The 72,089-nt window shown below is 37.6% G+C and overlaps 1 protein-coding gene across 1 annotated transcript; it reads left to right on the top strand.

Moving 5' to 3' along the window:
- Positions 1 to 11,843: 11,843 nt before the first annotated feature.
- FRZB (frizzled related protein) lies at positions 11,844 to 46,978 on the top strand. Its single transcript, XM_090268234.1, has 6 exons — positions 11,844 to 12,955; positions 19,996 to 20,043; positions 37,334 to 37,399; positions 42,855 to 43,059; positions 43,428 to 43,491; positions 46,575 to 46,978. Exons 1-6 carry the CDS (start codon positions 12,478 to 12,480, stop codon positions 46,689 to 46,691), a joined length of 978 nt encoding a protein of 325 aa, XP_090124360.1. The 5' UTR covers positions 11,844 to 12,477; the 3' UTR covers positions 46,692 to 46,978.
- The last annotated feature ends 25,111 nt before the right edge of the window (positions 46,979 to 72,089 follow it).

The raw sequence follows: 72,089 nt of genomic DNA, 5'->3' as shown, positions 1-72,089 counted from the left end.
GTGAGTGACTACTTTTCTATGGAAACTAGTTTCTTGGTTGCCTTTGGTTCCTTCGTCATAGTCTTACAATGAATTGAGTGTTACAAGTTTATGGTTTCTATTTGGTTCTTCTTAATGACTTTAGGGAAAATCAGCCTGTTGTTGGCTTGACTTCATTCTTCAGAAGAAAACAAACTCTCAAACAAAATGCATAATAGATGTAAAGCACTACAAAGTTTCCAACCTAACCTTGCAGCATACATGGTATTTTTAACACTAGGCAGGACTCACTGAGTTGATGCGGTCCTGAGTGACAGAGTTCCCGAGCCTTGCACAAACCTGGCAATTATGGTCTTATGGATAGTTCTAGCTAAACATTTTTATACCTAGAAGGGGAAATTCAATTTTCTGCAAAAAGCATGTGCATGGAAGATGTGGGAAAAGAAACAAAAATAAAAGAAAACAACCTATAATTTGGTGAAGTGAAACATTAAGTATGTCACCCGAAGGACAAATGATCATTGTAAATGTATACACTTAGCCTCCTATTTTATGAAAAGTTACTAAATCAATATTTCCAACATGAAAATATGTCAGTGAAATGTAACCAGTACTTTACGAAGTTTATATGCACCACCAAAAGCACCATCTTAATCATTCTCCATCAGCCAATTCTTCCAAAGCCTCACCTCTCAGGGCCTCCTCCTTCTACACTAAATTTAGGGCTTTTATGAAGAAAAGAGTGATATCTGTGGCCTGGCATGCAGGGGGGTGAAACTTAAACTTTTTGAGGAGAATGATGTTCCCTTGTTCTACAGTAACAATTTTTAAGAGATCAATTTCAAGACTTTACCAACTTGTACCTAGACTATTCTTCAGATCTAGTATAAATCTTCTTTACTGTAATATAATGTAACTTAGTCTTTCCCCGGTTAAGATACAGGACTGACCACTATACAGCTCTTTCCATTTTGTAGAAAAAAACCTAGTAGAGTGTATGTTTTATAATGGTCCAGACTCACCATTGTTTATTGTGCTATCTCCACAACCTAAATGTCTGGCACTTAGAAGGCCAATAATAATTGTCCAATAAATGAATGGATGTATGGATTAATGATCTTTTTCAGAATAAGAATATTCTTTTAAACTTTTTTAAAAAGAGCCTCTTGCATGCCTCTAACCAGGAACTTGGCTCACAACCCAGACATGTGCCCTAATAGGAACTGAACTGGTGACCACACCAGCCAGGGCTCTTTCAAACGTTTTTTCAGAGGTTATTTTCTACTCCCATCTCTCCACCTTCTTCCCCTATGTAAGTTTCATTGTTTTTTCTGTAGCCTGTCCAGTTTGGCCCTGTTAGACACAGTTTCTAGAACTTGATAGTTGTGTTGTCATTGTGTTAATTACCGTCATGATCATCATTGTCAGATCATTAAAACATTTATATTGTTTAGAAAAAAGTATATGTGTACTCCAAGGGGCACTCCATTCCAAGGTCTTCTTGAATTCCTTAATCTGTTTTCATTCAAAGCAGATTATATTTTGTTTACAAATTTAAATCATTTTAATTTAAAATTTGGAAGAAAGAAAATCTAAGAAATGGAGTGCTACTTCTTACTCTTGCAAAATATCTAAAAATTCAAATTGCTTTTGTTTGTCAATTAGTAGTGCGAAGTCAAAATATGAACTCTATCAAGAAAGGAGATGAAGGATTTGTAGAAATTTTTTTATTTAGAAAGTATCTGGATGGCCTTAGTTGATATTCATGTTGTTGTTGTTTTCATAAACTTGCCAGGTTTTTATCCTTATCAGGTCAAGAGAAAAGATGGCTAATTTTTTGTCCCTGTCTTCCTTTCTGCCTCATATAGTATAACTGAATAATGTCACTCCATATAACATCTTTCCCTAATTCTCTCTCTGGGAATCTTTCCCATGTACCATGCTACCTTAACATGAAACTAGGGTGGAGGGAGTGGTTTCCAGAATAGCTATGTGCAAAGTCCTATCATATCATGTATCTCATCAGGTCAAGGAGTTCTAGTGTAGATGGAAGAATAATAAAATGCTGTACTCACCTTCTGCCAAAATCACATCAAAATTACAACAATCTAATGGAGCCAGTTGCCAGGCGAGAATGTGTTACTTCAACTCCACCCATTGCCTCTCATGATTGGCAGAGCTTAAGACACAGTGATTGGTGATTGGAGGTGGTTCTACTGACACAGACCCCACCCAGTGTCAAAGACAATTGGCAATTGGCACTGTGCCTCATACCCATTATTAGCCTCAGCTGATTCAACAGGTCAGCAGTTGTAGCTGGGAGTATCAGGCGACTCTCTGCATTCTCCCAGGTTCTGCATGATAGGCGGAGGTGTAAGGCAAATGACCAGGCACCCTGAGATTCAGCAGTAAAGTTGGACATTCAAGCATCCCCAGGGGTTTTGCATGGGCCCACCCCTTCCTCTTCTAATAGCTGTCGCCACCGCTGACAAGTCAGGTAATACACATCACGGTCTGTGACGCAATATTTGCTCCATAAGACACACAGACGTTTTCCCCCACTTTTTTGGGGGGGAAAAGTGCATCTTATGGAGCAAAAAATACGGTAAATGGGAAAAGAATAATCTTTTCCACAAATAGTCCTGAGGCAAATATATAACCACATGCGAAAGAATGAAGTTGGACCCTTTCCTTATACCACACATAAAAACTAACTCAAGATGGACCATAGACATAAATACAAGAGCAAAAAACTATAATATTCTTAGAAGAAAACATAGATATAAATCTTTGTGACTTTGGGTTACCCAAAACCTTAGATGTGACACTAAAAGCACAAGAGACTAATAAAAGGGTAACAAGGATGTGGGGGAAATAGGAATCCTTATTGCTGGTAGGAATGCAAAGTAGTAGAGCCACTTTAAAAATAGTTTGGTAGTTTCTCAAAAAGTTAAGTATAGAGTTACCATATAATTTAGCAAGTCCACCCATAGGTATGTACCCAGGAGTAATGAAATTGTATGTTCACACAAAAACTTGTATGCAAATGTTCATAACAGCATTATTCATAATAGGGACAAAGTGGAAATGTAAAGTGTCCTTTAACTGATAAATTGATGAGCAAAATGTGGCATATCCATACAATAAAATATGTTCAGCAATAAAACTGAAGTGTGACATAGATGAACCCGAAAACATCATGAAAGGTGAAAGAAACCAGTTAAAAGACCATGTTTTTTAGTCCTATTAATGTGTATATAAATAGGCTAGTGTATGTACAGAATAGACAAATCTGTAGAAATAGAAACTATATTAGTGGTTGTCTAGGACCTGAGGGGCCGGGGAAGAAATGGGGAGTAACTGCTGCTTAGTGTGGGGTTTTTTGGGGGGAGGATGATGAAAATGTTCTAAAATTGATTATGATTATAGTTGCACAACCCTGAATAATTTAAGAACCATTTGGTCATATTCTTTAAGAGTTAACTTTTGTAATTCATGCAAGTTGTATCTCTATACAGATGTTATAAATAAAGATATCTGAGGGACTAGCATGCAATTTAGTAGGTAGTTTACTGATATTAAAAAAACATACTAAACTCTTCCTAATGGACACTGTGAAACATTGGAGGAGTCAGCTTACATTCAGAGGCAATGTAGTGCAATGAGGTAGAACACAGGCCTTGCAGCTGGTTGTTTGGATTTCAATCTTGACATGACCTCTTATTGAGTCATGGGATCTTGCAAAAATTATTTATTTGTTCTGAGGCCTCAGCTTCCACATTTATAAATGGGAATAATAATGTTACTATGTTATAGAATTGTGATTATTAAATGAGGTAAGTGCTCTAATAGTGCCTGGCACATACTAAATCATAATAAATGCCATATAAGTGTTTGTTATTATTATATAGTCTACAAAATTCAACATAACTCTGCTGCTGATGGAATTTCAACTCTTTCTCCTTTTAATTTACTAAATGCATAAAAAAAGAATCCAAAGTTTGAGTAAGGAAAATTAGATTTCTAAGGAACAGATTTCAGACATATAATAACAAAACAAAATACAGAGCAAAAATAGCACAACATCTGTATTTGCCTGCTCATATTGCTGCATTCTAAGAAAGAATATCTTGTGTCTGTGAAATGTAATTAAATATATCCCACAAAAGAGGCAAGATGTCTTCATTTACCTTTGAGAGCTGTAGTTAGGAAATCCTCTAGCTACTAACTCAACTATTGAAGTATAAAGGTTGTTAGCAGAGTGGCTCCCACAATTCTGGCCCAAGTTACATTATAATGTTCCAGTTCTTTATGATGGAAGAATGGAGAGAAATATTGAAAGAGTTTTAGCCAGAGGTGGAGTTATTAACCAGCGATGGAAGAATGAGATAGCTGAGGGCCAACTGGTGTGTCAGGGGCCTCAGTTAGAAAGGATTACGGAGGGAAATTGCTCAGGATGATGGATGTTCTTTGGTTGCAAGGTCAACATGTCAGGATTCCCACATATGGGAAATTAATTGATTGTTGTTACAGGGGTAAGACGCATAGGCCCAGTAAAGATTCAGTTAGCACTAGAAGGATCCATGGTAAGAATTAGGCCCTTTACATAAGCTACTTTATTTTGAAGTATCTCACTTTGACCCTAAAAATCTTTTAATAGCTAGTTCTGAGATTCTGATGAGCATTTACTTCTCACAACTGAGGGAAAAATTTTTTTTTTACTTAAAAACATTTATTGGCTTTCATAATTGATGTAAGTTTCCAAGTTGACAGATTTGTGTTCTTATTATCTATATATCCATGGAAGAGACTGATTCATCTTCCAGGCTGAACATGAGACGTATGATTCATATTAATAAATCACATATGACAGATGACTAGCTGGATTATTATTGCTTCTTACTGATTAAAAAAAATTTCTGATCTTATGGGGATCATTTTAAAGCCATTTTCTAATTTGACCTTGATAGTAAAAACCAGCTGCTCAGTTGTTTGTTTCAGAATTCAGGCCAAAAGCAGGAGTGGAATGCCTGTGTGCCACTTGACTTCTCCTTTGTACCCATGAGGGGGAACTGAGGAGTAAAGTGAGACTTTCAAAGATATGGTAAGATGAAAGATGTAGCAAAACATGTAGGTCTAGCGTAGAGTAGGATGGTAGAAAGGATGTTTTAGAAGGCTTCTGTACAATAATTAAATTTTGTGAAAGGGAGATTAGAAAGAAATTCAAGTAGATATAGGGAGCACTACAGTGTGAGGTCTTCTGACGTGTGCCCCCTCACCTCCCCTTTCAGATTCTAAAATATTTTTGGGCTGTTTGGAAGGTTTAGATGAATTTAAAGGATTGTGTAAACTGAATACCATTACATTTAATTATTATATACATTTTATATAGGCACTTGATGTTTCCAACTATAAGAAAACCGCATACTTCCAACAGAGAAACGTGGTGTAAATAGAAAGACATTGAAGTGGACACTGTTAACTGCCATTAACTGACTCATGACTTTGCATAAGTAATTTTATCTCTCAGTTTTCTTTTCAATGGGAGATTAAGGGGAAGTAATAGGTGGTGGACTAGATTGCTAAAGTTTTATTCCATTTCTAAGATACTATGTTTTTGTTTTTGTTTTTCCTGGAACTTCTTTGAAGCTGGATCTATTGTTCTTTGTTGTAATGGGGGCAGAGTGGTGTTATTTCCCTTTAGAAAAGTACATTGGGGTCAGAGAGACAGCTGATCTTATTGTCAAGTCTCACTGGGGCTCTGAGTCACTAAGAGAGGTATCTAGTCCTCCCCCAGCCCCACTGCCTTGCTGTGTTCAGAGTCGTCGTCGGCAGCCGTCCGTCTCGAGAGACGATGGTGTAGCTTAAGAGTCTATCTGCACCGCCGAGAATGGCTGTGCAGTCCGACTCGGGAGTGACATGGTATCTGTCTCCTCCCGTGTTGAATCGACATCTTGTGATGACGCTGAAGCTACAGAGCCTGGGCAGGGTAATATGGAGGGTCTGCTGTTGCCCATGCAGCAGACCCCCCCTCTCTTCGCAGCTGAAGGGTCCAAGGGAAAGACGGAGTCGATACAGCTTGGGTTCAGGTGCGCCGCAGGAGTTGCCGGTGTTGACTACAATGTCAAACCGCCTTAGGGACTCCGGCTCCGGATTTTCTGTCGGGGTTTACTCCCTTAGCCTTTCCCCTGAAGAGGTATGCCGCAAGGCAGCGGAGGTTTTTTGGAGTCAGAGTTTTCCTTCTCTGATGTGCCCTGACTGGAAGATCGAACCAGCGACACTTAGCTCGCAGGCCGACGCTCAATCCACTGAGCTAAGAGTATCATTTAGCTATTAAGTTGCTTTATTGAAATTTTATTTCTAAATTCCTTGCAAAGAGATAACCAGGAGATAAAATAATGAAATCTTTATAGGATGTAAAGAGTTTACTAAGGGTAATCCAGGGCTTAATATCTATTTCAAATGGTGGTTCTCAAAGTGTTGTCCTTAAAGATCTGTAACAGCGTCATGTGGGAACTTATTAGAAATGCAAATTCTCGGGCTCCACCCCAGGCCCAGCAATCTGCGCCTTCAGAAGCCCCGCATGGGATTCTGTTGCGCACTACAGGCTGAGACACTGCCCTAATGTGGATGTAGCTAACTGGTGGGAAGCTTTTACTGGATGACTTGGAGTCTGAAACGATAAGATTTTCTTAAAATGGAATTTGAGGAATTACTAGGCCCACAGAATAGCTCAGGTAGAAGCCATGCAGCAGGAAGGTCTCCCCACTTGAAGTGCAAGGCTTTGCATTCTATTCCTGGGCATGCAGAGCCAGTGCCTGACAATCAGTGTGGCTGGGATTCAGGTTGAGCCCAGGTTTACAGAGAGCCCAGGAGGATCTTCCTGTTCCCAGCTCCCTTCTGCCCAGGAAGAACTGCTTGTCGGGACTGTGAAAAGAGCATGGCTTCAAGTCCCATTTCTGACAGGCCTTTATTTAGCTGTGAGACCTTAGGAAGATTGTTTCATTCACTTGAGCTTCAATTTCTTCATCTTTGGAACTAATACCTCCTGCAAAGCCTTTTGTAGTTTACAAAGTCCATTCAGAGGTATCCAGCCATGTAATATGAAAAATAGAGACATTTGTTGAATATATAAGATACAAGAAACATTGTACATAGGACAATGATGCCTCAGTCCCCCTCAAAGTAGGCGCATCGGGACTTCACACAGTTCTCCCAGTGTTTCTTCCACTGTTCAAAACAGTCTGCAAAATCCTTTGTTGGAACCGCCATCAGCTACCCTAATGTATTTTCCTGAAGCTCTTTGACAGTCTGAAATCTCTTCTCTTTCAAAGGTGATTTTAGTTTTGGGAAAAACCAGAAGTCACAGGGCTTCAAATCTGGACTGTAGTGGGGCTGAGTCACCTGGGTGATTTGATGTTTCACCAAAAAATTCTGTACAAGACGTGATGCATGAGCAGGTGCGTTGTTGTGATGAAGCTGCCCAGTTGCCCATAGCTGTGGCTGTTTTCGCTGTATTGCATCTCTCATCCGATGAAGAACATTGAGGCAGTTCTCCTTATTAACTGTTTGGCCTGGAGGGGTGTACTCATGATGGACAACAAAACACAGTAAACATGGTCTTGATCTTGCTGCAACTTTTTCATGCTTTCTTTGAGTGTGGAGAACCAGGCACTTCCATTTGGACAACTGGGCCTTCATTTCTGGATTATAGCCATAGACCCATGACTCACCTCTGGTTATGACCTTCTTGAGGAAATCCAGTTCATTAGTAGTGGTTTGAATCAAGTCATTAGCAACAGCAGCATGATGTTCCTTCTGCTCTGGTAGCAGAAGCCATGGAATGAATTTTGCCATGACATGTTTCACACAAGGTTCTGCGTCAAGATCTTGGACACAGTAGATTTTGGAATCCCCAGATCAGCTTCTAGTTCTCACACAGTCAGTTGCTGATCTTTGTTGATTGCAGCCCATACATGTTGAACATTCCCAGGTGTTCTGCTTGTTGCAGGCCTTCCAGAACATGGATCACTTTCAACAAATTCTTGACCATGTTTGAAGCATTTGCGCCACACTTTTATTTTCATCACCCCCAAAAGCCTTACGAATCATCCAGATAGTTTCCATGAGGGAATGTTCAAGCTTAATGTAAAATTTGATTTAGATTCATTGCTCTACTTGCTCAGTCATTTTGAATGTGATGGCTACACAATAAACATGCTCACTCAATGATGTATACCACTTCTGACTGGTACAGTGAAGTTGTCATTGTTCACGCATGCGCATTGCAGTCTACTCTCCTTGGCTTCCCGGTTACATTGATGTCACACAAACCACTCTTGTTATATTAACAATGGCTGGACTTTTTCCAGACAGACCTTGTATGTGCTTTACATGCAGTAGCTACTCAATAAACACCGGTTCCCTTGTTCCCTGGGTACCTATGGCTCGTTCTCAGTTAGTACAGAATGGCACTGGCCACACTCATTCTGACTGATCCATGTCCATGCTGGGCTAGTTGTTAATTATTTCACCTATAAGCACAGGTTGTAAGAGTGTAAGCACATTTTCTTATAGGACAGATGTGGATGAATAGTCTTACATGCACAAACCTGCGGTAAGTTTAAAATGTATTTAAAGAGATGAAAAATGTTCATATTGAAATTATGTACAAAAGAAGACATTGCACTAATTATTTTTAATTGGTCAAATTTAAATTTTGGAAATAAATAATTTTGGTTGCCTTTTATATGCACCCTTACTGGAATTAAACCCGCAACCTAGGTATGCTCCCTAACCAAGGAATCAAACCCACAACCTTCTGGTGTACAGGATGACACGCCAAACAACTGAGCCACCCAGCTAGGGCAAGATCTTTTCTTAATGTTGCTACAGGAACCCTTGTTAGGAAGTTAAATGAACTGCCTCTGACCATGGTGCTGTGATGCAGTCTAAGGAGACTGGTTGGCCATGACTGGGTCTGGAGGTATTTCCCAAGCAGCCATGAGCCCAGAATTGACCCATAGTCCCAACGAGGTCCTAGGCAGGTGTTGTACCACAGAGCTTCAAGAGCTAGGTGCACCATGGTTACTCTGAAGTATCCTGGAAGAGGCCCACTGGATGTACCTTGGAGAGCTCTTCCAGGTCTTGGAATCTAGTCTCCGTAACACTTTTCAGCACGGTAGTGTTATAATTTGTATTTTCCACCTAGAAAAATTTCTCAAATATAAAATCCACTTCAAAAACTCTTTGATATTTTTCATCCTTAGTTCTAAAAAGTGAGTTCTAAAAGATCACTGTTAATATTCTCATCAAAATATCACTTAAAAACTCCAATTCTTCAGCCCCTTGTGTGTTTTCTGCCAATTATCTGCATTGAAATTTCTTTACCAAACATGGGGAAATAAATATCTAAAGGAATCAGCTATATTTCATATAACCCAGGTCCAGTTTTACGCAGAGATCAGCGTTCTGTCAGTTCAACCAAACTGTATAAACTAGATCATCAGAGAAACAAATTCCTTATGACCCATTTCTTCTGGGGCACGAGGTTTCATCCTTAGTTTTCTCTAAATGAGGGCCTGTTTGAAAGCACTCATGTTTAGGGATTATGGCTTATTCACGACTGGAAACTGTGTGACATATTTCATTTGTGTTTCCTTCATGACCATACAGCTTATCTGTCAAACTTAGCTATCACTATTTACTCAATTTGATTTTACATCTCTTCAAGACATGTATATTTAATATTTAAAATATTGCAAGTCAATTTCCATCAGCCAACATTTCTCAAATGTCTATTTGAAAAGAAATACAAAAGAATACAAATTCTCTTCTTTAAAAAAATCATACATGCTCTTAAGAAAGGCAGAGCACACAAAGATGAATAATGAAAAAAAAGTTCGAGACAATAAATTGACAGATGCTAAAGAATAATTTGCAAAAATGAACAGTGTTCAAGGTACAATAGAAAAATTATTTAAAAAGCTTCTGGGAGGCACTAAAACTTATTTGGGGTTTTGATAAAGGCGACTTCAGATTTTAAAAAAAGTTGTGAAGGAATATGTTAGATAAAAGGGATAACTGGCTCTTGTGCAGGGGAAGAAAAACAGACTTTAATGCAGATAGTTGGAGAACAATTAAGACAATTAGCTTATTTCTCCTTATACTATTAAGTTTTAACATAGCAGGAAACGTATTTAGCAAAGAATCTATGATATCTATCCCTCACTTCTTATTTCTAATTTACTGAAAATCCCACCTACTTTTCCTTACTACAGAATAGCCCCAAAATGCTCTAATATTGACTGTTTTTAAAAAATTCCCCCTAAATTTTACTTGCTAAATAATTTTTCATCTCATTCATTTATATAATTCTTGACTTTCTCTTTTTAGATGACACTAAGTAATTGTAGACCAGGCAAAGTTTGGGTACTAACTGACTCCCTCTCTATCATCTGTTGTTGTATTTATTTTTTTCCTCTTGAGTGGAATAGACTTCCTTCTGAAAAATTTTCCTGCAGGCACACACATTGCTGTTTATGGTCATTTTAAAGATAAATTCTCATCATCTCAAGTTTGCACTGACATTTCCTAAGTGCTGTCAAGTCAAGACTGAGGAGTGGAGGTCGACATCTCACTGCACTCTGAAGCAAGTGGGGGCATCCTTTTTCTGCTTCTCATTGGCTGAGAAATGGATGGATTAAAGCAGTGAAATATTTCAATGATGTAGAGCAAAGGTGACTTCCTGTTTTCTTTTAGGGGTTGTTTCCTTCTCTCAAGGAGGGCTGTGTTTTCTGACATTCTGTAATTCTTCTGCTCAGTGATTTCCCACTGAAAGGGGAGGGTGCAGGGGCCCTGCAGGTCATTCCATTTACAATATAACCTGCAAAGGGGGGAGGGGGAGGTGGCTCATTAGTGGCAGGAATCAGACGAGGAAGGGATCTGTTTTCTATTTTCTTCTGTAGATTGAACTCATTTGGATGTAAAGGGTTTTATTGTCATCATCATCATCATCATCATCATCATTATGTGTGGTGTAATTTTCCTACACATTTCGCTCAAGCGTTAAGCGAAATTATTGGTGAGCAGAATCAAAGAATAAGTGCCATTTTATTTCAGTGAGTAAAATCAAGGGAAGAAAATGTCCAAGTACAGTACTTTAAAGCAGTTGGTTTTCCTTCCTAAGCTTCAAAAGCAAAACTCGAAAGTTATGTCCGCAGGGCAATGAAAAAAATTAAAAGTAAAAAATTTTTTCTTGTTTCTGGTCTTCTGGTGGCCTATTTGCAATTATATTCAGCATTTCTTCCTCCCTTTTTTTTCTTTTTTAATTAAAGGCAATTTCCCTACATTAAGGTATTCAAAATGCAGACTTCTGCAGTCAAGAGCTCTGGGTTAAGGCCTCGCCATTGCAACAAGGGTCCATGTTTTCTGCGATTTAGACGTTTAAAGTGGCATGGCTTTAGTCTACCTCCCACCCCCCATGCCTGACTGCAGAGCTCTGGTGATCACAGAGATAAAGCTGTAATTTGCGCTACCAGGGAGAGAGGGACTAAGTGGGTTCCTAAGTGGGGAAAAGGGGAGACTCCCCAGTGGGAAATTGGTGTGGCTCTTCGGTAGGGGCTGGAGGCTCCGCATTGTGGGGGTGGGGGCGAGGTGCAGGTCTCAAGTCAGAACTGCCTTGGGTAATCGCGTCCTTACTGTTGCTCAAGACTTCCCTCCCCTCCGCCTCCAGCCCACAGATCTCTCCCCAGATCCCCTGCTTCCTGGGAAGGGGGGCAGGCTTTGGAGGGCTGGGTCTGCACCGGGGGTGGGAGCTGCCTCTCTGACCTGGAGGTAGGAAAGGGAAGACGCGCGGGTCCGAGGCGCAGATCTCCCGTCCGGGCTCCTCCCGCCGGTCCCTCCTGCGCCACGGCAGCCCACAGCAAGAAGTGGATCTTTTGGCTCAGCTCCTTATCTTTCCCTCCAATTAGGAGACTTTTCCCTCTGGTTTCCCTTCCTTCCTTTCCTTCCTCTCCCCCCACACTCCCTCCGCCTGGTCCTCCTCACTTAGGAGACTTTCATGCTTCTTTTCACACCTTTTAGTAATCCAGGGGACGTAATGCCCCAGCGCAACAACTACCTCAGTTGAATTCTACGTTTGTTTTGATTTCTCCCTCGCTTCCTCTTGTTTTTCTCCCATCTGATTCATCTGCGAAGGCTGATGTTGCTGCCAGAGGGGACGAGAAATAAATAGATGCTGCTGCTGCTGCTGCCCCAGAAGGCTTAGACGCCGGGGAAGGGCAGCCAGAGCGCCAGGAGCCGCAGGGGCGGCGGCAGGAGCTCGGCGGAGCTCGTGGGACCCCATTGGGGGAATTTGATCCCAGGAAGCTGTGAGATTGCCGGGGGAGGAGAAGCTCCCAGATCATTGTGTGCCGTTCCAGAAGGGAAGAGGAGACGGCGGCGCGGGCCTCTCGGCGTCCTTGGCACTGCTGCACCCTGCCCCGTCCTGCCGGGATCATGGTCTGCGGCAGCACGGGAGGGATGCTGCTGCTGCGGGCCGGGCTGCTCGCCCTGGCTGCGCTCTGCCTGCTCCGCGTGCCCGGAGCCCAGGCTGCAGCCTGTGAGCCCGTCCGCATCCCCCTGTGCAAGTCCCTGCCCTGGAACATGACCAAGATGCCCAACCACCTGCACCACAGCACCCAGGCCAACGCTATCCTGGCCATCGAGCAGTTCGAAGGTCTGCTGGGCACCCACTGCAGCCCGGACCTGCTCTTCTTCCTCTGCGCGATGTACGCGCCCATCTGCACCATTGACTTCCAGCACGAACCCATCAAGCCCTGCAAGTCTGTGTGCGAGCGGGCCCGGCAGGGCTGTGAGCCCATCCTCATCAAGTACCGCCACTCGTGGCCCGAGAGCCTGGCTTGCGACGAGCTGCCGGTTTACGACCGCGGCGTGTGCATCTCTCCCGAGGCCATCGTCACCGCGGACGGAGCGGGTGAGTCTGACTGCGCAGCCTCTCCCCCCAGCCGCGCAGCCCGCTGACCTCTTGGGATCCTTATCACTAGCCTTTATTCTCGAAGCCTGCCCCTTCTCCTCAGATCACTTCTCTGAATCTCTCCTTTTTTCTTTCGCCTCGTCACCCTTCCCGTCGATGCACTCTCTTCCAATAGGGCATGTGTTTCTCTAAAGCACAGTTTTTTTCGCTCCCATCACACTTCTACTCAACACGGAACCTTCGCTTTTCACTCTTTGCACGTGGAAGTAACCAGATCTTGTAGAGTGATGCTCTTTTCTTATTTTATTTGTTTACAATTACTGAGCTTTCTTGCCTGACTCTCTTGCTTTCTCGATCATTTGTTGTCCATATCTGTAATGTTTTAGATGCTTGTCAAGATTGTGTGGTGAAAACAGAAAACTGAACCACCGTTTTCTTCTAATCATTAAAAATGCCAAGATAATTTCAGTAACCTTACTCTGACCCACAGATGTTAGTGGTATGCGTTTGCTCAAAATCCAATTTGAGCAATTACCTTCACCTTAAATTTCCCTCTCCTTTCAATGAGATAAATTGTTCTTCCATTCCAGACTGAAACAGCTGTGAAACATTGCTATGCACTGCTAATTAGCTTCTGTGACTTGCTCCAGCCACAGAGCTGGCTGGAGTGAAATTGCTGGGTGCTTTTCACATTCCCACATGCCTTCAAGTCATTTTGTAAATGACATATGGATGAAAGGGGTTATATTTAAGACGTGTTATCACACACTCATGTAATGTTATTTTTAATCTCACCTCTTATCCCGCTCTGCAAATAATTTGTCTTTGGTACCTTAGTTCATGCTCTTTCTCTGTGTATACATCAACCACACATTCATTTCACTCTTTCCCTACCATAAAACTTTATTGCAGTTCCACATTTAATGGAATCAACCACAAGATGTTTTCTCACTAGTGTTTGGTCTCATTATGACAGCCATAACTCTTGAGACCCCAACTAAACCTAGTTCATTATGGAACATTTAATTCTAACTCAGTATCGCTTCTACCAAGTAACCCAAACTCAAATTTCACACTTCATATACTGTAAACATAAACCCAGTCTTTTATGATTGGTCCTCTTTCATACCCTTCCCTGATCAGCTCTGTTCTTGAATGTGAGGACTTGACTGCCTCCTTCTCTGTTCATTTCTTGAGCATCAACTTCTTCTTTTGCCTCTCAATGTGCTCAGCATAAGGTCATGTCCTCAGTCTGTTTCTAGCTAATAGTTCTTGGTTGTCAGGGAACTGATGAGAAAAATTTGCTTTTTGTGCATATTACCCACTTATTATAAAGAGTGGGGAAAAGAAAAGTAGTTGTATAAATAGCCACAAAATCAAAACTGAACAGAAACATTTTAAGAGCTTTTTGATGGTCACCTAATTTAGTCATCACTCTTTGAATATACCTATTGTCTTTTTAATTTTAATCAAGAACCAAGAACTGGTTGTATGAAATAATCAGAAAGAAATGCATTTGTTATTAATCTTTGGACTAAAAGAGCACTCTTGAGACTTTGAACTCACTAGTGTCATTGGCTGTACAGACTCGGGAAGAGCTCAGAGAGTTGCTGCTGCCCTGGGCTGCCAGGTACTTAGAATCAGTTAAATGCTGGCGTTCATCTCAGGCCAGAGTCTAGGAATGAGGTGCCCGTGGTTCACGCTGAAATGCATTCCTTCCCTTAACAGAGAAGACTTGCTCTGAAACCTCTCAGAGTTGGCCCTCAAATGAGAGAGGTTTGGCAAGGTTAATGGCTCTCAAAAGCCATAGTCAGTGTGGATGGGAAGCAGTTTCCTTAAGTGTCCCTGAGTTACCTATCATTATGGACCAAGCACAGAACAATCGCCTCATTGAAGCACTCAAATAAATAGGACATGCATGGAAACAATTTGTCAGTCCATAGGACCTGATTTCTGAGCTGCTTTAAAATGTCATAATATCTTTTTTGCTGACAGCATCCTTGCTAGAAGAATAAGTAGGGGTAGGTGGCAGTTGGAACCATATTTTAGTCATGATTTCCCCAACCCCCCCTTCCTTTAACTTCAGTGTGAATCAATCTGTTGTGGCAGGAGGGACCTGAAGGGGTTTTGGGGACAGGGAATGGAGGGGTGGATTCTAGCCTGAAGGGTCACCTTGGCTTCCAAGGCCAGCTTTCTGAAAATTACATTCCCTGTACTGGGTCAAAATGTCAGGCACCTGGAATTGCTTAGGAACTACTACATGTGGCTGGTTTAATTTATGATGCAAAATACTCCTTGGTTCAGTGGGATATGATAGTTTGTGAAGCCAGGTTTTTTCCCCCCTATGAACAGAGTCCCTATGTCTTCTGATTAGAATCCAGTTGACTATAAAAATAAGATCTTCCTGAATAAAATGGGACCACCTTTCATATTCCTTCAATGTCAAGAAGATTTTTTAAAATCCTACCATTCACATGAATCTGTTTCCTCATAGTGCAGTATGACTCCACAAACAAGTTTATTACATTTTACAAAGCAAAGTCTTATTGCAATGGAGTGTTGCTTCAAACTGCTTTTTGCTTTTGAAATACTAAGGGAAAATAATATATTTATAAAGAAATGATTATGTCCTGACCATTCCTAATACATCCACATATTATTTATTGTTTTTCCACATTTTACATTTACTATATGGTTATGGCTACAGGCAGGACTACTTTATCTGAGAATTTTATCAGTTCAAGTTAGTCATTCAGTCAGTTAATTAAGGCATTTAGGCAAATCTTTAATATTGTATGGCGAGTAAAGAGTATGGGCAGACCAACTGTTGAATCTTGATTCTGATTCATGTCAACTGTTACCATAGAGAAACTATATAACCTTTCTGATTCAAAGTTTTCTAGTCTGGAACATGGGGACAATACTGTCTATATCCTATAGACATGGTGAGGTTGAAATTAAACAGCCTGTATATCACCTGGTTCTTGGCCCTTAACAAACTGTTGGTGCTGCTATAGCAGTTTGAGTATGATTATCATTGTTACAGCAAATTGACTTTTTCTTTACATTTGTTCTATTGAAATGGTATGTTGGTCATTGTAGATAGAACTTTTATCATTTCAGCCTTGGAAAACAAGCTTCACAGTGGGATCTAACCAGAAAAGCAGATCTTCTTCTGGTATATAAGCATAATATTTCTTTTTATACAGATCAACCTCAGGCTCTAGAACAGATCCCTTTGGGAGCAACAGGAAAAAAGACTGAGTCTGATGGATGCCTGTTAGTTACAAATTGTTTATCTCAAAAACTTAGAAATCATGTATTTAAGAAAATTTATAGTATGATATTTAACAGCTATTTATACAACACCCATGGCTTACCATGCCAAGGGCTTTATAATCACTCCTCAGTCATTGCTGGTCTCCGTGGTAGTGTTAACTTGTCTCCCCAGCTCTTACTCAACACATTTCTCCAGGCCCTGGCTCTCCTGGCAGAGCTGGGCCAACTTTCACATGCATGAACTGCTGTTTAATCATTTCTCCACTCTGAGGAACAGGCAGCCTTTTCTTTAGCCCTGGTCTACAAATATTTGAGGGGCCAAATACTAAGAAGGAAGACTTATTTAGTGTGATAGGAGGAAAATGGAATGGAAAGGAGAAATGGAAATTTTAGATTAAAACTGGAGAGAAAACATGATTTTAAGGATCCTTCATCATGTAAAATAGTGAAAGGTACTCTGGATGGGATAGGGAAGACTATTTCAGAGTGTTATTTAATCTACCACTAACCCAGTTATCAGTGGTCACCAAATGTTATTTTAGTAATTCATTTTTTAGTTCATCTGGACAAACTTCCAGATAGTTGTGCCTATAAATAGCAAAATTGACTAAGTTATATTTGGCCTTTCTCTTCCTACTAGATGTATAACAAGAGGAAATCAAGAGCCACCATATAAACATATTGTTTAGAATAATTAAGGCTACTTTTCTCAATCCTAAGAAAATCACAGCTCAAGAGTTATAGGCCCTTAGTAGGAATTCCAGATTTGTCATTAACATCGTACCTTGAGCAAGTCATTTGACACTGACATGAGGATTGTGAAGAACAAAAGAAATATTCATGTGAAGTGATTGATGAACAGAAAGCACAGTATAAGTGTTTAACAACAGCTTGATTTGGGAGCAGATGTGTCATCCTCAGGAGAGGGATCATTAGCAACAACAGAGTAAGAACTAATAACACTTTGCGTGTCCTAGGTGCTGTTTTAAGTATGTTATGCACATTAATTTATTTAATTATCATAATAACTATGTGGTGGGTACTATTATTTCCATTTTGCAGAAGAGAAAGATGAAGCAAATAGAGAAGTTAAGTGACTTGTCCAAGTTCATAAAGCTATTAAGAAGAAGATTCAGACAAGAGCCCATTCTACATTTTATCTCTTATGATTCTTCACTTTAGAGAGAATCTGTCTTTTGACCATCAGATTACAGTTAAAGGAGTGTTTTTATCATTATATTTTGAAAGCCTATTTATATAGAAATACTCCTCAATTTATGATTGGGTTACATCCTGATAAACCCATAGTAAGTTGAAAATATTGTAAGTTGAAAAGGCACTTAATACATTTAACATAGTGAACATCATAGTCTAGGCTAGCCTACCTTAGATGTGCTCAGAACACATTGTCCGAAAAATGCTGGCAATACAGTACACTGCAGAGTATTGGCTGTTTACCCTCATGATTCCTGACTGGGAGTTGCGGCTCAATGCTGCCCAGCATCACCGGAGAGTAGTGTCCTGCATATCACTAACCTGGAAAAAGATCAGAATTCAAAAATTGGTATAGTTTCTACTGGACAAGGGATTTCAAGAGATAAGATATAACTACCCTTTTGGGATATCAGAGAACATACTTGCCATGTTTTCCCATCTATCTCCTTAGCTCCTCAGTCTCAGCAGGCTCTAGGATAAATTCATCATTCCCTTATGCTCACAGGCCAATTCTCTTCTAGTATTTTCTGTATTGCTCTGGGCACTACCACACTCATACTCCAGCCTGAGAGTCAGCCTTGCTTCTACCCTCTTCCTCATCCCTGACATTCAGTAGTGTTAGTGAATCTACTCTGAATCCAATTCTTCCCTCCTTTTTTACTGCTACTCTCTTAGTTTGGATCTCAGCATTTGTCACATTGATTGTGGCCATTAAATGACAATCGACTCATTCCAGTATTGCCCCTCTATATTCCAACCAGGTGATCTTTCTGAAATGCAAATCTGTTGCTTCAAATTCTTGTTGTCTGCCTCTAGCCTTCATGATCTCATCCCTTCTTAGCTCCCACCTCATTTCGCTCAGCATTCACCACTATTCTAGCCACACTGGAACACCTGCCCGTTCCTTGATGAGCATGTACTGTGCTTTCTGATCGCCAATCCCCCAATACCTTTACACATACTATTCTCTGCCTGGAAAAACCTCCCTAACTTCTCCACTATTCTTCTGGAAATCTCTATGACCCCTACTAGAAAACCCTGGGGCAGAAAACCAACTAATAATGCCTACCATTTTAATTTCTAAGTTTTAACTTCCTAAAAACTTTTTTGAGTTATTTGTGATCAGGAAACTTTGGGTTTTCTCTTTTATAAGTCTACTTAATGACTTCTAAGCACTTTAAAAAATATAGAAGCATTTTCCTGTGAATAAGAATGAAAGAAGAAAACCACTTTCCTAGATTCAGCTGTGTCAAAGTGATTTTCTTTTCCAAGAGAAGAGCTTTATTTTTCATTTTTATTTCAACATTTTAACACTAAACAATTATTTAACATGTGGATTAATGTGATTTCTTCATTTACAAGAGAAGTTGTATAAACCATATGTGTAGCATCACATGATTATTGGACTTATTTAGGAATGAAAAAAACCATTAGCACATTACTTTAATACCTCGGTACATTTATTGTGAATGAAGTCTTTGAATAGAATAAAAGTCATTAAATTCATAGTATATGCCTGAGTCGAACCAAAAGTTTTAGAATCAAGTACTTGTTGCCTGCTTATTTATTATTTGGTGGTTGCTATCTTTCCTTTGATATAGCTTTTTAAATACCAATTAATGATTATTAAGCCTGGGAAAATACCTCATCAATTGTGATTTTGGGTGCCATTGTCCTAAGATGGTATTAACCATTCCCTGTTTAATTTAGTCATGATATGACCTATGAAGAAAAGGGACAGAGAAAGAATGTTATTTCCTATTAGGATAAAGAGAGACATTAAACTCGTTTAACATCAAGTGTTAATACAAATATAAAACTCTTGTTTAAAAGTACTGAGTTGAAGTGTCAAGAAGAATACAGAGGTAGGTATAGCATCTCTTGGTGTGCGGTTTTGTTGAGGCACTCAGTGTTATTCACCAGAGGCTGACTGCTTTCTTAACTAGAACACAGAACTTTATATTATTACCATTTATCATTACCATTTTCTGTAATTATGGGATTATGAAAAGAGTAAATGGCCATTTCCAATGACCACATCTATTTGCACTGGTTTGAGTGATCCTTGGATGGTAGGCTTCCCTTTTGCTCAAGAATTGTTTAATCTATAGTTAGCAAAGAGCACAAAGAGCACAAGAATGCTTTCTGAACGTTTTTCTCCATAGGTGCTAAGAATTTAAATATATTCCAGTAAGGTGTGATTACATCTATTTATTGAGGAGGTGTGTTTGCTTCTTTTAGTCATCACAAGATAAGTGTAGGATGCTCATAATTCACAAATCTTATTTATTAAATCATGAAATTTTATGCACAGTTGATGAGGATCACAAAAATATATTATCTTTCAATCACATGGAAGAATAGGTCTCATCTTTACCTGACCTGTAAATGATAGAGTGCTAGTCTCATGACACAAATAGGAATCTACTTCCTTGAGACACCTGCATTCTTATCTAAATTATACCTGTGACTAAATTAGATTTTTATGTGGAAATTCTTAAAATAATAATGAATATATTAAGATTCTTTATTCTATTACCTTTCAGATTTTCCTATGGATTCTAGTAATGGCAACTGCAGAGGGGTAAGCAGTGGTGAGTACATTACTATCTTCCTCATTTTCATTTGTAGTCAGACTAATCTTTGATATAATCTAGATATTCAAGTCTTATTTGGGGACATTTGTGTCCTACATTTTAAAGTAAGCTTATGAAAATTATTTTTAATTTATATAAATTTTATTTTAAAATTATCATGTAATAAAATGAGCTTTTGGTTATCAAAAGTTCTGTAAGTTTATGAGTTCTATGAATTTTAATGCATGTATAGACTTGCATAACCACTGTTACAATCAGGATACAGAACAGTTCCATTACTTCAATAAAAACTTCCTCAAGTCCTCTCTTTTTAATACAAGCTTCTCTCACCATGGCAATCACTGATCTATTCTCCACTGCTATAGTTTTGTCTTTTTCAGACTGTCATATAAATGGAATGATGCAACACGTACCTTTTTTGAGATTGGCTTTTTTCACTTAGTATGTGCCTTTGAGATTCATCCAAGTTGTTGCATATATCAATTGTCCATTTATTTTATGCTGAATATTTTATTTCTTGAATGTGTTACCATTTGTTTATCTATTCATGACTTTAAGGACATTTAGGTTGTTTCTAGTTTTTGTCAATTGCAAATAGAACTATGATAAACATTTGTGTCCAGGTTTAAGTATGAACGTAAGTTTTCATTTCTTTAATTATATAGGGATTTGATTACTGGGTTATATGGTGAGGGTATGCTTAATTTTATTACAAAACCACCAAGCTATTTCTAAAATGGCTGTTCAGTTTTGCACTAGCAATATGAAGGAGTTTTAGTTGCTACACATCCTTATAAGCACTTGGTATTGTCAGCTTTTTAAAAATTTTAGCCATTTTAACAGGTGTGTAATGATAGCTCATCATGGTTTTACTTTGTGTTTTCCTAACGGGTAATGATGTTGAACATCTTTTTATAGGCTTATTTGCCATTTATATATATATCCTTTTGGTGAAGTGTCTCTTCAAGTATTTTTGCCCATTTTAAATTGGGTTGTTTTCTTTCTTTCTTTCTTTTGAGTATTCTTTATGTATTCTAGATTTAAAGAACCACCATTTGGTTTTACTGTTTTCAGTTTTATTGACTTTTGCTCTTAAGCATTTCTTTCATTCTGCTTGCTTTGGATTTATTTTGCTGTTTTTTTCCCCCTTGAAGTAAAAGATTAGATTATGATTCGAGACTCTTCTTTTCTAATATAATAATTTAATGCTACAAGTATCCCTCTGAGATGGCTTTAGTTGCATCCTACAATTTTGTTTTTTTTTTTCCTTCAGTTTAAAATATTTTATAGTTTCCCTTGAAACTGCCTCTATAACTCATGCATTTTTAGGGTTGTGCTGTTTAACTGACTGCTCTTTGGATATTTTTTTGCTTGCTTTATGTTATTAATTTTTATTCTAATTTCATTATGATCAGAGAACATACTTTGTATAATTTCAATTCTTTTGAATTTGTTAAGGTTTAATCTGTGACCTACAATATGATCTGTCTTGGTGAATGTCTCATGTGCACTTTGGGAAAAAATGTATTCTGCAGTTGTTGTGTGGAATGTTCTTTAAATGTTCGCTAGATTATTTGATTGATACTGTTGTTTAGTTCATTTATATTCTTGCCCCCTTCTGTCTACTAGATCTATTGATCACTGAGCGGAGTGTTTAAGTCTCCAAATACTGTGAACTTTTTAAATTTCTCTTTTCAGTTCTGTCAGTTTTGTTTCATGTATTCTGAAACTTTGTAATATTGGTGCATATACATTTAATATTTTTATGTCTCATTGGTGAATTGACCTATTGTGATGTAATGTCCCTCTTTATCTCTTGTAATTTTCCCTGCTATAAAGATTGCTTTTTTTGATATTAGTATAGCCACTCCAGAGTTTGCAGGGTATATCTTTTTCTATCTTTTTACTTTTAACTATATATTATTATGTTTAAAATAAATTTCTTGTAAACATCATGTAGGTGGGTCATGTTTTTCCATTGGCATTGGTTTTTTAATCTGTTTTACTAATCTTTGTCTTTTGACTAATGTGTTTAAACCATTTGCATCTAATTATTTGTATGATTGTATTTAAACCTGTGATTTTATTGCTTTATGTTTGTCTCATCTCTTTCTCATTTCTGTTTCCTATTTCCTGCTTTCTTTTGGATTATTTGAATATCTCTATCTCATGTCTGTGATATATATTCCCATGAAATAATATTATGTATATGTATTTTTTCAACCGTTAATGTTTCTTTCAAATATTAAATATGTTTTAAACAACTCAGGAGGAGAATAGCCTACTGTAGTTACACGTTTTTCTAAAATATATTTTATTGATTATGCTTTTACAGCTATCCCAGTTTTATCCCATTTGCCCCCCTCCACCAGGTACCCCCTTCCCTCCCACAACACCCCCCCGCTTAGTTCCTGTCCATGGGTCATGCATGTAAGTTCTTTGGCTTCTCCCTTTCATATACTATTCTTAGCATCCCTTTGTATATTTTGTTCCTACCAATTATACTTCTTAACCTTTGCACCATTTCTCCCATTCACTTCATTCCGCTTCCAGTTGATTACCTTCCAAATGATCCTCATACCTATGATTCTGTTTCTGTTCTGGTTGTTTGCTTAGTTTGTTTTTGTTTTTGTTTTTTAGATTCAGTTGTTGATAGTTGTGAGTTTGTTGTCATTTTAATGTTCATAGTTTTGATCTTCTTCTTTTTCTTAAATAAGTCATTTTAACATTTCATGTAATAATGGCTTGGTGATGATGTATCTCTTTAGTTTTACCTTGTCAGGGAAGCACTTTTTCTGCCCTTCCATTCTAAGTGATAGCTTTGCTGGATAGAGTAATCTAGGTGATAAGTCCTTGCTTTTCATCACTTTGAATACTTCTTGCCAGACTCTTTCTGCCTGCAATGTTTCTTTTGAGAAATCAGCTGACAACCATATGGGAACTCCTTTGTAGGTAACTCTCTGCTTTTCTCTTGCTGTGCTTAAGATTCTCTCTTTATCTTTAACCTTTGGTATTTTAATTATGATGTGTCTTGGTGTGTTCCTCTTGGGTCCAACTTGTTTGGGACCCTGTGCTTCCTGGAGTTGTGTGTCCATTTCCTTCACCAAATCAGGGAAGTTTTCTTTCATTTTTTTTTTCAAGTAGGTTTTCAATTTCTTCTTCTTCTTCTTCTTCTTCTTTTTCTTCTTCTTCTTCCTCTTCCTCTTCCTCTTCCTCTTCTTCTTCTTCTTCTTTCTTCTTTCTTCTTCTTCTGGCATCCCTATGATTTGAATGTTGGTATGTTTAATATTATCCCAGGGGTTTCTAAGCCTATCCTTGTTTTTTTGAATTCTTGTTTCTTATTTCTGTTTTGGTCACATATTAATTTCTTCCTTTTGTTCCAAATCATTGAATTGTATCCTGGCTTTATTCTCTCTACTGTTGGTTCCTGTATATTTTTCTTTATTTCACTTTGTTTAACCTTCATTTCTTCCTTTATTTTATTTTTTTGCTATACTTAATGAGTTCTATGGGCATCCTGATCACCAGTGTTTTGAACTCTTCATCTGATAGCTTGGCTATCTCCTTTCATTTAGTTCTTTTTCTGGGGTTTTGTTCTGTTCTTTCATTTGGACCATATTTCTTTGTCTCCTTAATTTGGCAGCCTCCCTGTGTTTGTTTCCATGTAGTAGATAGAGTTGTTTTGACTCCCTGTCTTAGTAGTGTGGCCTATGTAGCAAAAGCACCTGTAAATTGTGTGGAACAGAGCCTTAGGTCATTGCCAGGGTGAGGCAATCTGCTTCACTGCTCCATGGCTCTGCCTGTGGGGGATGCTGGAGAGGAGACAACACTACTGCCTGGCCTCCAGATGTCTTGCCCTGTTTCCAGTCACTTTACACACTTCCTGTAAGTGATTATCACTCTTCCAGCTGCTGCCCTGGAGTTTGCATACATTCTAGGTCTATGCAGATCCTTTAAGTGGTGAAAATCTGGCAGTTTCTTCCACCAGCCCAATCCCTGATGATTTTTACAGCCAGAAATAATTGTGGTTTATCTTCCCGGTGCTGGAACCCTAGGCTCTGTGGTCTGGCCTGGGGCTGGGATCACTGGCTCCCAGGTTATCCCTCCTGACTTTTATCCACCACAACTGAATGTGGACAGGCCATTTTGCCACTGCCGCTGCCACCGCTACTTGTCTGCGTCACACTTCCTCTCTGGCCCATCTCCACAACTCTGTCCTTCCTACCCACTGGATGAATGTGGCTTTTTTAAATCCTTGGTTGTCAGACTCCCATACAGCTCAATTTTTTGATGATTCTGGGTGCTATTTGTTTTTGAGATCTGATTGTAATTCTTTCTATGGTTGCATAAAGAGGTGAAGAGTGTGTACCTATGCCTCCAACTTGACCAGAAGTCCTGTGCATATGTTTATAATTTTTATTGTCCTTTCCTGATGTTCCTGTTCTCCCTTCTGGTATCATTTCCCTTGTGTCTGAAGAACTTCCTTTAGCACTTCCTTTACAGAGTTCTAGTGGCAAAAATAAAATCTGTTTTTCTTCATCTGAAAATGCTTTTATTTCACCTTCTTTCCTGAAAGATATTTTCACTGATTTAGAATTCTGAGTTGGCAGTTCATTCAGTGTTTTTAAAAAAATGTTATTCTACTTACTTCTGTCTCACTGTTGCTCATGGGGAATTGGTAGTTATTGAAATCATTGTTCCCCTGTATATAATACATCTTTTTTTTTATTGCTTTCAAGATTTTTTAATTTTAAGCAATTTTATTATGCTATGTCTGGGTATTGATTTCTTTGAGTTTATCCTGTTTAGGATTAATGAGCTTCCTGAATCTGTAAATTTATACCTTTTGTCAAATTTGGGAAGCTTTCAGCAATTACTTTTCCACATGTTTATTTTTATACCATGTTCTCTTCTACTTCTATGATGACATAGATGCTAGAGCTTTTGATATTGTACCACCACTGTCTGAGGCTATGTTCATTCCTCCCCCCAATCTTTTTTTCTTTATATTAGATAATTTCTATTGGTCTGTCTTCAAATTCATACTCTTTTCTTGTTTATCTCCACTCTGCTATTGATCTCATCTAGGAAATTTTAAATTTCAGTTATTGTAATTTTCAAAATTAAAATTTCCACTAAGTTCTTTATTATATCTTGTATTTATATGTTAAAGTGTTCTATCTTTCCATTTATTTTAAGGGTGTTCACCAAAACTTTTTGGAGAATATTTATAATAGCTGCCTTAAAGTTATTGTTGGATAACTTCAACATTTGTGTCATCTAATAGTTTTTTTCCCATACAAACGGTGATTATCTGATTCTTCATATGAAAAGTAATTTTTTTTATTTTATCCTGGACATTTTGAATATTATGTTATAAGAATTTGGGTCTTATTTAAAGTCCTATGAACAATAAATATTTTTGTTTTAGCAGGAGTCAACTTAGTTAGGTTTTGGCTAAACAGTCTTCCGTGGGTTGTGATTTCAATATCAGTTCCATATCCAAAGCCTTTTCAGTGCCTTTTATATCTATCCCATGTGTATACTACCCAGTGGCCAGTGTGAAATCAAAGCAATGATCTATCCCATAGTTCAGTTTTCAGTCTCTAGTGTAGTGTTTCGTGTCAGATTCACACACAATCAGAGGTGAGGCCAGCCTGTCATAAACAATTTTATGGGATTTTGCCCAAGCTTCTCTCTCTTTCTGATCTCCTGAGTACTTTTCAGTTCCGTGGAGGCTCCCCTTTTTGGCCTTTTGGCCAGAAAGCTGAAGTTCAAGCTCATCTCTCTCTGTGATGCACTTCTGTGACTGCCCCTATGTCTGAGGCCACGTGGCAGGAGGGCAAAGCAATGTGGGTTTGCCCCAGTCTCTTGATACCACATGTCCAATCAACAAGGAAGTTTCCCTATATCAGCACTTTAGGCTTTTGAGCACCTCCCTTGCTGAGGTGTTACTGCCACCCATGTCCCAGGATTGCTTGAGGAATAGGATACAAGATAATGCAGTGTTAAAAGACCCTTCTCCCACTTCCTGAGTCAGATCTAGAGGGCTTCTCCAGAGCACTCTCTGCAGGATCCCTACTTCCTCGTTATGGGCTTTGTTGAGACTTAGCTGGGAGATACCAGAGGGGTAAAAACAAGGAACCCATTAGCAGTTTGATGGTACTGGTCTTCTTCCCCAATCTTCCTGCTACTATTTTCTTTTCAGAGTCCTTAAGTAGCTGCTTCATGCATTCTGTTTAGGTTTCATAACTGTATTCAGTGGGAAAGACATGATGGAGTGTACTTACTCCATCTTATCATAAAATAAACTTGTAAATGAAGTAGGACATATGTGCAGAAAAGATCACAAATTATGAGAACATATAGCTCAGTGACTTTTCACAAAGTAAACACTCCATGTAACCACCACACAGATCAAGATATATACCATGACCAGCACCCAGAAGCCTCCCTGTGCCTCTTCCATCATTACTTCCATGCTTCTTCTCAAAGATAACTACCAGCAGGAATTCTAACAGGATATATTAATTTTGCCCAATTTTGAACTTTTATTAATGGCATCCTACAGCATACACATATTTTTATGTGCATGTGTGTGTGGCTTGCTTTGCTCTTTATAAATTTTCATTGTATTTTATCAGATGAATATATGACACTTAACTCATTATAATGTTCCTGGATTTTGGGGTTGTTTCTAGTTTTTGTTACTATGACTAAAGCTGCATTTGTTTCTTTAAGAACATTGTAACCACAATTAGTTATTATATAATACTTCTATTCACTTTCCTTTAGTAATTTGTACTGATTTATGTCTGTATGTCCTGCCTTGTAGGATGTTTTATATGTGAAAGCAGGAAAATAAAATAAGATTTATAAAATTTATAAATATTAAAATTAAAATTAATTTTACTAAGTTTGTAAATAAGTTTGAAACGTCTATTTTTATTAGGTTGGAACAGTTTTCACTGTTTATTTCCACTGACCCTTATCAGAGTGATAAGTGTTTGAGCTGAGACAATGTCTACCAAAGGCGCCCCAACAAACATTTATCTTTTAAAATTTCATTAGTATTGAGAAATAGCTCTATTTTAAGGACCACTCCAACTATTATGTTTGGTCAGAATAAACCAAAAGGTTTATTTGAATAGTAGTAAATTTAGTAAATCAAAATTTCTGGCCAAGGGCATGTATGTGCTATCAATTTGCCCTGAATCTATGGTTAGAATAATCTCGCACTTCAGCATGTGAAACAGAGAAGACATCAACAACACTATAAATAACATACAAAAATAGTTCAATGTATAAGACTACATAGAGTGAATGTAGTGTTCTCAGGTTTAGTGTTTACTATTCTTCTTTTATAAATGTTTTCCTGGTCTCTAGTACAATGAGAGTGATAAAAAATAAACTAAAAACAAAACCAAGCTTATTCTGCCTGTGAAAATATATTCACATGTTCTGAAAAGAAAATAGAATTTGTTCACAGTCAAAACTGTATAGTTTGGAATAATGTAACAGCTGAGGCTGATTATGATAAAACAGGAAATGAGGAAGACATAAAAACATTTTAACTCACATAACCCCTCTTTCAAAAGTGTCAAGCTGTTTCTGTCTGGAATTTGGAAAAGAAATTCTTTCACTCCAGTTAATTTATCCTGTGCCTCAAAGTTTAACAATTTACTTTTTTTTGAAATGATAATTCTGTCTGAGCAGATTCCAATTTGTGAGTGTGTATTACTCTTGTAAACCCACTATCATAATAAGGAATAGATCCTCTCTAGTTTCCATAACTTGGAGTGTGGAGAAAAGCAATTTTAGTTCTAGTCCACTGAGTCACATGGTCTTGTCAAATCAACACAAAATTAAAACAGGTAATCAAATGATGCAGTGAAAAGATATAATTTTATTAAAATAATCCTAAAAAAAGAATCCCCATAGTTTTCTACTTTGTGATGGCCACCAATTTATGAGCTTCTATATTTGAAAAACGCAAATTTTTCTAAAGAGGAGATGTAGTTGGTAAATTTTGACACTAATTAAGTATATGACCATGACCAAATTACATAACTGTATTGACCTCTGGGTTCCCTTGTGATTGTATGGGTGGGCAAAAGGAGGTTTACAGTTGTGAGTGCACAAAGCACAGAGTTGATACTTGTATTCTTATTTATTAATCATTGTATTTTCCATACAAACAACTGTAAACTTACTTTTGCCAACTCCTGTCTTTTCAAATTAGGGGAGAATTAGCAACATCCTCTAGTGTAAAGTGGGTACTCTGCCAGTGTTTTCACTCACCTCTGCTTGGCCCCACTTCAAAGGTACTTCAGAGAAACGCCTCTGGGCAGCTGAGTGGCAGCTGCTGGGTAACTGAAGATTCCTGGCTACCTGCATGTACCAGGCCTGCCCCAGCCACCTCTCTCGTGCGAGGGCCTATGCCTACCTAGCTTGGGGAGTAAGAACCATTCTCTCTTTCCTTCTCCAAACCTTTTTCCTGCTCTTTTGGCTTCCTACTAATTTTGGGAAGGAATCCAGTTTTATTTTTCCCTTAGGTGTAAATGTTTACTGACTATAGAGGCTGAAATGACTTGGGAAAACATCTACCCTTTATTGGAGACAAAATTAGAATAGATAAATATAGTATTTTTATAATTTTACAGTGGCATATATATAAATATATAAATATACATATATATATATTGTTTGTTTGTTTTGTTTTGCAAACAAAACAAAGCATTCTCCTCCCTGAGCTGTTACCCACATTGTCCTGGTTCTCCTCCTGTCCCTCAGTTGTGGGCATTCCCTATGTTTCTGTGCTTCACTTCTGCTCCCCTCTCCTTACAATGATTTCTTCCCATTGAAGTTCATCCAGCTACAGAGGCTAAATCATCACCCTGTGACTCTAGTTCTGATCACTGTCCCGGGTGGAGTGCCACACTTGTCCTCCACAAGCACTTCTACTTGGGTAGCCTATTTGTACTCCAAATAACACATATTTAATAAGTAAAACGATCTTTTCATTAAACATTTCCTCCTCGCAGCTTTCCTTTTTTAGTATGTGGCACCAGTGTTTCCCCAAGTCCCCAGCACTGAAACTTGATCTACCCCATTATTCATAGAAATCTAACGACCACGTCCCCATCCCAGGCATACTCTACTCCAAGGACATGGGACATGGGACGAAGGAGTGAGCAGTTGACTGCACTTCTCTTTTCTTCCACCTCTTTTTTGTGTGCTTGGGATGGAGTAGAAACATTATAGTCCTAAAGACTCTGAAGGCTACTTAATTTTTTTTGTCAATTGATATTTTTAGAGTACACCACAAACCATCACACTTCAGATTTCACAAGAGAAAATGGGCAAATTGCATTTACTCTTTATATTTTGTATATCCAGAATGACTCTTGGATCCAAACACCTTGTGAAAAACAGTTTACTTAAAATTTTCCAAAAACATAAATCCTCAAGGAATAAACTAAATTTCCTCTTTCTTATTAATATAGTGTTAGTCCTCTCAATCTTAAGCAATTCCCTTTTACAAAGTGCAAATAACTATGAATTGAGGCCTTTATTACAATGTTTGAGGTTTGTTTTTTCAGCTAAATTGAATAAATGTTAGTTTTGCTTTTTAAAGCCTTATTATATTACCCAGTTTCACCAATCAACTTCATTGCATTTCCACAAAGTGCTCTAGTCCAAAGTAAGATCTAATATGGTATTCTTTGACCTGTATCTATGTTTAGGGAATAAATATTATTTTAAGCACATAAAGAACAGCTGCTAAGTTATGACACATTTTAACTTATGGAAAAATGAAAGAAATATATGAATTTTACATTAGCGATACTTTATTGAGGTGTAATGCATTCATGGTAAAATGTACAAGTGTATGCTGCATTGAATTTTGACAAGTGAATACACCCATGTAACTATCATCCAGATCAAGGTAAAAATATTTCCATCACTCTTGAGAATTCTCTTGTGCCCAATCACCCCCATTTTATGAGGCAAGCACAGTTCTGATTTTCAACCAATGTGCCATGGCCCACTGGTGTGCCACAAGAATTTTAAAAACAGACTAAATATCTGACTATTTAGTCAGGAGCACCGACCTCTTTTCCCTTAGATTGTCAAATAAAAAGGTGACAACAACCAATACAACAGTAGCCGTCCAGTATGAATGAATAAAAATTATACCTATTTTCTGTCAGATTGGCAAAAAATATAATTTTTGGTGTGCTGCAGAATTTTGGTGATTCGTTTATGTGTGTCATGAGATGAAAAAGGTAGAAAATTGCTGCTGTAGATCAATGTTGTCGGTTTTCAGACTCATGTAAATGGAATCATACAGTACATATTCTGGCTGTTCTTGTTTTCATTTATGTTTTTGAGGTTTTTTTAGTTCTGTATATCATTTTATTCTTTTTTTATTGTGTAATAGTACACCCTTGTGTGAGAATAATACCTGTATAATTTCTAAATTCTATCATTTTTTAAATAGCTCCCTCCAAAACTAAATGTAATACATATAAATTAAAAGTTTCTATCTCTAGGAAAAAATTTAGCAAATTTTCATTTTCAAGTTTATAGATGATTGCTTTATTGTTAGAAAATAATTTCTTCTGTTTTGTAAATTGCTCTGAATTTTCATTAATTATCTTCAAATCTTTTTGATTTGTTTATATATTACTACTAATAATAGCTAACATTCAGTTCAATGAGTGATTACTCAGTACTGAATTCTGTGCCAAAATTTTTATGTGAATTACACTAAATTCTTAACAATAATCCTATAGTATAGTTTCGTTTAAAAGTAAGTTTCTAACTTGCCCAAGATCACATAACTAGGAAGGAGAATGAAGCTGGATTTCAAACTCATGTACACTGCCTTAATTATTTTGCCATATTCTCCAGCACTATGCTATCATTAGAATGGTCACATGTATGGTCATTTGGGCTTGCTAAACTTGATCCTCCAAATCTGGGATATGTACATGATAGTTCAAATGGACTTTACACCAGGACAGAAATTAGCATGGTCTAACGGAATCAGGCACTATGCAGAATCAGGCACTATGGTGAAAATCTGATTGCTTTGCTTACTTTTGGTCGGTACCATAGTTTTGCAGGTGACAAGGAGCCTGGAAAAATATTACTTCTCTTACTCATTAGATAGTCTTTGTAAATGATGGATTAGGAATCCCAGTGAATCATGTGCACAATTAGATCTGACATTTATGGGTCATGTTGTGCCAGGCACTGTGATAAGTATTTTATGTGTATTATCTCATTTAATTCTCTCAGTGACTTTATATGATGTGAATTTTAGATGTTAAAAGTCACATAAATAGTAAGGGGCTGATCCTAGACTCAAACCCAGCTGTGTCTGACAATAAAAGTCCATCATTTAAACCATGGTGTTTTTTTGGCTCTTCCACAGTAGTATAGATCTACTCAAGTAGTATAATATATGGGTCTGTCTGGGGAAAGTTTAGCCATGGCTAATGTAACAAGAACGGTTTGCACAACATTAATGTAACTTGGCAGCCCAGGAGAGTGGACTGAAATGGGCATGCATGAACAATAGCAACTTCAATGTACTAGTCAGTGGGGTCAGTAGACACCATTGAGTGAGCATGTGTACTGTGTGGCCATCACATTCAAAATGACTGAGCATTAAGCTTGAATATTTACCTGCAGAAACTATTTAGATGATTCAGAAGGCTGCAGCTATGGGCAGCTGGTGATTGGCAGCTTCATCACAACAACGTGCCTGCTCATGAATCATGTCTTGTGCATAGTTTTTTGGCAAAACATCAAATAATGCAAGTGACTCAATCCCCACTACAGCCCAGATTTGGTGCCTGTGACTTCTGGCTTTTTCCAAAATGAAACAACCTTTGAAAAGGAAGAGATTTCAGACCATCAGTGAGATTCAGGAAAATACAAGGGGGAAGCTGATGGCGATTGGGAGAACTGTGTGAGGTCCAAAGTTGCCTACTTTGAAGGGGACTGACGTGTCATTGTCCTGTGTACAATGTTTCTTGTATCTTGTATTTTCTTCAATAAATGTCTCTATTTTTCATATTACTTGGATAGATACCTTCTGGACAGACGTCATATGTCTACTTTGTAGCATAGATATACTTGCTTTCTATTTCTGCAGGAGATGCATTGTTGTTCATTAAAGTTTCTTTCATCATTGAGATCAGAACACGAGCGTTCTATGTTTTATTTTATGTCCTAGGAATGAGACCTTCTGTATTTCAATGAAGTGTTCATTTCATTACTTGCAATTTTGGGAAGAGGGAAGGTGGTCTTCGGATGAAATCTAGGCATATTTTACAATCTCTCTGTTTCTAGAAGAGTACGGGAACAACTTCTGGAAGGCCAAATGCTGTATTGCCCACAGTCTATTAAGGACTATCTGAATGAATTCCATAGTGGCACTCAGTTTTGTTGCTATTTTGTTGGTGTTGATTATAAAGTATATCATTCATCTATGTGCTGACCTCATGAAACTGTTTGTCTATTCTACCCAGCACCCATTTCCATTGGCACATTCTGGACCTTGCCATCTAGCAGAAGTGCCAACATTAATGTTCATTTCAAGTATCCCACCCTTTGCCTACCATTCTCCCCAAAAGTGGGGAGAAAATGTCTGTGCGTCTTATGGAGCGAATATTGCATCACAGACTGTGATGTGTATTACCTGACCTGTCAGCAGTGGCGACAGCTGTTAGAAGAGGAAGTGGTGGGCCCATGTGAAAGCCCTGGGGATGCTTAAATGTCCCACTTTACTGCTAAATCTCAAAGTGTCTGGTCAGTATGAAGATAGTGAAGAAAGTGATATCAGTGATTGTGAGCAACTGAGCTTCATAAATTCTGACACTAGCAATGGTGAGTTCTTAGGGTTCCCAGAAAACTAGAAGAGTACTTGAATCTTCAAGTCTCTCCTAATTTGTTAATGACAGTGATGATGGTTCTTAATACCACTGTTGACTGCTGTTCACTTTACATGGTGGAAATATTATTCTGTTATATTTTATTAAATATTTTAGTACACCATTTGGTTCAGAATATTTTTTTTCTTCTTTTCCTCCTCTAAACCTAGGTGAGTCTTATGGTCAGGTACATTTTGTAGTGCGAAAAATAAGGTAATTAACATGTAAGTGACTGAAAGGACTCAACAAATGTTAGTTCTCTTTTCCTTTCCCATCTCATATTTAGAGAAGTGTGGACATCCCAGGGTTGTAGCATCAGAATAGACTTTCTCCATAGGAGAAAAACAAGTTCCTGGTGTAACAGACATTAACATAAGTTTAAAATTATTTAAGGGTGTGCTGTGGACACCCCTTACAGGCATTTAAAAACATAGATCTGGATCTCAATAAAGAAGTTATAGTTAAGGATATAGATTTTTTAATCATAACAAATTTATTTTTGTCTGTTTTAAAATTGTGGTCTGTGTCAGTGTGTCTTAAAATGGAGGGAAAGAGGACAAGGGGCTTCTAGGGTCAAAAAGCCAGGTTATTCAACATATAGTGAGTGAATTTGGTAGAAATGAAAATTATTTAAATCCTGATCAGGTTAGAAGGAGTCAGTCTTAAGAGAATTAAAGTGGGAATTGTAACGTAAATAGAATTGTATTTTCTTCCCTGCCCCTACTTTTTGACAATAAATCCTGAGCACAGATCTAAAGTCTTTTCCTTAAAAAGCAGAAAAATATTTATTCATAGCTAGTAGTATTCTGAAGTAATGGTACATAAAAGGTTATAGGAGTTTTGAAATCTCGCGAAGTTAATTATAGCCTTACAGCTCTGGATGACACCCAAGAGAAGTCAATTTCAAACAAAGGTCAGGGTTAGTTTGAAAGTCATATCACACTTCAGCTTGAATTCAAACAAGGTTGCATTAAATGTCCAGTGAGAATCAAATTTTATTATTGTTTTGGGCACTTATGATTCTTTAGAGCTTGTAAAACCATATGACCCTTTACAATAATATTATCTTTATGTGCTTTTAATAAATGAGCTGATTTTTATGAGCGGAAAACTAAACAAAGGATGTGATCACTTTCCTCTCAGGCATCTCCCCTGCAGTGCAGACCCAGGTCTCTGGAGCTCTGGGCATGTGAATTTTGCAAACTCTTATTTGTACCAGGGTGATAAGCCCATGCTTCTATTAGGATGATAAACAGTCTTCAGTTTCATTAGCAGAGAAGCAGGAGATCACCTATTTCAGGAGAGTAACTGAAAGGATGTGAGGGAGAGCTGCTGAAGATTGTTTCCTGGTCATGGCCCATGGGTGCTTGCGGGATGTATGAGGGCACACTGTTACACAATTCGAGTGTTCTGTTTAATCCTAGATTCTGAGGTAAATGAGTTGCTAATAGTGAAACCTTCCCCACATTTGAAGCACTCTTTGTCACTTCTTATTTTGTTGCTGCCAGCTCCTTTTTCATATTTTTTCCCTTAGATAAGAACACGAAGGCAATTTCTTTACAAGCTTTTCTTCTCAACAATGAAATAAAAGCATATCAACAGGTTTTATTTTGCCACTATAAAATTTAAAAACTTTTTCCATTGGGAAATTGGAGAGGAAGACTATTATCAAAATTATTAGTGAAATGATGGTAATACTTGTGGCCTAATAAAACGTCTGCGAAATCAACTGTTGGTAGGGAAAAAAATGAACCTGCTACAATCTGATTTTGGGTTTCAGGTACAAAAAAGGTAATAAATATTATATGCAGTATATCTCTCTCTGATTCTTTGCAATTTCCTCGTTCTTAGGCTTTTGGGGAATATACACATATGGGAATAAACATTAGAAGAAAGATAATCCTCCAGATCTATTGATCTGAGACACACTTTTCATGAATATGTTTGGGTTAGTTAGCATACGTAAGTGAAAGGCAGTGATTCCATATTTGAACCTCATAGACATAAAATTCAATTCCTCCTTATTACCCTGTTATTTCATTGAGCTACTAGTTACTTCAAATAGACAAATAATTGCTTATAGCAAGAGCTAGGCATTGGAGCATGGGAGGAGCCACATCTGTGGTATGGCATTGCCACTTCTGAGGCCGGCAGAAATAAGTACATTGAGGATGAACAAAATTTTGTCCCCAAAATATAATTGCTTAGCTCATTAACTATTAGGAAATGGTCTAGGTATGTATATGTAGTTGTGTATATATAGTTATGTAAATACTTACTTGAAATCTTCCTAAATCACTTTATGATACCATTTCTGAAAAACCTCTGCTTGGAAGCTTTATGGAATCCATTTGTTTATGCTTTATGCAAAGTTCTATGGAAATGACATCATATTAGACTGAATCCAGTGATGGTATATTTTTGCCATGAATTTTTTCTTAAAGCATGTGAAAATTTCTGAAGAATTACAAATGAATAGTAATTTACTACATGTGTTTTTTTGATAAATAGATATCTATTTTTAAATGGATGTGTGAGAATTTGTAAATCTTCAGAAATAGTCTTATCTCAAGAATATCATTTTAAAAGCATGTAATATTTATGTACAAAATAAAGCTATACAGTAGAACTAGATAACTTTCCGTTTTCTTTTAAATAGGAATACAAAAGTTTTACTAATAGGAAAGTTATTATTGGAGAAATCTTCAAAATTATTGGATCAATCTTCCTTAAAATAGCAACCAGCTTGGATATTACCCATTATTTATTGGCTTGAAATATTTATTCTGCAGAAATTGTGTGTGAGAAACTATCTGCAGAACAGGGAAATGCTATGTGTAGCAATGAGAAGTGACTCACCTCTCCTACGACAAGGACAGCAGTTGTTGCTGCCATTGCTTTGTTGCTGTCCCCAATGGAGGTACTTAATTCTAGAACTTAAAAGCTGATTGTAAGGGTTCTACTCTCCTTGGGGCTGCTACTTTAAAGCATGCTATCTCTAAGTTTGACTGAAATTAAAATTTATTTTGATTTGAAAACATAGTATCTTGTGGTCACAAAAATTTCTGCCTTTTATTGCTTTCCATGCTAATATAAAACACTTTCAAACGAAATATTTTTTGTTGGCTTTTTTTCTGATTCATGTGGTTTTTTTTCCTATTTCTGTGTCAAAATAGAAGAAACATATGCCATTTCACTTTTAATAAAGTTTTCTCAGGGATACTATTTTAAAGAAATCTTTACATAAACTAAAATGTTTTCTAAGATAATTGTATATTATTTTCTACACTTACATTGACTTTAATAACTAACCATCTACCATGGTTATGATGCATATATGACATAAAATTTTTTACTAAGTATTTTGTAAACAGTATAATAATCTACTTTCCAAGATGTTAAACAATTTGTCCTATATAAAAAACATTTTGAGATAATTAGAACTTCTATGACATACACCTATATTACATGTAAAATGTGTTCTGGTCACTACTCACTAGATATTTAGAAAACATGAAAGTTCTCATTTCAAAATATTTATACGGCCCTGGCTAGTGTGGTTCAGTAGATTGAGTGCTAGCCTGTGAACCAAAGGATCACTGGTTTGATTCTCAGTCAGGGTATATGCCTGGGTTGGGGGCAGGTCCCCAGTTGGGGGCTCACAAGAGGCAACCACACACTGATGTTTCTCTCCCTCTCTTTCTCCCTCCCTTCCCCTCTCTCTAAGAATAAATAAATGAAACCTTCAAAGTATGCACATACTTTCACTAAACATAAAAATACCATTGAGTTAAATAGCAGTTATTTAGCCTATGAAGGGGCTTGTGGTCTCTCTTCTCAAAATCTTCGCTAAGTTCACTGGGTTGTAATAGTACCTGTTTATCTCATTGAGTTGCTTTTAGATCCAGGAACTAATATTTGGAGGAGTGCTATATAATCTGTAAAGTGTATATGAATGCTGATAGTATTTGAGGAGTAAACCAGTTACCTGAACATAAGTAGAAAGTTGCCTCTCAGTAGGCATTGATTCTACTTCCATAAGCACTAAGCATCCTCTTTCAGGATCAGGGGTCATGCTCTCCTCATGCATGGTAGTAAAGAGTCTTTCCTCAGGTTTTGCAGGGTTTGTTAGAAAGTAGGAACTCTTGAGTCTACTGATATTAAAGAAGTGTATGTAGATAGAATAAATATAAATGTAATTCTAGAGAAACAGATCCACCACATTGAGTCACTAAGAAACTTGATACCAAATTGGATTTAATTAACCAAAAAAGTGTGACTAAATAAATGAAAGCTAATATTTAAATTTTGCTTATATATAAAAACGTTGTGTTTTTCAGAACGCTGCAAATGTAAGCCTATTAGAGCTACACAGAAGACCTATTTCCGAAACAATTACAACTATGGTAAGGAAAACTTCATGGCTGACCTATAAACTTCTTTTTTTTTTTTTTTTCAGATTTAATGTGTTTTATTGATTAAAATATTACATTTGTGCCAATTTCCCTTCCCTCTGCTCCCCTCCACCCGGTGGCCCCCCTCCCTCCAGTTGTCCCCCCCTTTTAGATTATGTCCATTAGTTGTGCATACAGTTCCTCCCAACCTCTCGCCGTCTATTCCATTCCCTCCTACCATGATCCCCAATTCCTATATCATCTCCCTCCCTCTCCCCACTCCCCCTCCCTGTTGACCTCCCCCCAATATGCTTCCCGTACCCACAGTTCCTTTTCCACTCTCGTTGCCTGTTTAGTTTGCCTTTGTTTCATCTCCCTAGCTTCTGTTTTTTAAACCAGTCCCTTTAACATCTCATATAACAGTGGTTTGGATCTAATGAACTCTTTCAGTTTTATTTTGTCCTGGAAACACTTTCTCTGTCCTTCTATTCTGAATGACAATTTCGCTGGATAGAGTATTCGTGGTTGTAGGTTTTGGATTTTCATTACTTTGAATATTTCTTGCCAGTCCCTTCTTGCCTGTAGGGTCTCCCTTGAGAAGTCAGCTGATAGTCTAATTGGGACCCCTTTGTACATGATTCTTTTCTTCTCTCTTGCTGCTTTTAAGATTCTCTCTTTATCTTTAATTTTTGACATTTTGATTATAATGTGTCTTGGAGTGGTTCTCCCTGGGTCCAGTCTCTTGGGAACTCTCCTTGCTTCCTGGACCTGCAAGTCTATTCCCTTCCCCAAGTCTGGGAAGTTCTCCTTTATTATATTTTCACTCAATTTTTCAAGTTCTAGTTCATCTTCCTCACTCTCTGGCAAACCAATGATTCTTATGTTGGGCCTTTTATAGCTGTCCCAGAGGTTTCTGATCCTCTCATTGTTGCTTCCCATTTCCTCTCGCTGCATTGGTTGACTGCTTGTTCCTTCTCCATATTCCAGTTTGTTGAAATGAACTCTGGATTTTTTTTCCTCACCATCTGTCTCGTATGTGGTTTTGTTCCTTTCGTTATGAATGTTTTTCGCTTCTTTCTTATCTTTTTCCTGCTCTTTTGTGAATTCTGTAAGCCACCTGATAACAATGGCCCAGAACTGAGCCTCTGACAGGTTTCTTATCTGTTCATCTGTCAGGTTCTCTATCTGTTGCCTGGTGAGCTGTGCCACCGGGATTTCTATAGTTGTCTGCCTCGTTTTGACAGATGCGTTTTGTTTTCTTGCGCCGGCTGTAGGGGGCAGCACCTGTGTGCGCGTCACAATCCAGCGACCGGTGCCTGTCCGCGACCTATTTCGCAGCCCTGTGGCGCTTTCTTTGGGGGCGGGGGTCCAAGATGGATTCACACAGTTATTCAGCTAGGAGACCGGGATCCGTCCTCCCGCCCCCCTGGGCCTCACTGTTCAAGGCGATGCGGCGGCCGCTCTCCCCAGCGCTGGGGTCGCGCACTGCCAGGGGCTTGACTGCCGCCGGGATTTTTCGCCGCCCCGCCGCTGTCCCAGGTGCGACCGCAAACAGTGCTGCCCTCTTTAACTCTTACCTGCCCAAATGGCAGCGCTGGTTTATAACTTAATATGTTGGGCTTCTGTGTAGTTTTATTTTCTGGAATTTCTAGTTATCCTTTGTTTTGAAGTAGTTGTATTCCTCTCTAGTTGTAGAGGGAGACCTAGCGTGTCCGTCTAAGCCTCCATCTTGACCGGAAGTCTCGACCTATAAACTTCTGTGTTAAGAAAAGTGTGTGTGTGTGTATATGTGTGTATAAGTTAGAGCAGTTCGAGAATAAGACTGAAAAACAAATAAACAAGGACTTTCAAGAGCATAGCTGTCCCAAATAATTAAAATGTGGGCAAAATTCTGAACAAAGCATTGACTTTGAAGCATTATCGGACAGCAATGCTGGCATCATAGAACCATGTAACTGAGTTACATGCACCTTTAAACTAGATGGGAGGGATCTCCCTCCTCCCCAGAGCCTGCGGAGGAACTGAGCATGAGTGGTGCTTTAAGTTCAGTTTCACTGTGGTAAACGGAGGAGCATTTTGATGCATAATGGATGGTTAATAGAGTTAAATTTGGTTTCTTCAATCACTTTGTCTCATGAAAGAGATTGGTAGAGTTGGAAAGGAACACTTATAAAAGTTGTTAATATTCATTTAAGGAAATGTTTTGTTACATAGCTTAACCAAGAAATGTGATATTCTGACAAAATATTAATGAAAGAGCTATCAATTCAAATGTTGTCAACAAACTTAACTGAAGGAGCAACAGCCTGCTTTGTTTGTGCCAGGGACTGGGCTAGAAGGTTTCCATACATAATCTAATTTCTCAACTGCCCCATCCGTTGAATTATCATTCTCATTTTATTAAATCTAAGTTACCCTTTTTTGATTTTTCAGAATGTACTTTTGGGTACTAATATGCTTCAGAGTCACAAATTTCAATTATCAGTTATTTAGAAGAGTCAATTAATAGAGTTTTCCAGTTGATAAAATAAGGGACAAATCAATATTTGCTGTATTCCATCTGCATTTTATTGCCACTTTTTTTCTAGCATCTAATAAAGTCATGTTACTATCTGTAGAATACTGTTGATGCTGGTCAATGAGTGAACATGGCAATTAAGTAGATTTTTGAAGGGAACTTTATTATTAAAATAAGAGTTTTGCTATTGAATTTATATGCTCTATGTTAGAGGCTATAGGACCTATACAGCAGATTTATTTCTACTTTTATACTTTTGGGAATTGGAAGGCGATAAGTGAATAAAACTCACAAAGAGTAATCTTTGATCAGTCTTTGAAAATACTGTGAATTAAAAGATATAAAGTAGAAAATTCTCAAACTAGGTACATGTCTTTAAAATAAGTGCAAATAGTTTCCCAAATGTTTCTTCAATGGATTCAATTTTTATTTTTTGCTTACTACTCATCTCAAGAGGAATCTAGTTTCTCTTAGCTGATAGTGGATGCACTTTCCAGGGTTGAAAAGTCAGATATAAAAAATCACAGGAAGAGGGAGGTCTTAATTTTTTAGGAGATTGAAAATGATATATTAACTTTTAAGTACAATTATACTTAAAGTCATAATAAAAATGTTGCATCAGAGAAATTTAGTTGAGTTTGTAATTATTTTACTTTATCAATTTTTACTTTATCCAGCTTTCTTAGTGATGCAGTGGCTGGTGTTGTTATTTCTGTTAAAAGTCAAAATACCCATGATTACAAGTCATAGAAAGCGAGTATTTTCAACAAGGTAGCTGAATAAATATTATAACATAAAATGGGATACAGGTCACAATTAATAGAAAGAACATAATTTCTTTCTTATAGCCAAACAATAATAACCAGATTGCTTGCAGTTTAAGGATTTCACTTGTTTGGGGCTTACTTAGAGCTTTTGGGGGGAAGATAGGCATGCCAATGTTTAAATAGAAGAAAAAACTCTGGAAAGGAAAAAACATTTTAAACTCCAAAATATGTTTATTTTTATCTTTCTTAAATATCTATGTGTCTATTGAGAAAACAAAGTGGGAGTGAGAGCAATTGATAATTCAGACAAAAACCTCTGCTTCATTCAGAATTAATTCAGGCAAAATCTCTTGAGCTTTAACAAAATTACTTGAATAATAAAGGAAGTGTTGTGGAGAGATATTTATTTTGGAGTGAGTACATGTGCTAAAAATTTCTAATGAAAATAGTAGCCATACTGGGTAAATAAATCATTAGTTTGAGAACATTTGCACAGTTCACTAATCTCTCTAATAGTTGATGGATTCTATGAAGCACAGTCACATAAACCAGGACACAAAAAAATGTCTGCTAGCTGAGGCTGTGAATTTATCATCTGATTCTCCCAAATGACATTTCAAAAAGGGAAATCTTATCTTTTGTTAAAATACAGACGGGAGAGAACACTGATAGGAAGGGATTCCTTTGCTCACAAATCACACCAAGCAGAGACAGCTGGGCAGTTGTATTTTGTTTGCTGTTAAGTTCTCATATTTGAGACCCTAATTTTCTGAAAATTAAAATGCCTGTGAAGCAAATATGAGGCTTTTGTTTTAAAGTTTTTAGAATTAGTAACCTAATTTCTATTGTATGTTTGTACTGGTGACGTGTTATTAAACAAGTTTCTCTATGGAGTTGGGGTATTGATGGGGCTTATTAGCTGGCTTTGTATTTTCCTGGATTACTTATTTCCCATATTTTTGGAGTCCAAAATGCCTAAAATATGTGGGAAAGGACTTAGGTGAAAGTGGTTTGCTGGTATGTGCCTAAGAGGCTTTCAGAAAGTGGATTCACTTTGGATACATTGTGTTTTTCTCTGCATAACATTAGTGGATACTGAACTAGAGTTATGAGGGTGCCTAGGGAAAAGCCATTGACTTCTTACAAATGGGCACTTTTTTACTTCATAGGCTTTCTCAAATACCCCCTGAAAAAAAAAGCTTATATACCAAAAGTAGGAATCTAAAGAAGAGAAATACAGGAAAGAAGTAGAACTGTACTTGCTAAATTATGAGTCAAATACTTCAACTTTGTAACTGAATTGATTATTTGAAGGCAGTTTTTCTTTATATGGAGAAGCGAAGCCAACACTTGTGACATACACTGGGTGTCAGTATATCCATTGAGAGAGCTCCAGTAATGTAATTGACATGGTAGACTGTATTCCATAGCATGTAAGGGGGAGGAATGTTGGTGTCTGACTTCCAAGTAGATGAAGGAAACAAGATCTAGTGGTGACCGTTTTTTATTCAAAGAGAAAATGTAGAATACTTACAGAAGAGTATAAAAGAAAATCTGTACTGAGACCAAGAAGAAAAATAGCTAATGTCTAAACAGTGAGCTAAAATGAGGAAGGTGAAAAGATTGCAGAACCAGTTTGGAAACACAGAAGAACGGGATAACTTTGTAACACGAAAGAGACTGCCAACTCTTTAGAAAATCTAATAATAGACCTGATAAAGAATACGAATATGAAAACAAAGCATGGTTAAGCACTAGATCTTTATATATAGTGAAATCGATAAAGTTTCATTCCTGTTGGCAGCAATTGAGACTGCAGACACATGTATACACACATAGAAAATGAAATTTGGGAGGAAATTTACATCAGATTCATCCAACCTTTGATTATCTAAATGAATTTCTCTCAATGCAATACATACATACATATTTGCTTATGTCTATGCAAATATATATGTAACAAAAATGGAAGGGCATCAGGGCTGAATGTTGAGGGGACAGGTGTGTTATATAGTGTGTCACTCATTACCATCTAAGACAAAAAAAATCTGGCTGACTTTTCCTCTCCATTCTTTGAGCATCAAGTGGAGAAGAATTGACTAGCAAGAAGCCTACTTTTCTTTTTCGAATGTGGCACATTTTGTATCACCTTACCATATAAGCTTTATTGTCTTTTATCCAGTCATTCGGGCTAAAGTTAAAGAGGTAAAGACCAAGTGCCATGATGTGACTGCAGTAGTAGAGGTGAAGGAGATCCTCAAGTCCTCTCTGGTAAACATTCCAAGGGACACCGTTAACCTTTATACCAGTTCTGGCTGCCTGTGTCCTCCACTTAATGTTAATGAGGAGTATATCATCATGGGCTATGAAGATGAGGAACGCTCCAGGTAATTCACTCCTTAAGGATTCAGAATAATTTCTATGCCTATCCTATTCTTATTGCACTTCTCTAGAGATCTTATTCTGGGATTCTTACCTTGGGATCTGTTTACCTTCAAGGGGATCCTGAATTGCATGTATTGGATAGAAAGTATACGTGTATAATTTGTGGATGTGTATTTTTCTGAGGAGAGAGGTCATAACTTCATTTGTTCTTAAAGGGGTCCATGAGTCCTAAATAGTTAAGAATTGCTATTCTAAAAGTTGGTCATTCTATTCTGCAATAAACAGGTAAGTCTTCTTTGCAATGATTGCCTGTATTTTTCAGTAATATGTTTTAATTTTTCAAAAATACTTGCTTCTTAAAAAATTGCAGATTACTGTTGGTGGAAGGTTCCATTGCTGAAAAATGGAAGGATCGACTTGGTAAAAAAGTTAAGGTAAGCCTCTATTTTAAGTTTAAAATGATATACAGAAAATAAAAGAAAACCAGTCATTTGTCATTTAAACAAAATAGCTGCCCTCAACTAAATGAGAACTATCAAAACCTGATACATATATACATATATATATATATATATATATGTATATATGTATTATATGTTTGTGTATATGTATTTGAAATTCCAAGGACTGAATTTGTCTTTAACATTGATTTCATTTAGGAAGTATTCTGTGTGTGTGTTAGAGACCTAGCTATCATTGCCTAACTTCTTACAATGGGAATTCTAGTTGTAGTTAGCCCAGTCCTGGTCGGGTGACCCCGCATTATCATTAGAGCTTCCAGCTTACTGCTCTGCTCTTTTTAAGGGAATTGTTTCCATACTAATATTCACCGGGAGGTCACAAGATGGCTGCTCCACCTCCAACATCACACCTACATTTTAGGGAGAAAGAAAAGAGAGATAAAAAGGAGTTTCCAAGTGCCCCATCTAACAACTTTTACATACAACTTGGTCTCATGTCCATCCCTAACTGCAAGAGAGGCTGGGAAATGTAGGGTTTTATTTTTGTTTTGTTTTTTTTAAAGCTGGTCATATTGCTTCCTTGAACAAATTGCGTTCTGTGAGTCACAGAAGAAAAGAAAAAAGACTGGGTGGGAAACTACCAGTATTGTCCCAAGGCATAAACCTCAATTCCTATGTACAAGGTGCAGTCACAACCGTCTGTATATAAGCTCCTTAGAGCAGTAATGTACCTTCATTTTTAAGTCAATGACCCTTAGATTTTGGAAGCGAAGTGTTTTTAAAAAAATCACTGCAAATAACCTTTTAAATAGAAGGTTCTATTTCTTCTTACTATACTAAGCAAATCAGTTTTAAAGAAAGGAACTCGGGAAAGTTTGCATAGAAAGGCAAAGACTTGAAAAGAGGGTGTGTGTGTAGTGGGTGTGGAGGGAGGAGGGAAGGGTGGAAATTGTACCAGACATAATACATCCTCTTCCTTCTGTGAGTTTGAAGGGTTGGGGAACATACAGAGGGTAAGTTAAACACCTCTGGACCATTTATCTTGTACATCTGGCATTGGACACAGCAGACACATTTGAATTCAAGTGACCCAAAAAAATGTAGAGGGCATTATTTGGCAGGGAGAAACTGCCCTCCAGTAACTCTTCACCCCCTCCTCCCAGAATGCTTGTCAAAAGTGAGATGTATTTCAAGTTTAGACTTGTGAGAGTTCTCTTTCTATATCTCTTTTCAATTAGTTTGGTGTTTATTGAGAAGTAGCTCTTCTTCAATACTTGGAATTTCTTACTGTCCTTTTAATTTGGTTTTCTGCTTGCTAATGCAGAACAGGAATATGTCCTAAATTCCTGTACCAGTTGGAAGAGCTTTTAACATCCCCACTGCGAAGCATATAACAAGTCTTCTCTTTCGGTATCAAAACAATTATTATTATTATCACCCAGGACTCATGGCTCATTTCTCCTGTTTCTTAGTAAGGCAAACATATTTTCTGTTGCTTTCTGTAGGGGATTCACATAGAGTTGTTATTGTACAATTATTTATATTCTCAGTTTAGATTTAAACATGCTAAAAGAAGACTTAAACTAATAACTTCAACAATTTTTAATTCATATGCAGATACCTGGGACTAAAGACCTTGGGAAAATCTCTTGATTAGAATTATTGAGATCTTTAGTTTTACAGACAATTTGAGGAAGGAAAATATAATTTTATGGGGGATGGTTTTTTTTTTAAAATAAGGATTGTCTTTTTAAAGTGATTTTTTTTTTTGTTTGCTTTCAATGGGTGGATCAAGAATTAAATAAAGATCTTTTTGTGGCTTTGCCATGCAAATGGTTGTTTATTTAGGTCTCTGTTATAGCAGGCTGTTCAAGGTGAGATATCTGGCCTGCCTTGGGGAGTTGAGAATAACACTTTTTTAAATAGGAGAAACAATAAGATTGTGTAGTAAAGTGTGCTAAAGTGAATACTTTTTTTGTAATTGAAAAATGATAATTTATTATGTACTACGCACTTTATACATTTTTCACCAATTAATCTTCAGAACAGTCTTATAAGCAGATTCTATTATTAATTCCAATGTGTTGATGAAAATGATGTGTAGTAAGTTTAAGAAACTTCGCTTGGCCACTGGTATAGTAAGAATTTGAACTTGGTCAATCTGATATTAACTCCAAGAACTCAAAATGTGGTCCTTGGACCAGCAACATTGGCATCACCTGGGAGCTTGTAAGAAATAAAAATCTTGGACCCCATTTCAGGCCCACCGAATGAGAATCTGCAACTTAACACGATCAACAGGTTATTTCTATATTTATTGAAAATTGAGAAGTACTGCTGTAGTTTTAATTTTTATTCACTACTTTTAATACCCACAATATAACTCCCTTTTAATTTATTATACTACATGTAAATATGATTGGCAATATTAATATGAAATATTAGTAAACTTGATTGTGATAATTAAAATCATTGGTAATGTCCGCTTTGCAAAACTTAGAATGAGGGAAAAAACTTGTCTGTTCTATTCATCGCCCTTGGTAGATATTCCTTAGAAAACTATTTTTTAGAGATCCTATTTCCACCCAACATTTTCCATTTTTCATTCCTCAAGTCACATAGATTGAAAAAGGCTGTTTTCTTACATGTTGTAAGAGAGTAAGATGAAAAATAGCTCTTCCTTCAAACTCTCTGCAAGTCTTCCATTTGTGGACCACCTGTGAAGTGCCAGACTTATGTTTGTTATCTCAGGAAATACTCTCAGGTAGCAATAGATATGTGTGCCACCGCTTACTGAGGTGGGAATTTTAAGTTTAAGGTTTGATATGGAAGCATTATTGATATAGGTGGCAAATTTTGTGCTTCTTAAAATCTGAGATTTATGCTCCTTACAACATCAGTTTCATCATTTCCTTGGGAGAGAGAGTTTACGCGTTTGGAAAGCAGCGGAGTGCTTTTGAGAGCTGGCTGTGCAGTCTCGCTCAGTTGCTAAAATAATAGAAATGACGACTCTGGGGATATGGGCGTGTGACCATTTTCTGCTTTAAATTTCACAGCGCTGGGATATGAAGCTACGTCATCTTGGGCTGAATAAAAGCGATTCTAGCCACAGTGATTCCACGCAGAGTCAGAAGTCTGGCAGGAACTCTAACCCCCGGCAAGCACGCAACTAAATCCTGAAACGCAGAAACAACATTAGTGAATTCCTATTAAGACTTGCATTGCTGGACTATTAAAGGAAAATTGCACTATTGCACATCATATTCTATTTTTTACCACAAAATTCACGTGGTAACTGATATCACTTCTATTTTCTCTTTTGTTTTCTGCCTTTCTCTTCCCTCCTCCACCTCCTTTTTTGTGGTCTGGGTGCAGATCCTTAAATGTATGTATTCTATTTCACTAATCATGGGAAAACTGTTCTTTGCAATAATAATAAATTAAACGTGTTAATACCAGGGCCTCTTTGCTGGAGTGAATGTTAATTTCCTGCTCTGCATTCAGATTGGGAATGCAACACTGGATACAAAGAGAGAAAGCTAAATAAGCTGTACAATATACGTGGCTGATCTAATTACAGCCTCATTTCCCCATGCCTTTTGGGCATTCTCCTCACGCTTAGAAAGTCCTACATGTTTATAAAGGTAAAATAGCAGTTGGAAATCAAATGCCACATAAGCAAAGCAATCAAGCACCAGGAAGCATTTATGAGCAAAAGACACACAAGATGAATTATTTGCAAGATTGGCAGGAAGCAAAATAAATAGTGTGAGGAGCAGGGGAAAGAACATTTTGCCTGACTGAGAAGCACAACTGAAACCAGTAGCTGTTGGGGTGTTAACAGCAGCATTTATCTTTTGGCAATACATTTGATTTGTTTATGAATACATATTAGTCAGCATTAGGGAAGTAAATCACAAGTAGACACCTGCTGTTATCCGGATAGGTCTGTTTAATTTGAAATAAACCCATTGGCCTGAGTCTTTTTTATTCTTCGTTTAAAAATGACTTGCTGCAATGATCAAGGAAAGAAAGTATGTATCTATGTATACCAGGGTGTTATTTTTAAAATGTATGTAGCTCTATAAAATGCTCTAGTCTGTAGGATGCTAAAATGGCAAGGTTCGTGTGTATGTGTGTGTGTGTGTGTGTGTTCGTATTTGTGTATGTATGTGTTTCTGCACTCACACTCAGCTGGACTGAATTATAGGCCTCTGCACTGGCCTGTACTTTATCATTTGGATTTGTGCTGTTTAATGCTCAGTAAGATACATCTAATAGAAGGAATTATGGTTGTCAGGAGAGATCCTACTCTGACTTTTGAACCAAATGCACCTTCTCATTGCCCAATGCGATCCCCAAGGACCATGGGGAACAAATGATGATTTACGTCCTTTCTTCAGTGGGATTCTTTAGGTCATGTGCCAGTCATTGGAAAGTCTCATTCCCTTCCATTTTTTTGTGTGTGTGATATTAATAGAACCAAATGTCTAAGCTACGAGATGCTGAAAATAAAACACTTATCAAGCAAAATGGTGCTGTTTTTTTCTACAAGGACAATCGTGCAAGAATAAAATTTATTCCTGAACACATTTGCTAAAATGATCAATAATAATTCACCTAAATTCTATTTTGGAAGTCACAGAACATCCTTGCCTTCTGACTGACCCCAACCCTCAACAATTTTCTTAATCATAGAAAAAAGAGTTCCTGCGTTTGCGTATATGAGGACTTTGGTTTTTTGTGCTCTTCTGTGGTTGCTTTCAGATAATGCTGCCCTCTGCCCTTTGGGCTCTATCTGCAGATGGCTGAGGCAGAGGCATCTCTTTCTACATGCTGATGTTGTAGCCTTGAAAAGGTGAACTTGGGTGTCACAGGTAGTAGTGAAGTGCCCTATGGGTTACTAACTGTAACCCAGGATCTCTCATTGGGAAATTTACACCCAACTTGAGCTTCAAGGACTGAGGAATGGGAAGGGGGGCTTCTGCCTTGTCCTGTTTTGCTCATGCCTTTTTAAATGTTAACTATGGAAAGAAGGGCAAAAGTTGACTGCAGGAGACTGAAAGGAGTTGGTTTCTCAAATCCACAAAATGTAATCCACTCTTCCAAAGCCTAGCATGGTGAATCTTATGTGATTAAATATTTTGATGTACGATGAAAGCCACAAATTTTTCCAGCCCTTGTAGTTTTCTTTTTTGGGGGAAGGGAGCAGGGTATAATTTTGCATAGAGATTTGACACATATACAATTAGGATATTTATAACCAAAGAGGGCCAGATCCTTAGATTCAGCAGTGGGTTTTTTTGTTTGTTTGTTTGTTTGTTTGTTCTTTGCCGCCTCTATTTTAATGATCTATGCAGGCAATGCTTGAGTTTGCTCATCTGCATGAGACTCTGTCAGTCATTTTAAAGCCTATAAGGCCCATAAAGTACATTTGATTTTACAGTTTGATAGTTGCAATATCTTTATGAATAAATTATGTGCAGGATCTTTTGGGGGATGGCATGATTTTTATCACAATGGTCACATTTCTAATTAGACTGCAAAATTATTTCTACTCCGTAATTGCCATAATATAAATACATCTCATTGCTGCCTCTCTACAGGCTTTTCTGGCAGGTATCAGTTTTCAAAACCACTCAAAGTTTAATATATATGCATACTTATCAGTAACCTTGAGATCTATAAAGTTAATCTAAAATTTCTTTGTAAAATTATGTTCACGTTCAGGATTTTAATCTTCCTAGCCAAATAGCAACAAAATGTTAGATGCATGCCGAATAATCTAGTAAATTAAAATAGCAGCAAACTTGGATTCTCTTCATGAACATGTAAGTATTTGACTATGTCACATATAGAATGTAATCTGATTCAATGCCATATGTTGCAAAGAGCATTTGGGGGAGGGGTGGGACAAATCCACATCTTTCCACATCTGTTATATATTAAGAAAGCAAATACAAAAATTACAATCACTGTGAGTAAATAGTACTACTTATTGCCTTCTGCAAGAAATTATTTGCTATTATTTTTGACAAAGAAAAGGACTAAAAATAAGTATTTCAAGATTGGTGTTCATTTAGACTGAATTTCAATATTTAAATAATACAGGCATCCAAGAACATGGTCAAAATGAGGTGAAGCAGATATTTCTAATACTACTACTGAAATCCAACTGATAGAATTTTAAAATATTATCATGCTTTGATAATTATATCTTTGGGGGTAATAGTGTCCAACAGGGCTAGAACTATAGAAAACACATGTGTACAGTATTACCTCATATAATCCTTGAAAGTGTGAAGTAGGTATTGCTATTTTCATTTTATAGATGACAAAATCTAGGATTTAGAACTTCAGAGTTATGTTAAATAGCAGACCCTCTTATTCTTATTTCCCAAGTTATGTTTCCCACCACTGAAAATGCTGATAAAAAAATAAATGTATCCTGACATTGTAAAAAAGCATAGTGTCAGGTATGTAGCAGCTACTAATATATTTTTTTCTTAAGCAGAAGTCTACCAACTATATGTCAGAAAGCCTAAGTCTCCACTCTCACCCCAACCAACAGTGTCACTTGTACTCTTCACTTGTCCTCACCTATAAAATCAAAATTACAGTGGAATCTCATACAGGATGAGGTAGATGAACAATTAAAGTGATGTGTTGGCATTAATAGTTTCAAGATATGTGATTCTCAGTAGAAAGAAGTGGTATTTTCCCCTCTAAGTTTCTGTTTTTCCTTGCATTTGGAGAAAAGCATGGAGTTAACAGTATTCAACGAGGTTGAAATTAAAAGTTGATTGTTACCACAAATAAAACCAGAATGGCTACTTTCCCCTGGGAACTTTCATTTCTCATTCTTAGATTATTCCTTATCCATTCCCACCGCCAGAGTCCTCCCCAGAATAGAAAGAAAACTATTCTGTAGGACTTAATGTCCCCTGATTTTCATTTATTAATTATTTTCATGATGTTAAGGATTGAATATGTTGAAAGACAACTAAAGCTGTCTTTCTTTGAATAAAATGCAGACATCATGCATTGTTTCTACTTGGAATAGACAGTGTTGAAAACTCAAGGAGCTATGAAGAAGGAAAGACTGTGCCCAGGGAAGCTTGTCCAGGCCAAAGGGAAAGGATTTATGGGTTGGTGAGGAGGCTGACTCAGGAATGGAAGGAAATGCTGGAAAGACTTTCCCACTGACCACAAGGATGCGGAGGAGATGACACTGCTTATTACATAGTAGTGCTGGGGTTGCCCTTCCAAATAGCCACCACCCTGTGCACACGAGTTTCACACTAGGAAACAGGATTGAGGTTGTGATTGTAGGGTTGGATCTTAGGAAACTCTGGGGTGTCAGCAAGGGTGGGTCAGGGTGATGTCTGACACTTAGGATAGCTCTGAGATAATAAGTAGTTTATAAACCAGGGGACTAAGTATTGCTTATTTACAGAGGATGAAAGTGAAGCTAATAAATAGAACTGATCAGGATCACTCAAATGCCTTTAGTTCTACATTGTTTTGGTGATCAGGAGAATCAGGGCTTCCCAGAGATGGGATCCCTGTACCAGCACTGACAAGCAGAATTGGAAGTAAATAGTTTTGACTTGATTGGGCAAAAGAGTAGATTAACTTGAACAAAATCCCTTCTGAAAGATTCTTTCCCTATGACTTATAACCCAAGTGATAGAACAAAGCTTTAAAAAGAACCAGGAAGCTCAGAAATACATCGACAAAGACATCATTGTCCTGTGTGCACACATACCTCTCTTTCCCTGTTGGCCATTCTTGCCTATTCTGCTTTTCTTCATAGGATTGGCTCATTAAATCAAACACAAGCCTGCAGTACGTATATTCAGAACTGCTAGAAAATCAAGCAGTAAACACACATTATTTAGATCCACGAATCAATGTCCACGAAGCGCAATCAGATTTCCTTCAGATCACCAGTTCAGGCAGTCTCGTTCTGGGCTTCTGCACACACAGTATCATCAGCTAGAGCCACAGATGCCCACAGTCCTTTTCCCTTAGAGACAGCACCTTGAGTCATTCAAAATGGCCCCTCTACCCCACCTTGAAGTGAGCTTTGAAATTAGGACACCTGGATTCCAACTTACTGGCTGTTTAGCTTACGTTCTCAGTTTTGAGATCAGGTGAGCTGAGTTGGGCAGAGCCCATTGAGCAGTGCCTGGAGCATGGTAGGCACTTATTAAGTATCAGATTTACTCCACTTTTTACTCTTGAATCCTCTCTGTGATGTGCATAGTTCTCAAACAGGGCTCAGTGAGTGCTTTCCCACTCAAGAAGAAACAATGGCTTCCCAGAGATCCTGTTCCCTGAAATGTTCTTTCTCCTTCATCTTTAAGATGCCAGACTCAAAATAATTCCCTTTAATCATCCTCAAGTTGAAAATTGAAACTTTTTCCCCTTTTGTCCTCTAGTGAGGCAGATGTGCTTAAAAAGAAACATGATAAGAGGACCCGGTGATTACTCCTTTGATGTTAAAAAAAGGTAAGATTCTGGAAAAACTACACAGTACTCAATTCTGCAAAATGTATATTACTGATACAAACTTATGTTTTATTCCAAATATTTTGATTTATATTTCTCTAAATGTTTCTCCAACCATTTTTAAATATTAAAGGTGGAAAACCTATAGGAAGTTTAATACATTTATGTAGGTTATTTCTATGGAGATGTCAACTTCCAGATAAATTCACTTAATAACCTTTGAACTTTTCAGTGGGAGTGGGCTTTCATGTGTTACTATTTACCATTGTAAGCAATAGATTATTTTGCATAAAGGAGCAAAACAAGTATTACGATTTTCTCTTAATGTTTTTGGTAAAATTTTGGCTTCCCAAAAGGAGAGACCACTTACAAAGCTACATGTTCTCACTGGGAGCTAAATTTTGTCAGAGGAGCTTCTTGGTGTTTCCATTTCCTGGGGAGTTTCAGAAGTACTAAAATTATATTGAGACAAAGTGTTTATGTTTTAAAAGTGCAGGCTCTGCATTCCAGGCTACACACACTGAGGGTTCTCTAAACAGAGGCGGCTTTTACTGAAACTTGGGAAATAAGAATAACTCATAAGGGCTTGGATTAGTACATAATGGAGAAATAGAAGATAGCCAAAGAGACCACCTGTGAAAGGGAACAACCTCATCCTGGGAAGGCTTGCACAGTAAATAGTTAAGGCTTTATGGGCCACACAGCCTGTTACAAGTTCTGCCGCTGAGTCTCAAAAGCAAACACTGGCAAATGTATACATGAATGAGCATGCTGGTGTTCCAATAAAGCTTTATTTACAAAAACAGAGGAGGGCTGGATTGGCCCTCAGGCTGTAGTTTACCTACTTTTGTGGATTTAATCAAATGCTCAATAACTAGTTGGAAGGATTTTATCATGTGTTAGACTTAATGAAATGGATGGTTTTGGTGGCGTAGAGACTTAACTACTAAGAAAGATTAGACCTGTGGTTAAGTAGAATTTTGCCTAAAATTTTACATTAGAGATTTAATCTTTTGGGTCAGACATTGTTCTATTCAGGAATCTGCTTAAAATGCAGGGGCTTAAGAAATATCAAGTCACCATTTTCTTAGTACAAATTAAGCAACTAGCCCAAGAGTACATAGTGCCTAGAGGAGAGAAAAAGGGATTAAAGGGGAGGGCCAGGAAAGGGGGTGATAGTCTCCCCCAATTTAATCACTAATTCATAGAGTCCATTTGACCACCAAATATTTTTCTTTGTTGTTCTTACAAAGACACATTCTTTAGGAATAAAGTCCTGCGGGAATGAGTACTCAAACATCCAGACAGAGAATCACTTCGTTCTTGCACACCCGTTCAACAAACACCTGTTTTGCCACCATGCTCTGTACTTGGAATTGAAGAAGAACAGAATAGGATAATCCCGGAGGGAAAATCCACATATAATACAAGATGGTAGAGTCTACAAAAGAAGCAAGAACAAAGGGTACGTCTTTAGAAAAGTCCCTCAAACTGCTGGTCTCAGTTTTCTCTTGCCTTCCCTCCCATTCATGCTGGTGGTATGTTGAAATATGTTCCTCATGCTAATTACCCCTTATTTTTAAAGCTGGCATGCCAATAATAGTGAAAAACTATAAATATGATTAGTAGTTGTTTTTTTAAAACCTTACTTACTCTTTGCTATTTCCTTAACATTTCCTTTTGAGTTGCTAAAAAAAAGGAAATGTTGCTTATGAACTAAAACCCTCTTGTGTGTTTAACACATTCACCATAAGTGTGATTTACAACAGCCTTCCTTGTTTGATGAATCCCATACGCCCCATAATTTAAACATCTTAATATGCCTCTCACTGGAGTGACTTTTTATTTGATTGTGAATTGATTCTGAAACTACTCCCAGTCAGAATTTTGTGTTTGATATACTGTCGCTTAGAGTTGCATATGATCACACTAAGGTTCGATCTGTAAAGTATAGGATTAAGGTTCAATTGCCACCATAATTAACTAGCTCAGGTTAATATAACCATAAAATATACACTCCAGCTGACTGTTTAACCAGTCACAAATAAATGAATAGTGTCTATCCTGAGCCTCTCAACTATGGAATGTAGTTTGTTTGTATACATACAAAAGGACCTTGAGTTCATTTCTGAATTGGTGTGGCTTATTCTTTTTTGAGGACTCTGAAGGATTTTCCAATGGAACACAGACAAGATTTTTGTCTATTCTAAACCTGAAAGCAACCCCCTGACTCTTATCTGGTCCAAGTAAAACCAAATGTAAACTGTAATGGAATATCATCTATTCCACTGAAAAAGAATATGCTGGAAGACATTTAAAGATCTCCATGTGTAGCTTACTTGAGAATTTAATCATTATTCCTGCTATTGGCAAGTAACCCTGCAGGTTTTAGGGCAAGACAATATTAAATTATGTGAAATATTTAGCTGCAATGATAAAAGTGATGCTTTTTTTTTTCTCTCAAGGACTTGTTCAACACTTTACACTTGAAAGTATTTCAGATGAGGTTGAATATCATCTCAGTAAGTCAATAAAAAAATTTTAAGTCCTACGTTTTCCCTTTAAGCAGAGGGCGTGTGCCTGGGCATGGGGGTAAGCCCTCCTTAGAGACAGACTCCAGGTCCTTTCCCTGACCCCCTTCTCAGAGCCAGTGCCTGGAAGGGGCGGGTATGCCTCACAGTGCTGGGGGCAGGCTGACTAACAAAAGCAAGAATAAATGAGGCAACAGGTGCTCAAATGTATCCAGAGAGGATAGGCCTGAGCCCAGAAAGAGTCGAGGGCACCACAGAGGTTGCTGGAACCCTGGTCCCTTTCCAATGTCTCTTCAGCCAGAAGCCATGTGGAAGTTCTCTTCTAAAACACAGAGGATGGTGATTTTGACCCAAGTAACCAGGCCCAGCCCTCTTGGACAACCGCTCTTCTGTCTCTGAAATTAGGCTGTGGCCTTAAAAATTCCTGAGGCTTGGAGTAGAGAGAGAGGGCATTACAATTCTTTCCTCCACACCAGGAATTGTGCCCTGCTGTAAGCTTCTTACCATGAGGGGAGGGAAGAAAAACAAACCTGCTTTCATAACATGCACACTTAAGTTGTAAAATGGTTCTTTACATTTATCTGGCACTGTTATTCTCAAAGGACTGTTCATCTCTCTTGGGCAAGTCTTTACTGAGTGCTACTGTACCAGATGCTGTGTTTGGCAATGCGTCCTTGCCTGGTACCTGGCCTGCTGGAATGTACAATCTGATGCAAGGGCAGAAAAGACAAGTGACAAATTGTGAGAGGTGCCAAGAAGGGTAAACAGGATGCAACAGTAGTGACTAGCAGGGGTGCAGGTGGAGGCGGGGAGGACCTGCAGAGAAGGCTGGTCACTGAGGTAGAATCACTGTGAAGTTAATGAAGCTAAGCTTCAAGGTCCTTCCCTTGTCCCAGCCCCTTCGAAGGTCCTGAGGAGTCCCATGATAATGTACCTTTGTAAAATTTGCAAATTTAATATTTAAAAAAATTTCCTCAATGTGTAGAAGCTTCAGGGCTCCCAAAATCTGGATTCATGCTTGGTGGTTAGGGAACATTTCTCTGGGGAAGAGACATTTTGGTTGATTCCAATAGGATAAGAAGGAGGCTGCCATGCTTGACATGGGATAGTAGTCCAGGTGAGCATTTGAAAACCCTGAAGCTGAAAATCACCTGAGGAGGGTGTAGAATGGGGAATAGGGAGAGAAGTAAATCTGGAGAAATTAGCAGAGGCAAACATGTGTGCAGAGCCATGATGGCCATATAATGGAATTTGGCTTGTGTCAAAGTGATATGTAAAGCCACATCAAGCAGGACAATGACATCACATGGTCAGACTTAGGTTTTTAAAGGATTACGCAGGCTCTATAACAGCGGTTCTCAACCTGTGGGGTCGCGACCCCTTTGGGGGTCAAAAGACCCTTTCACAGGTGTCGCCTAAGACCATCGGAAAACACATATATAATTACATATTGTTTTTATGATTAATCACTATGCTTTAATTATGTCCAATTTGTAACAATGAAAATACATCCTGCATATCAGATATTTATATTACAATTCATAACAGTAGCAAAATTACAGTTATGAAGTAGCAATGAAAATAATTTTATGGTTGGGGGTCACCACAACATGAGGAACTGTATTAAAGGGTCATGGCATTAGGAAGGTTGAGAACCACTGCTCTATAGGAAGAATTGATGCGGGGTTGGGGCTCCATTAGAGAAAGGAGGCTGTTGCAGTATTCCAGGTGAGCCATGATGGGCGGGGCTTTGATTAGCGTGGCAGCAGTGGTTATGGTGGGAAGCAGACCAGTGTAAGATACATATTAGATTTTGAAACCATAGGACTAGCTGATGAGTTGGATGTAGGAAACTAGGAAGAGTATGAAGTCAAAGATGGCCCAAGTAATTTTCTGATTTGAGCCACTGGCTTGGTAGTAATGCTACTGACGAAGGTGGGGAAGGCCTAGGAAAAGAGAAAAATTGGGTGGACAAGTTGTGTGTGAGTGGGGGTGGGGTAGGGGGTGGAGAAAGAGCTCTGGTTTGGTTATATTAAGTTTGAGATATTTATTTGTTACTCAACAGTAAGATGTTGAATGGGCAGTCAGATATATGAGTCTAGAACTTAGAAGAAAGCTATTGGCCAAAATTTGAGAGTCACTAACATGTATTTGGTTAATGTAATATATTTCTAAACTATATTAGTTCCTATTCCTGTTCTTTCTGCTGATTCTTCATTCAATACTTTAACTGAGATAGGACATAGCATCTAAATTGGATTAAGTAGAAATCCTCAACTGAAGAGTTACTTTCATGTCGAACTTTAGGATTCTTAATAAAAAGATACTGGGGGTTGGGCAGAAGTACTGCCAAAGGGTTCAATAATCACAAAAAATTGTATTAGGAGTATTTAGGAAGTCATTTATTAATGTTATTATGGCTATGACTTCATGTGTATAAATATGTCAATGCTGACATCCCTTTGAAGGTGATATAAAAGCAGGATTACTGAGTTAGACGTGATTCTTCATCATTTAATCCCCTTCCAGTATGCAGGAATGAAATATGTGAAATATGTACATCTTAATAAATCAAACTTTGACTTTGTTATCAGTTAGTTTACATTTCTTAGTGGGCTGTGAGAAACAATTATACCACCACCACTAAATCATTCCTATCAATGAACAGACCAGGCTTTGAAAGCATACACAAAATGTGGCTTACATTGCATTTGCTTGTGGATCAAGACCTTGACTTTAGGAGGCTTCAGTTAGAATATCTTTCTCTAGAGTTAAATACCCATAGAGTTTAGAAGTGTCTTCCAAGTGTAACTGGAAATTCTAAGTGTCAACTCTAATTAAACATTATCTGAGGGTAGAGGACCCTGACAAATCCACATTTGTGTGTGGTATCTATAGCATAGAGACAATTTCAAAGAGCTATGAAATGGAGATACTGTACTATAAGGGGAAATAATATGTTGAGCAGGTCTTCAAAAAAAAAAAATTCTTACGTTTCTCTTAGGGAATGTAGACTAGTATACATATCAGTAGTTGCAAATGCAGTAAAAGTTGAATTATTCTTAAACAACTTCATTTATTGGTTAGAATTTTAGAAAACACACGGGTGTTGAAATAACATTGGACTTCAGGTAGGAGAACATTCGGCTGCAAAGTAAGTTTCCCAGGGAATGACATTGTAGCTACACAACACGAAGAATGCCAGTGTCAACGTGATGTTCAACTCTATAAAATTTTCCATGAATCAATTTTGTATAATTAGTTTCTATCTTATTTCAGAACCCCTTTCTTCAGATTTTCTGATGAGAGTTGGTAATCTAGGAGTTTTTATCTTATCGTTATGGGACTTCTGTCCACTACTACCATCATAAGCACAATCCCTGAAATGCTTATTCTGAAGCCTACTGCTTGACTAGAAATCTAATTTGGGGGGTGGGGGGCATCAGGAGGGCAACAAAAAATGATATGCAAAACAGGCAAGCCAACATAAGAACTTTAGGGTTACAAATAATACTTTTGGGGTTACTGGACATTACAGTGTTAAACCCTAAAGCACAAATTGATGGTAAGATAAAACATTTTAGAAAAGTAGAAAAGGAGGCAGAGACTGTGATAGGATTATCACAGACTGATTCAGGAGACTGTATTGAGACTGCTGGAAAGAAAAATAATACAGTTTTACTTTCTACCTGTTTTAGAATTTTTGGTATGTAAACTAAATAGCGCAGGTAGAACAGCCATGCCATACTGTTTTGCTTGTGAGATTACAGCCTTTATCATCTCTGCATCCAGCTCAGGCTTTCGGCAGCCATTGGCCAACAGTGTTGTCCAAAGTCAAACCTAAGTCATTAAGAAGTCAACAATGCCGAGGTAAACTCTGAACAGCAACCCATCCCTCCTTCTGGTTGGGATATGCCAAGGGTCTGAGAGTCATCCATGCTGCTGAAGCCAACTTCATGGATGAACTCCTGGAGAGATAGTAGTCACCTTGGAGCTCTGAAAAGAATTCCAGGAGACAGGTGCCATGTGACTCCAGAGAGCTCTGCACTGCGCCAGCAGAAATGTGGGATGTCTCTGCCTGGAACCGCCCCTGGATCCTGCTTACAATGCAAGATTCCACCCCAGGAGCTTCTCCTGTTCTGCCCCTCTGGCCTCTTCAGTTTAGCTACTTTGTGTACTCTTTGGATTGTCTCTCACCAGCCACAGTTCAACTACAATGAACAACTAAACAAATTCAGTACCCTTGTGGGTATCCAAAATATTGTTGTGGGCTGCATTATCCATAAAATACCCTTATGTGACACTTATTTGTTTGCCTTTCTTTGGTTAGAAAAGATCACTTTTTATTAATAGAAAACCTTGAATGAGTATCAGGTCTTTAACTCATTGTTGCCAAGTGTGGCTTTTGTTAAAGCTTGGAGAGTGAGAAAAGGGATAAGTTTTAATCAGCCACCAATGGAAATAAACATATCTTAAATGTGTGATTTTCCTTAAGATTAATATAACTTCGGGAAAACTAGTAGACTTTTCCTTGCCCATAGTATTCTTTAGTAAATGCAGAAGATAAATTCATCACAGCCAATTTTGCCCTTGTTTTGTATATTAATAAATTTTGTTGTATATGAAGTTTGGTTGACCCTGCCTTCTCCAGCCCACAGCTGCTCAGCATGCTAATTGAATTGTCAACAATAAACACAGGGAAGGAGGCACTTTAAGCTACCATTTTAGGCCACAAAACCTTTGCTTAAAGACCGCCTGCTGTTTCTTCCAACTATGCATGAAAAGCAATTAAGAAAAGTCTTATATAACTGTAGTCTGCTAAATCAAGGGTAAGCTGTATTTTGCAACTAACAAAAGACACACAAAACACTTGCAAATCTTCTCAGGACCAAACTGAGTGCAATGGTGCTTGTAAGAATGTGTGGCCCAATTAACGGAAAAACACTTAACTAAAAGTTAAATTGCCCTGTTGCCTTTTTGCTCTATAAACTGGTGCCTAGCCTTAGCATGAGAACCCTAGCTGAATGCTAGTTTTACCAAGGTAGAAACACAGTTAACCAGATATGAACCAGCCTAATAGTGTTACCAGTCCTGGGCCAACTATTAATGCTGAGAATTTATACTGAATGAATACATACCTCTTTGTTATTTCTAATTGTGGTGGTGAAAAGGTTACTAAATTCCCACAGGTGATGGCACAAAAAAGATACTGTACCAACACCACAGCTCAGTTTGACACCTGTAGACAGAAGGGGCTGCAGACAAGTAGGCTGAATTAAAAAAATAAAGGTTGCATTTGCTGGCATGGTAGCATAGACTGAAGTTACCAGTTTTTAAAATTGAGTGAAATTATTCTTTTGTTACTAATAGGTTACCGTTTTGACATATATTTAGCACTTAAAATTATTTATAAACTGTGGTAAGCTCCAACTGACACCTCAATTTGAGGTGTTACTGAAATCATTCTTGGGATAAAATACCTACGAGATTTCTTCTGCCCCTAAAGCTGTTCCCTGCCGGTATAGTGTGTGTAACAGCTACGTCCACATTAACGCAGCAGAGGCCACAAAAAATGGCCCATAGGATCTGGAGGTGTATTTAAAGTTGCCAGTCAACATTTTGAAAGTAAGATTTTGAAAATACTAAAAATAAAAGCTTGAAGCCTGCCAAAATAGAAAAGTTTCACTTGGAAAACTGTTTGTCATAAAAACAGACATTGTAAACCTACATTTTAAAATGGAAAGTAAATCACTTACATTCTTATGTTGACATGTGTATACTAAAAATAAGCACAAGTTTTAAATAGCTAATTTATCAAAGTTTTAAAATTAACATTATATTATAGAAGGCCAGAATTTGTGGGAGGTGTATATGTATATATACGAGTGTGTATACTGTATATATAAATATATGTATATCACCATTTATGAGAAGTAAAAATATTTTCATCAGCTGATCCCAAGTGATCCTTAATTATGTGTTTACGATTAGGGTATGACATATCGTAGTCATTTAATGTTTTAAGGATTATTTTTGTTATTTCAAGTGTGGACCTTAAGTACCTTTACTATGTAGATAGCAGCATTCTTCTGTCAAGTAAAAAGCAGCTGTAATAGGACTGCGTCCTTTGCTTCTGTCTCTATTTTCAGTGAATCAAGGATATGTCCTGGAACATGTTTCCTGTGACCATTTTTTTTTCTTTTTCTTACATTGCCCAGGAAAAGCTAATCATCTTCAAGGAAATTTAACTCTAAATTATATAACACATTGATTAAAATTCTGTGGATTTTGTGGGTAGAATGGACTTGATATTTCTTTCTAATCAAACTGTTGTGACCACATATTACCATTCCTGCCAAGTGGATAAATATAATATTAATAAAGCTGCATCACACACACACTCAGATCATGTCTGTGTTTAATCATTTGATTCAGGTAACACGTGGTTGAGTATCAGGAGGAGGTTGTAAACCTAAGTGGTAGGAAAGTTATTTTGCTCTTCTCGTTTTTATTCTTGCTTATAAAAATTCTGTGGCAAGAATTACTGGTATTCAAAACATATTCTCTGACGTTACTGTCCTTGTTTAATGATTTGAAGAGGCTATAAAAACTGAAGGGATCAAATGAGCTTCCAATTTCCACAGACATTTAGAAGTGCCGATGATATTAATATATTCTTCGTGTTCAGGGGGGTTGTTTTGCATTCTTGGAATTAAGCTTGTTGGACTCTTAGGTTCTCCTTGAGTCCCACTGGAGACTGTCACTCCTGTGTGTACTTTTGAAAATATTCAGACACCAAGTGGAAGGTTAGCAAAGGAGAGAAAGTCAGCCAGCACAAGACATTGCCCCTAAATGTTTGCAGTCAATTCCAGCCCTGTTCAATGTTAGGCTGGCATTCCTCCAGCTGCGGTGTTCCATGTAAAGTAAAATATTGCCAGCTGTGGTCAATTATTTGATTTCCCCGTGAAACACGAGAAATGTGTAATCACTGTTAATACGGTAAAAATTGATCAAGTGTGACATGATATACAATTTACTGATTGCAATAGCATTTTAGGTACCAACTCTGAGAGAAGTACCCACTGATTAGTTTCTAGATCTTTAGAGCTCAAGTAAGAGTTAGATTAACATTTACACTTAAAATTTAGCTTGATGTCAGTGATGGAGGATTGGTTAAGAGACCTATGATTTATATCCACTTGAGAGAATAGTATCAACCATTAAAATGTTTTTTTTTTTTGTAAAAGTGTTTAATAATGCAAAGAATTCTCATGACATAATTTAAATGAATAAAGCAGGACTCAAAGTTATACATAAAATTATTTCAGTTGCATAAAAAAATCTGAGGTTTAAAAAATGCTAGACCATCAAAATATCTTTTTTTTCTGGTTCCCATTTCTATTAAACCAAATGTATTGATTCAAAAACTATGGCTGGCAGTCTGCATATGATTTGGAAAAAATGCAGAGAAAAACACAGTATATTAAAAATTGTAAAGAACCAGACTGTGGGAATGGAGGGTGGGTGGGGCAGGTGAGAGCAATGAGGGGAAATTGGGACAACTGTAATAGAACAACAACAAGAAATAAAAATAAAAAACAAAAAAATTATAAAGAACCAAAACCATGAACAAACAAACAAACAAAAAACTCCAGTGATCTGAGGGATCTGAAATCCCAGGCATTCACTTTTACAACTTGTAGCAAGAAATTAATTCTTATACTACACATGCTTTGGTGATACACATGGGGATCTTAATACGTTTGTGTCGTTGCAGGAGGTAATAACAATGAGGCCGCATACTCATACATAATCAAGGTCAGGAGGGTGAGCTCAGAAGCTAGTCTTTAACCTGATGGCAAACCTGTCAGATTTCAGTTTTTTTATCTACAAAGGGGGCATAATAACATTTTCTACCTAGCAGTTCTAGTAGACAATCAAGTGAGCTGATGTGAAGACACGGGAAGGTGTCACCTGGCCACTGGTAAAAGTTCAATCATTGCTACCTATTTTTATGAGTTTCAGAATATCTACCTTGTAGTTTTCAAGATATCAACTACAATCTGCAGGTTTTATTTTTATAATACAGTGTATAATAATATTTAAAGATTTTTTTTTGTCTGTGTGGACACAATATGTTTAATTCTCTCTACTGTAGTTTCCAAGGTAGTAGTATTTTTTTATGCCTCCCCGTGTCCCTCAGTCCTGCCTTTGTTAACCTGATTATTTTACATGTATTTTTCAAGATTCAGTCCAGCATTACCTGCTTTTTGCCCTCAAATTCTACCAAAACTTACCTAGTCATTGTGCTTTATTCCACAATCATGTAATTTTGAAGCAGAAACGTCCAGTTTTACCTTTGGCTCAATAAATCTAATACAACTCAGAAAACAGCTAAGGGCTGAGGCTGAAGTTCATGTTTCATTTTATTGGGGTAACAGTGTCATCTACCTTCCTTAGAGGCTCTTAAAAAGTCCATTATCATTTAAATCTAATTTTTATTATTTTGTAGCTCCTTAGAGTTATAATTTATTAGTAATAATGACTCAAAAGGGGAGTAGCGGGCAGTAATGTACATGTGGCCCATTTTATGAAACCAAACAAAAAAATCTATACGGTTCAAAGGTCCTTTGATGATGGCTCAGAAGTGTGTCTGGGGTCAACTGCCCTACTGTGGCTGCGCCTACAGGTTTAACGATGATCTCTGCCTTGGTGCCTCCTCAGCAAAGAGGACTCCTCACAGAGGTTACATCTCTAGGCCAGGTCAAGGATTGGGATCTGCCACCACCATCCCCTAGAAGCTCTGTCTCTTCATCTGGTCTCTCTACCACAGTGTGTATTTTTACTTCCTGCCACTGGGCCTTTGGTCTAGTCCTCTTGGTCTTGTGACAGGTGTTAGTCACTTGGAAGCTCAGAAAGGGTTGAAATTGTCTCATGCAAATTTGTCCACTTCTTCAGCTACTTCCAGGCTCTGCCTATCAATAGTTTGGGGGGAGAAGTTCAAGTTCCACGTCACTGAGACCTCCACTGCATGTCTAAAAGCATTGACAACTTAGTCACACTTTTTAAGGCATAACAGTATGTGTCTTGTCTGGCATGGACCAGTGTTCAAACTACTTCCATTGTGTTTTCTTCAACTTCTGTTTTCCTTGAGTTCTGCAGATGACTTCAAAGACAAGACTCAAGTTTTTATGGAATTCTCAGCAGGTAGTTTCTGCAGTGAGTATCTATTCTCAGCACTGTTTAGAATATGATGAGCAAAAGAACAGATGTGCTTTCCTTGGGAGGATAACAACAGTATCTCTCTCATGTATGACCTTTATGATCATTTAGCCTACTACAAGCATGAAATAGATATTAGAAATAACTTGTTGGGCATAGAGGCAAGCTGGGACTCAAGTTTCTCATAAATACCACATGCCTTTTGGTGATTTCCCTGAATTGCAGCTTGGTAATTATTCCTGGAGTAACCAGATAACACTCTTGATTTTTGGTTAATTGTATTAGGAAAAAATCAAGATAATTCATGCAACCAAGATGAAAATACTGAAACTTGAATACATTGGTCAACCCCTAATTTTCTAAAATCAAGAAGGTTATATACTATGTCTAAGTACATGCCATATGATTACTTAAGTTGAAAGAAAAATCCCCAAATCAAACCAGGTGGTGGTAATGGAAGCGGTTAAGCCAGAAAAGATAGAGATTTGTATGATTGCGTGTTATTTTATCTAAACATAAACTTTACTAGTGAATCCCAAAGCAGTGTCTCATTTCCACTTGGAAAATTGCAGTTGGAGTTTTTCCCATTGTCTATTTTCGTCCTTATGAAAAGAAAGTGGAAAAATGGCCTGATGAGGTGGCATAATGCTTAAATCCACACCCGGTCTATAGCTTTTCTCCCCACAGGGTTCAGTCTACAAAGTCTCTAACACTTGCTGCTATTAATAAAAGCTGAATAAAATGATGCCTTTGTCTGAGGACATTAGGAGAATTGTAGTTGTGTTCCAGAGGACTGGGTGCCGCGAGAGTGTGAGAGGCCAGTTGCCCAGGGCACCAACTGAAAAGGTTGCTAAATTTGCTAAGGGGAAGGCACCCAGCCAGCCATCAATGAACCACAAGTGCACTGTGGCCAGTCTAGCTGTCCGTGATGCTTGGAATAGTTTTGCTTACTTTAAGCAGTTCCACCACATGTGCTCAGAAATATTAAAGACCATTTATATACTTTATTGAAGCAAGTTTTTAAAAATTGAACATGCAGTCTTGCTCTGTAGTAATGATTACTTTAAAGTAAAGATTATAGCCCTGGTGGGTGTGGCTCAGTTGTTTGGGCATTGTCCCACAAAGCCGAAGGTCACGTGTTCGAGTCCCAGTCAGGGCACATGCCTGGGTTGCAGGCTCTGTTCCCAGGTTGCATAAGAGAGGCAACTGATCAATGTTTCTCTCCCTCTTTCTCCCTCCCTTCCCCTTTCTCTAAAAATAAATAAATAAAGTCTTTTAAATTCTTTTTTTATTGTATGTTTTCTATCACAATTTATCCCCCGTATACTCTCTTCCACCTTCACCCGCCGCCCCCGCAGTCACCACACTGTTGTCCACATTCATGAGTCTTCTTTTTTTTCCTTAAAGATATGTAAACACTTCAAACTTAAATTAATAGAAAACTTCCCTTAAATCAACACTCTCCCTTCTCTCCCCAACACTCCAAACCTACCACAATAGAAAAATTTGTTTTCCTATTTATTTTTATTTGTGGATACCGAAATGTTTCAGCACCCTGGACGAACAGTAAAATCATCTAGCAACTCTTATCAGTTCCACTGAAACCGACCTCTGAGGTAAGTCCCAGGAATCCATAAGTCTTAATTACTCCCAGGCAACTCTGATTGATATACAGTGAGGACTGGTGGAAGGAGAACCACGTGGCAATGGTTACTAGTATATACACAACTTGAGCTCACATCAGAAGCACCTAGAGGGCTGTGGAAACAGGTCACTGGGCCCTACTGCCAGCATTTCTAATTGAGTAGGTCTGGGTGGGTCCTGCGAATTTCCATTTTTATCCACTTCCAGCTCTCATGGATGCTGCGGCGGGGACTACGCTCTGAGAGCCACTGCTCTAACACCAGTCCTGACTCTGCACATCTTCAGGTATGTTTGCTGCTAGAAAACTTCCCCAAGTGCAGCTGTGCTTTATGGGGAGATTTGGAGGAGCATGAAGTTAGTGTCCAAAGGGCAGAAAGTAGAGGGAAGTGACTTTACAAAAGTGTTATGGTGAGCGTGTTATTAAAAATGGAGAGGGGGAGTTTTGAATTTTGAAGGTACAGGCTGGGCAGAGATGTTTTACTGAAGAAGCTTGAATAGAGAAGACTAGGGGAAGCTGTAATGGATGTAAGAGGATTTAAAGGAAGTTTTAAAGAAGAATTGTTGGAGTTTCCATTTCTCCCTCAATGGGCCCAGATGTATAAGCGAAGGGTGTTCTTGCTTGTGTCCTCTGTCTTCCATGCCACCCTTCTCTTGGGTGAATGAGGTGTGTCATGCTATTTTTCTTTCTTTGTTCTCCTCTCTAGGAGAACCACAACAACATAACTTTAATGATGTTCTAAAGAAACATGAATTGGAAGGAATGTGGTTTCAAAGGCCTTAATAACTGAATTCTTGGAGTTTGAGGGAAAAGGGGTTTGCTTGAGTCTAGAAGAGACTGTTCAGGGCCATCACGGGTTGGAGCAAAGGCAGAGAAATTTATCTAATGGCTCTGGCCATCCTTTGGCCAAAAGAAGTCCTAGAGTGTAAAAGCCCCCTGCATTTCAGCTGTGTGTGTGTAACTATTTGGGGGTTGGGGTGGGAGTGAAGAGACAGGGCTCCCATACAGGCAGATGAACGTGAATGCCCAAGGCATTGTCAGAGTCAACACAGTGCTGGAACAAGGTACGTTAGAACTAAGAGACTCTGTGGGGGTGCAGAAGGGGTATGTGACCCACAGAGTTGACCACTCTCAATTGCTCCTGTGACAGGAATCTACACATAAAACAAAAACCATCCACAAAATCTTAATAAGCCTTTTGTTTCAACGTTCTCTCTAGGTATACCAGCTCTGCAAATTCGATAGATCAGGGTCAACCTTCCCTTTGTTCAAAATGCCCACCCTCACTGCTTGAGACATGAATGAGCAATAAAAAACCCCTAAAACAATATGGGTACATGGGCTCTGCCTACCAATAAACAGGATAACTGTCTTTTGAATTAGTGAAAGTAGGAACAATTAAGATAGAAAAGAAATGGAATTCAAAAATATTTTTTAGAAGGATCAGATGGGATTCACCATTTCTGGGACACATAATTACTTTTCTAGTCATGTATCTGTATTTGCAAACACTTTAAAAGGACACCCCATGGATTGTGGGAAATGAACTTATCTTGGCATCAGAAAAGTTCACCTCCTAATTCTGTTGATAACTAATGACATATAATCAAGTTACTCCAAACCTCCTGAGTCTCACTGTCTTCTTACAAAATGATAATTTCTAAGATCAGCCCAAACAAGGATACTATGAAACAGAGAAGAAGAGTTTGATGTCAGGTTCTAATTAGGCACCTGGTTTTTGAGGCATTAAACACAATTGTACTTCTTGACTGTTTTCAACGAAAATACAAATTATATAAAGCTCAGATTTGTTTTCTTGGGTTCAGGGGTGAGGCCAAAATAAGGTTTTAAGAAAGCACAAAGAAATCAGTAGAACCTTGTCTTCTAGGTAGGAATAGGCAGGACAAATGTTACGACAGCTCAGTTTTGGGAAACAAGAAGTTTGGCTACATTAGCACAACACTGCAGAAGAGTTTAGTAACTGTTCAGTTTCTTTCTTTCTTTCTGGAGGTGTGGAGAAGTGTACATTCCTCAAAGAATATGAACTAAAATAGGTGAGACTGGAATCTTTTTTATAACAAACAACAAACCCTATTTCTGTTTCTTCTCTTGCCCTCTATTGGTTCTGATACTGGCAAACAGAACATTTTTTTTTTAAATGAGGTTAATTAAAAATTTTTTAATTTAGTTTTTTACACATTGACCCCTTCACCCTTTCTCTCCCTGTCCCAACCTTGGTTTTCTTCTTTAGATCCCACATGTAAGAGAGATCATACTTTTTTTTTTTTTTTGTCTTTCTCTCTCTGACATATTTCACTTAGCCTAATGTCCCTGAGGTCCATCATTGCTATCTCATATGACAAGATTTAATTTTTTATGGCTGAATAATATTCCATTGTAAGTACATGCCACAATTTTTTAATCCATTCATCCATTGATGGGCCTAAGTTATTTTAAATTTTGGTTATTGTAAATAATATGGTACAGATATCTTTTCGAGTTAGTGTTAAAATACCCAGAAGTGAAATTGCTGGCTCATATGGTAATTCTATTTTTAATTATTTTATTTATTTATTTTTTTTTGAGGAACAAACATACTGTTTTCCATACTGGCTGCAACAATTTAAACCCCTACCAACAGTGAACAAGAGTTTTCTTTATATTCTCACCAACACTTAACTTTTGTGTTTTTTGATGACAGCCATTCTAACAGGTGTGCAATACCTCATCATGGTTTTGATTTGCATTTCCCTGATGATTAGAGATGTTGAGCACCTTTTCATGTACCTATTGGCCATTTGTATGTCTTATTTGGCAAAATGTCTATCCAAGTCTTTTGTCCATTTTTAATCAGATTTTTTTTTCTGCCATTGAATTATATGAGTTTCTTATATATTTTGGATATTAGCCACTTATCATTATGCTGGTTTACTTTGCTGAGCCAAAGCTTTCTAGGCTTTCTAGTAGGATGTAGTCCCACTTATTTATTCTTGCCTTTGGTGTCATTTTCAAAAAATTATCACCAAGACATATGAAGAAGCTCGTTTCCTATGTCTTCTTTTAGAAGTTTTATGGTTTCAGGTTTTCTGTTCAAGTCATTAATCTATTTTGATTTAATTTTGTGTATGGTATAAAATAGTGGTTGAGTTTCAATCTCTTGCATGTGTCTGTCAGTTTTCTCAACCCTATTTATGGAAGAGATTCTCTTTTCTCCATGGTATATTCTTGACTCCTTTGTCATAAAACCGACCATAGATGTGTGGGTTTATTTCTGGGATCCCTATTCTCTCCCATTGATCAATGTATCTGCTTCATTACAATACCATACTATTCTGATTACTTTAGCTTTGTAATATGTTTTAAAATCTGGGAGTGTAATGCCTCCAACTTTGTTCTTTCTCAAGATTGCTTTGGTTATTTGAGGATTTTTTGTGATTCTATACAAATTTTAGGATTATTTTGTTACTTTGAAAAATGCCATAGGAATTTTAATAGGGATTGTATTGAATCTGCAGATTGCTTTGGGTAGTATGGACATTTTAATAATATTGATTGTTCTGATCATGTCAGTCCATTTATTTACATCTTCTTTAATTTCTTTCATTAATTTCTTGTATTTTTCAAAATGTAAGTTTTTCACATGCTTGCTTAAATTTATTCCTAGGTGTTTTACACTTTTTGGTGCAAATAGAAGCATGATTGTTTTCTTTGTTTTTCTTTCTGATAATTTATATTAGTGTATAGAAATGCAATATATTTTTGAATATTGACTTTTGTATTCTGTAACTTTAATAAATTCACTTATTAGTTCTAACAGTCATTTTGAAATGAGTTCTAAATGAAGTTCGATCATTTTTCTTATGTGAAAATTAAGCATATTTTTTTCTTTACCTTGGTTCTATTTCTACTTCACCTTCAGAAATAATGTGTTTTATAGCAACAGTAGAAAGTCTCTCTAAAAAACAAAAATTCTGATGTAACAAATACAAATTATAACTGGAATATTATGACTTAGTCAATAATATAAAATTGGATATAAATATTAGTTATTTCATGTAATTTCATTATTAAACCAATTAATAAAGAAAATAATAACAGTGCAATGAAATAATTAAAAATCACCCTTTACAGATCATTTGTGTCTTATGAGTAACATTCTGTCAGTCTTACTGAAACTTAATTTTCATTGCATTATCAATATATAATTTATCCTTCTACTACTTTCTGATCCCATCTTGTACCCTCTCACAGAGCTCTTTCTATTTGTCTTTTCCCTGTGTCTTAAAATTCCCCTGTTTGGTTATTTTTGCCTCCATATATAATTATGCTTGAGATGTTCCTGTCTTGAAAATAATTAAGTCCATTCTACCCATTCCTGTCTCATTCCTTTATTTTCTATTTCTTTTTATCTTTTCCCTTCTTTTCTCTGCTTCTCTCCCCTCCCCAATTCTTTATTCTCCCTTCTCCTTCCCTGAACCCTCCTATTCAGTTTGAGTTCTGTAATGAGTTCTGGAAAACATGAATATACTGGGAAGATTGGGTTCTACCCTCTTGGGGATTAAAATCTGGTGAAGAAGACAAACATTCGATAAATAGTTGACTGTCATCATCTCCAACTCTTTATCTCCAGTCCAGAGCAATTGGGCTTGATGATGTAGCCCAGGCCATCATGGCTTCTCAGCTCCAAAGCGATGAATGCTCTTTTAGTTTTTTTTTACAGTTTTAATTACTAATCGGAGTTTGTCATTACTTCATTCTTCTGAAAACTTCTTTCTTCTTTGTTCTGTGTCCTCCTTCTTCACTGATTTTCTTACTATTTTTATCCCAGGCCCTTTTGGTAACTTTTCCTACACTCAGCAATGAAATGGGTGGCATGTCACAGTGTTCTACCATCAATCCTTGTATAATCTGTCTTTCCTGATTTCCTGAGGCAAACCTATGCATTCCCATGCATTCAGCTGCAACCTATGCACTGATAACTATGTGTTGAACTATATAACTTTCCTGAGGATCAGTTCCATCTATCCTGTTGATAGATATTATGGTAACAAATCCTTCTCAAATTCAACAGGTTCTAAATTGAATCCAATTTCTTCAAAACAGAATCCTTCTCATGTATTTCCTGTCTTATTTTAGATAACCACCACACATACAATTACCTAAACTAGGCTGCTATAAATAAGAGCAACAAGATTTTGAAGAACTGGCTTTTATAGGTAGGATTCAAATTGAGACTTAAATGATAAGGATGAGTCAATCATATAATATCTGGGGGAAAGAATATTCTGGGCAAAGGAAATGGAAACTAAAATGCCCCAAAGGGGAGAACACTTTTGAGGAGTTCACAGAACAGAAATAAGACTGGTATGTTTGGAGGGAGTGGGTGAGAGGGAGTGCTGTGCCCAATGAGCTTGAGAAATTAGTGGGGTTCCATAACCAAGATTGTTGTAGGTCATGGAAAAATTTTAATTTTAATCTAAGTAAAATAGGATGCCATTGAGGGATTCTTCAGCCAGAGAGTGATATTTAATTTATATTCTGTAAAGTTTACTTCTTCTATTCATGATTAACAATTGTGGAAGAGTAACAGTGCAAATATAGTATTTAGCTAGGAAATAAGGTGATACCAGGGGAGCTTGGAGCAGGGAACTAACTGTCAGGACACATTTTGGAAATAGCATTGGCAGGACTTGCTAATGAATTGGATATAGAGGGAGAGACAAACAAAGTCATCAAAGATTACTCCTAGGTTGGCATAAGCAAATGTGGAAACACTTTATTAAGATGAAGAAGACTGGAGAAAGAACAGAGATATTTGAGGAGAGGGAAAGTGAAAAGTTTTATTTTGATTAACTTGAAATGTCTTTAAGGTCCCCAGAAGGAAATATCAAATAGGCAGTTAGTTAATGAATCTGGAGCTGGCTGAGAAGTCAAAGCTGGAGACCTAAATGTGGAAGTCATTTACAGATAGACAGTATTTCAAGTGCTGTGAATGAATACAATTGTCCAAGAAGTGAATGCAGATAGAAGAAGAGTAGAGGGCAAGAGGGCTGAGGATGCAGTTACAGGTTACACTAATGTTTATAGATCAAGTAGGAGGGAGCAAATAGACTAGTTAGGGAGAGATAGTGAGGAAGGGCAAGACCAGGAGAAAATAGTGTCATTAAAGCCAGGGGAGAAACTTGCTTTACTAGGGAGTGATCAGTGCTGCTGAGAGATCAAGCAAGTGGAGGGCAGAAAAGGGACCCTACATAGAGGTTGTCAATGACCTTAAGAACAGTTTCAGAGTACAGGTGGTCCTGCCTTTGAGAGTGAGTGCTTCAACGTGTCCTGACATACTTTAGTTCTTGTATTATTCTTCATTAAGCAGACAAATGGCTATATTAACATTGTTGTAGTCCTTTATGAAAGTGAGTCATAGTCATTATTGAAAGCTTATTAGAGAGACTAGTGTGTGCAAAGTCATAGAGACATAGAAAATGGTATGATTTTTCAAGAACTGGAGTTAATTAAATATGACTAAGGAATGTAATATGTGGGAGAGAAGGAAGGTGCAAGAGGATGAAAAAGAGTGAAAGAAAAATAGAACAGGTAGACAGTACATATAAAAAAGAGAGAAGTTTTGTAGTTTTTCAGAGGATTATTATTTTCCTTGTATTTAT

Source organism: Furipterus horrens, unplaced genomic scaffold (assembly GCF_987537825.1).
Source record: "Furipterus horrens unplaced genomic scaffold, mFurHor1.1.pri manual_scaffold_1, whole genome shotgun sequence".
NCBI lineage: Eukaryota > Metazoa > Chordata > Mammalia > Chiroptera > Furipteridae > Furipterus > Furipterus horrens.
Note: the sequence above shows the minus strand (reverse complement) of the source record. Positions and strands in the feature narration are given on the sequence as shown.

Bases quoted from the DNA above. Each gene is read 5' to 3' on its own strand.
- FRZB (XM_090268234.1), top strand. From the start codon at position 12,478: ATGGTCTGCGGCAGCACGGGAGGGATGCTGCTGCTGCGGGCCGGGCTG. The intron at 20,044-37,333 runs GTGAGTACATTA...TGTGTTTTTCAG, and splicing joins CTGCAGAGGGGTAAGCAGTG to AACGCTGCAAATGTAAGCCT. The intron at 43,492-46,574 runs GTAAGCCTCTAT...TAAATTTCACAG, and splicing joins GACTTGGTAAAAAAGTTAAG to CGCTGGGATATGAAGCTACG.